Source organism: Camelus bactrianus, chromosome 1 (assembly GCF_048773025.1).
Source record: "Camelus bactrianus isolate YW-2024 breed Bactrian camel chromosome 1, ASM4877302v1, whole genome shotgun sequence".
Lineage (NCBI taxonomy): Eukaryota > Metazoa > Chordata > Mammalia > Artiodactyla > Camelidae > Camelus > Camelus bactrianus.
This window is the reverse complement of record NC_133539.1, coordinates 109,353,449-109,404,533: the sequence shown is the minus strand read 5'-3', so window position 1 is coordinate 109,404,533 and position 51,085 is coordinate 109,353,449. Positions and strand designations below refer to the sequence as shown.

The following is a 51,085-nucleotide window of genomic DNA, read 5'->3' as shown; positions in this document are numbered from 1 at the left end:
TGGAGCGCTGTGCACTGCCTGCATTTGCGCTCCACGCCGGTGGGTTGCATGGCCACCTCCTGGAGCCCAGCGGTGGTCGGGATGCCTCCAGAGTGTCCTCTGGCCTATGGTGGGAGTTGACTGGTTGTTCATCAGTGGGTGAGGTTGCTAGGAGGCCAGGGTTTACCCCCTGGTCTGAATAATCTCCTGCTTATTTGGTCTTCGTCCGCGCTTGGCTACCTTGAAGGCAGAATTGGCAAACACATGGCATACCTCACCCTTCAATCCCGAGTCTGTAGATCACTAGCCAATCACAGCACTCTTTCCTACTGATCCCCACGTGACCTCAGAATCCTTCTTAACACAGTCCTCCAGGCAGCAATGACCAAACATCTGGAGAGCTGGTTTAAGTCCAGATTCCCTTCTCATTCTCAAACCCTCGTGACCAAGCTTTGCCACTGGATATACCAAGGACCTTGAGGATCTCTGTCTCTTTTATGTCTCATCCTGCAGGTGCTTCTTTTTAGAGGAGGTACTTTAGGATAACGATGCTCAAAGAATCAGGAGCTCTGAGTATTCACTGGACCGTTGTTTTCCGAGACATCAACTCTCCCGAAGACAGTCCCGTGTACTCAGGCTGTGCCGGGAGAAAATTTTTCTGCTTTTTGGTCTTAAATAACCAAAGATTTGCCATTTTGCAGTGGAGTTGGAGGAGTAGGTCAGATATGGAACACAGCAGGATGGACCAGATTTCCTCACCCAGGGAGACGCAGGAGTCACTGGTGGGCACCACGAGTTTGTCGCAGGTTCCTGGGGGCTGGGGATGTGTTTACTGTGTTTGGGGCCCAGGAGCAGATGGAGGTAGTCTGGGGGAGAGAATTGACTTTGGTTCAGTATCTTTTGACTCAGGAATTCAGGGGGAACATCCGAGAGAGGGTATTCCAATTGCTGCCTGATTTTCAGTTTTCCTTAGTTCTGCTCGCAAAATCAGAGAGAAGCAACATCCTGTCGGGGCTGTTGCTTCCCCTTTGGTCCTTCTGCTGGGTCGTCTCCAGCCCCTTGCCCTCAGGCAAGAGAGAAGCCCGCAGCGCAGTCTGCCGGGGGCTGCAGGGCTGGCTCTTAACACAGCAGGGCCCTTCAGATGTTCCACCGCTGACAATCCCAGGTCTACCACCTGCCAGCATCTGTTCACGGAGACACAGCATCACAAACTCTCCAGACTGGAAGGGACTTTAGAGGTCATCCACTCCAGCCCCAGGCTGGCATTTTCAGACTGTTCTAGTAATTCAAGAGTTCCTCCTTCTATTCTGTGGAGATTGTTTGTTCTGACTTCCTCTTAACTATGCTGTTAAAGATGTGGTCCACCTGTGGGCTCCTTCGTAAGGAGAAGCGTGATGGGGCTCGTCGTGTTTGTGGGTCTAGCAGTCAGGGGTGCAGCGGGCCAGATATGGGAACGTGAGTTTTTTTGTCCTTCACATTACAGCTGTTAAGAATGGTCTCCATGGTTACAGCAGCTTCTCAGAGGTATCTTGATTTTCATTTTCTGTACTTCCCTAAATGTCTAATTTATGAATAATCTGCTTAAGCAACCTGCTGAAAAGTTTCTGCAAAGTATATGAATATCAACAAATATATATTTATGTATATTCAAAACAATCAAAAAAGTAGGCTGATAGGCATTTCTGGAATTTTTTTTTCTTTCACTAAAAACAGAAATTAGGATCGACTTAAAAAACTTCAAGTTAAACAAGATTCAATGAAAGAAACACTGCCTTCACGTTCTTCAAAGGCATGTGAGCCAGAGAGGGGCTGGAGCTAACCTAATTATGTTTCCTTTAATGTGAAATAGCATCTCACCATCACATTCAAATAGCTGGGAGATTGATTTTTTTTCCCTAGTGCTCCCTTTGAACATGAAAGTGTTTTTTCCTGTTTTTCCTCCCCTTGTGAGAACACTGATAAGAATGGATCGATAATTACATTGTTGGATAAAAATGAATATAAATTTTATTGAAAAACAACACCAGCAACAATGTGGGGAAAGCATACTCAACAGCCACTGGCCCACACAACTCAATGCACACATTATGAAAAGTCAACACCTCTTCAGAGTTCCAGCTACTCACTCAAATGAAAAGAATTGATCGACCTCAGGTAAACACTGACGTGGGACACAGATGCCCCCCACCTCTGAACACTGTGCCAGTGGCAAAGGACGCAACAGTACGGTTCTCTCGCTGGCTGAGGGTGAGCTAGTGTATTTCAAGGACTCACTGCTTTGGAGAGAATCTTGTCTTCTAAGACCCAAGACCACTGGGAAAACGTTTTTACTATTCAAGTCCTTTGGAGAAGAGGATTTCACAAAATTTCTTGGCAACTTGTCCCTCCTGCTTAACAACAGGAAATACTTCTTTATGTCTAGCCTCAATCCTTCATGCTTCAGTTATCTATTTACCTCCTTTTACTCTCAGCAGGCTGTAAGGAGTTTGTCCCGGAGGGACAATGTAACATAGGGGGAACACACAATGATCACAATCAGATTGTTGAAAACGGAGTCCAGCTGTGTTGGTGGCGCTTCCGAAACAAGTTGAAGGTAATTGCGGTTGTGGTTGTAGCCCATTCGTGCTATCCCACTCCTCAGTTCTCCCCAACCCTCCCCAACCCTTCACACCCTTATGTGGCCTGAGGGCTGCCATCCTAGGACTTGCAGCAAAAGCTCTCTGAGTTCGATCAGTTTCAATCCTTCACTGGCGTAGGAATGAGTGTGGTCAAAGCTGTCCCATACACTCCTACGGGATTTCTAGGCAAAGCACTCCCCAGTCCTATTACATTCGTGTCTTCCCACCACGAGAGGCAGCCCCCAGCCTCGCTTCACAGCTTGTGCGTGGCAACGACGTACTCCATGTACACACAGGAAGCGCTGAGAAGCCATGAAAAAGCACCCAGTGAATTTAACATAAACATCTCAGTCGCATTTTTCAATTTCTGCCTAAAACCCCAGTGATAGATTCAGCCTCACAGCGTTGGGGGTCGGGGGTCGGGATGCAGCGCCGGCAGATCCGCATATCGGCCACCAGGGGGCGCCCGTGCCATTCCACGGGCCGCTGGGACGCTTCGACCGGGAAACAAAGATGGGGATTTGAATAAAAGACTTCAAAACGCAACCCCGAATTCTACCCTGAGCAGCATGCGTGTAAAAATTCATGAAGATTGGATTTCATTTCGTGTGTTTTTAATTCAGTGGATAGAAATGCAGGTGTTGTCTGACTGTGTCTACAGCTGTCTTTACAAGGGGCGGGGGCGCCTGGTTAATTGAGCAGGGAGGGGAGGCTGATGCTCCACCTGCGCTTTGAGAGGCTGCGCCTCCTTCTCTGTTCTTGGGAAAGCTCCTATTTTGCTGGGTGGCATCCTTTGCACGCCCCAGAATGTATTGATTAATTACATTGCTTTGTAAAGGATGCATGTCGTTCTCAGCAGGACTAGATGAGCCAGCCAGCTCTGGGTCCAGTGAGTGACATGAGTCATAGAAGGCACTTATTATTTTGATGAAACACAGCATGTTGCTTTCAGCCTATAAAATCAAAAGAATGAGAAAAGGCTGTTTTCAGGGTGTAAACCCTCCCTTGTTTCCCTGTTGTGGTGCACAGCGATTCCGCCTCTGTGGCCTTTGTGCATTTTCCAGGCGTGAGTGACATGGTGCTGAATGCCTGGGTGGCAGAGCCTGCCAGAGGATGCTGGACACAGGCCAGGGCGGCTCAGCCCCCCAAGGTGTACTGCCCTTGTGTTCCAGGGCCCCCAGCCTGGTACAGAACAGGCACCCCATCACATTGCTCTGGACTGGGTCCATGCTGGGTGGCAGTGGGGATCTTTGGGGGTGGAACCCCAGGGAATGATGGACTGAAGTGTTGGAAGACTGGAACTTGAGACAGGTGTGGGCAGGGGTGGCTGCTGCCACCCACCTTGAGCTCTGGGATGGTGGGGCAGGGCCCTTCCATTCCCTCTGTAGCCCCAGTGTGGAGGGTCAGTGTGGTGCTTATTAAGTGCTCCACGAATAAATGAGGAGGTTCTGAGGATCCTGGCTGGCCCTGGCTGTAACTGAGCCCAGGGGCATTTGGAGGGTAGGCAGTGTGGGCAGAGTGCTGGGCAGTGCTGCCCCTCAGGGGCCAAGGTGCTGAAAGGCAGGGGCTGTAGAGCTGGAGAAGCAGGAGGGCCGTAGGGACCACCTCCAGTGTCTCCATGTGCTGGGATGGCGCTGCTGTGGCCACACATGGCCGCTCAAGGCCCCTCCATCCTTCCCTCTCATTGCCCTCACTGAGACAGCCTTTCCACTGTTGCCATAGCAACGCTGGCCCGAGGTGCTGCTAAGGGCTGGCTGGGCAGCCGAAGCTTCTCAGGTCAGAGCAAGTAAGGGGCTCGGAACTGTCCCTATAGGAGGGGGGTCCTGGGGGGGTTTCTCTTGTCTAGGAAGGGGAGGGAGGGGATGGGATAGGGACAAGCACAGAAATTGCTCCCAGGGCAGATCGGCATCTCCGCAGGCATGGCTTTGGTGGTAGGGATCTTGGGGGCTGACGGGGCCCTGTTATCCTGGGGGTCCCCCTGGCACTGCAGCATTTGCACTCCTCCTTGCCTGGGTCTTTAGTTAGGGTGATGGCCAGGGTTCCCCAAGGGCCCAGCCTCATGAGGCTCCCTGTAATGGGTGCCAGCTGCAGCCTGAGGCACAGGCTCTAGGGGGACCTGCAGGGGCCGAGTGAACCGAATCAGTCCCTCTGAGAGCAGAGTTGGAGGTCTCATGCCCTTAGGCTCAGGTGGCAGGACTGCCATGTGTCCCTGAACCCCCTGGCCCCCACCCAGGACACTCAAGAGTGGGCACTGGCTGCTCTTTGCCTTGGTATCTCCCATAACTTTTCTGTTGCCACATTCCCAGCACACACAGGCATTGTGGAGGCCCTCTGCCTCCAGCCACTTGAGGGGCAATTAGCTTCCTCTCCACACCTCCTCCCCAGCCCTCAAAGAGCAAGGAGTGGCAGCAGGAATGCGGAAGGTGGTCAGGTCTGGGGTAAAAATGGTAGTCCCACCTCCCCCTGGGGTTGGGGAGCTGGTGAGAAACACTGTGATGCTACTTGAGGAGGGTGCGAGGATTCAGGATGACCCAGCCTCGCAGGGCACGTACCTCTTCTCTCGCCCCACCGCGGCCCGGGCAGCATGCCTGCATTCCCACACCAGCCCTGTAGCAACCACAGCAGTATCAGCACGAGAAGGGGGCATCTGGGCAGTGGGGTACAGTTTACAATACCTTAGATTTACATAGCACCTTTTTCTTCTAAAGGGCCTTTGCCTCTGTCCCCTCGGCCATCAGAACACAAGCATCACTGCTCCGGCGGCGGAGCAGGGAGACTGAGGCAGAGGCCTAGACGGGATTCCATGCAGACGCAGTGGTGTCCGGGGCTCTCTGCACTGCCCCTGGGCCGTCCCCAGGAGGGCCTGGCGGAGGGCCCCGGCAGGCGGTGGTGGGGCCCAGGCCGTCACTGGGCATTCACTTTGTATTTCAAGATGTAGGAGTAGAAGTTGTGGTTGGCATTCTCCAGCACCATGACGTAGACTTCCTGGCAGCCGGCCGTGCTGCAGCTGCCCTCCCAGTAGCCCTCGTGGTTCAGGGTCAGGGGCCACGTGTCCTGCCCCTTCACCAGGGCCTTGGCGACGCCGTGCAGCTTCAGTTTGAACGGGACGTTGTGGTTGGCAGGAAGCACGCCCGACAGGGGCTCCAGCAGCTCGTTGTCCGGCCCCCAGTTGCCGAAGCTCTCGGGGAACACAGGCCAGTTCACCTTGGCGTTGGTGCAGCACAGGAGGTAATTGAAAACGAAGATGTAGTTGCCTGGTTCCTGCCTCTTCTTGACGAAGATCTTGAGGGCAAACTTGCCGGCGTGGGGCAGCTGGACTTTGAGCTCTGTCCGCTTCTCCCGGTGCAGCTGGAAGATGTAGCGCCGCTGCGTCTCCTCGGTGATGGGGCCGTCGTCCCCGTGCAGCGACGCCAGGACGCTGATGCCCTCCTCCACGCCGAAGCTGACGGAGCAGCGCCCGTCGCTGGTGTAGATGACCGGCTCAAGGTGGGACGGCTTCACGATGCCCATCTGCTCCGAGAACCAGCTGGGGCCCACAGGCTGGTGCAGCTCCGCAGGCAGCGGGACGTCCATGTCGGTGTAGTGGCACTTGAGCGTGTACTCCAGCACCGAGCTGTAGATCTCCGAGTTGCCTTTGGCGAAGATCTGCAGCTTGTGGGTGCCCACGGTCGGCGGGTAGACGTCCAGCTTCATCCCGTTCTTCCTGAGGTTCAGCAGCCCGTGCTCCTGCTTACCGTTGAGCATAAACATGAACAGCGTCGGGGCGCAGCTCTCGATGGTGACCGTGGCTTTCCCGTTCACTGTGGAGAGGAGCCAGGGTCAGGTGAGATGGGGTCAGCATGTGCCCACGTGCCAGTAAATGTTTAACAATAGGATCTCTGGGGGAAAGGCCCTGACTTACAGCCTCTGCCCATTTCCACGGCAGAGATACCTTCACTATGATAGCTTTCAGCCACAAGTGTGACGTCACTGAACAGGATCTCAGCCGCGGCTGCACACCCCTGGAAGGGCTCCCCTACTCCCTCGAGGTGGTTTTCTTCCAGAGAGCTGAAAGCTGGGGGTCGATCTCAAGAAAAAAAATCTGCCCCCTAGCTGTATCGCTTTGCCCATTTAATTCACATCAGATGAAGACTGCACAGAGGGTTAGCCTGATTCCAGGGCAGGGAGAGACGCTGGTTGGAGAGCCACCCTTTGACCGTCACCTCCAAATTTCATCTTACTTTCACTCTGCTCCCTCCAGCATCAGATCATTACAGTGTCATGGCTGTCATGTCCATGCATTACCTTTAAAAGCTGATTGGAGCGGCTTCCCTCCAGGAAACTGTGCTCAAGGGGTGGGGCTGCTTCCTTGTCTCCCCCTCTCCCCTACCCCAGGCTTCTTGATGGAAGTCAGTGGCTGCATGGGAGGGTCTTCTGCATCCACCCCTCCCACCGCTCCCATTGCCGTCCAGCGCTGTCTTCTCTGTCCTGGTCAGTTCTCTGGTCTTTGCAGCCCAGGGCACTCTCCTACCTGGTCCTCCCTGCCTTGTAGGACCACAGGGAGGGGCAGGGTTTCTCTGAGAGCCTCGCCTTGCCTTCCTCTCAGAAGATGATCCCCTGCTCCTCATCCCAGCCACCTCCCTGGCCCCATTCACGGATGAGCACAAAGGAAGGAGACAGACTAGTGTCTGATCCATGCTGGTAACTCTCCCCAGCCAGGGGTCCAGTGCTCTTGCTGGGGAGGGGGAAAGCCATGCCCAGGCTTTAGGACAAGTGTCCCAAGACTTCCGATCTAATCAGCCACGAGGTCCCCTGAAGCCAAGCTGCTCAGCTACTACATTCAGCGCTACCTCCCATCTTGGGAGTGAGAATCCCCACACAGGCCACAGGACAGGGGTGGAGGCTCAGCTGGCCTCTCCCCTCCGCCTTCCTCATGGTCCCTCCATCTGGAAGACTTTCCCTCCCTTCTCAGGCACAGCTGACTCCTTACCTACCTTATTCTCCCAAACCCCTCCCCGCCACAGTTCCCTTCCACCAGTTCAGCTCTCTGATATCTGGCCTCTGCTTCTACTCTCCAAAGTCTTCAGTGACTTCCTTGGAGAATCTGGGCTGCTGGCCATGCCCTCCTGGAAGTCCTCTCCTCACCTTTCGTCCACCGCCCTCTCCATCCTGGCCTCTCCCCACCCCTGTGATCCACCATCCGATCTCTGTTACCATCCCTTCTCTTCCCATTACACTAACTGTGAGATCTTTGTGCTTTTGTGCTATTTTCTTTGTCTACACTTTCTCCACTGCTGTCAGCCACTGTGGGACAACTGTTCCTGGAAACCTCCAAAGGAAAGTGACCAAGAGCAGTAGACTTGAATCCCTCTTCTCCCTTCTCTTTTTCTTCTAAGCCACTCAAGGGGCAGAAGCTATCTCAGCCCTCAACTCCTCGTGGCCCCCAGCCTGCTCCATCTTGTATCCCAGGTGGTAGTGAGGTCCCTGTGCAGTTCACCTTGGATGCACAGGGCCTGCCAGCACCTCCACACAGCAGCCCAAGGGCTCCTGCAAATATACACGCAGTCACTAGTGGGCTCAATTCTGTGGGTCACCATCAAACTGGAGACCAGTGAAGAGGCCTCCAGCAGCACACCCCTTCACATCCTGGGGCCCTCACACCTGCTGTTCCCTCTTCCACTGTCCCCAAACCTGGATAAGACCTTAACGTAATGTTCTGACTGCAGAGAAGGCTTTCCTGGGGGGGAGGTATAGCTCAGTGGTAGAGCGTGTGCTTAGTATGCACGAGGTCCTGGGTTCAGCACCTCCAATAAAAAATAAGTAAGTAAATAAATAAATAAATAAACCTAATTACCTCCCCCCACAAAAAGCAAAACAAAAAAACAAAAGCTTTCCTGATGCCCTGGGGTTAGGCTGAGCTGCCAGGAAGCCCCTCTCCTCGCCCGAGGCTCCTTCAGGGAACTTAGCACCACTGTGAAATGTCTGTGTTCTGTGTAATGTCTGTCCTCTCTGCTGGCGTGGGCACGTGGGGAAGGCCCATCCGCCTCCTTTCCTGCCGCATGCCAGGCCTGGCCAGGGCCCCTGGCCCAGGGGGTTCTTGGCAAAGGTGAGTTGAACAGCTGGGAAGACCTGAAGTAAAGGATTGGAGACCCCCAGGGACCCTGTAGGAGCCTGTGATCTCTTCCTTCCCTCGTCCCTCCTTCTCCCTCTCCTGCTCTCCCCTCCCGGCCTTTTGCCCCCCTCAGTTTCCCTCTCTGCTTTCTTCCCATCTCCACTCTTAACAAAATGAGCTCCAGCAAAGACATAGTCTTTAAATATGCTTCATGAATATGCAATCAAATTTTAGGTTACTATATATTGAGAAAGCCAGCGTTAACATGTCTATGTCTCTTGAAAAGGCAAACTCCTTGGTGGCATTGTGTTGACAGTGGTGTGGCCTGGCCCACTCCTCCCTGTGGCCCCGTGGCCCACGACGGACAGAGCCGGCCCCCGACCTGACATCCGTGCAGCTGCCCTATTCTCAGGACGGCAGCCTCATGCTGTTATTTTCGCAGCAGGAGCTGCCAGGTGTTTGTGGTTTTCAAAAGTATTCCAGAGCTCAGCAGCCTGGTTAAGGAGGCCATTGTGAGGTGGAAGGGACTAGGCAGCTGGGACCAATGTGGGGGGTGCCTGTGCTCCTCGTGTCCCCATTTCCCTGCAGCATAGCCTGGGGATCACCCGCAGTCTGCCCCAAGGACCCCACTGTGCTAACACTGGGTGAGCTCACGGCTTCCCTCTTGGGAGCACACAGGCCCCCAGGTGCAGAGACGGGGCCCATGGGCAGTGCTTGCAGAAAGTATGGGGGCGCACTGACCCGGCTGTGCTAAGCCCTGAGCTGCGGTCCTGGCCCCCCAAGCCCGGCCTGCCATGTACCCTGGGGTTCACAAACACACCCAGCTGGCTGCCTGATGGGGGAGGTGGGGAGCAAATGTCAGTCCAAGCCAGCCCTGGGGACAGCCCAGTCCCGGTCCTGCACTGCCCAGCCCCAGGGCAATCGGCTGGAAGAGGCTGGTCCTGCCTCAAGAGGGAAGGAGGCAGAGTAGCGGGCAGAACCAGTAGCACCAGGCCGGGGAGACAAGGCTGTGAGAGGCCAGGCTATGCCCCTGGAGCCCGGCCCTCGTCTGGGCTGCCTGAGCTCAGATGTCGAAGGGTGGCTGCATCCTTCCTGTCCTGTGATGCTCATTCTCCTTCAGCTCCCAACACCTAGCTCAGCGGCCACCTCCCTAATGTAGCACCCCCCTAGCACTCTGTCCTGGGAGACCCCCGCTGCTCCCCCACCAGCGGGTTAGGCCACTGACACACAGATCCCAGCTCTGCGGGGCCAACACATACTCTCTGCCAGGCGTTCGGGAGCATCTGTCAGGCACCTGAGCTGGGAGGAGTGTGTAGCCAGTCCTCTCCCTGCTGAGTCAGCTGAGGGAGACGCACCCCGCTCGGGACCACCAGCCCTGGCTCCCTGACCTGCTGGGCGGGGAGCGCGGACCTCAGAGGCTGCAGGAAGAGCTCCTGGCCCGGCTGGGCCAGCTCTGGTTACCTGTTTTGATGGTGGAGGTCTCCGGGTGGGCGCTGAGCATCCCCTTGTTGTAGAATTCGCTCTTGTGATACATGTTGTTCTCAAACTGCCTCAGGGACTGTGGAGGCTTTAGCAGCTGCCAGTTCTTGTTGTCTGGGAAATGGTCCTCGATGAACAGCGCAGGGTGCGTGAGGAAGTAGAATTCGTTGTAGCTGGAGGGGGAAGAGCTGGTCAGTACCCGTGTGGGTGGGTGGGGGGCTCAGCCGTGCAGAGGAGCAGGTGGGGTTCACAGGGGGTCTTTGGGGCCTACTTTTTCAGCTAACACATCCACAGTAGGGTCCCACCCACAACCTGATGGGAAGAGGCACCATCTGCAGCCCTAACACCGGCACTGCAGATGCCCCCTCAGTGGCTGCTTCCAGAAACAGGAGGCAAGGCCGGATCTGAGGCCCATTTTACGAGAAGGTCACAGCCCAGGTGGCGCAGTCCAGGTGGAGAGTGGGCTCCCCTTGCTCTCAAAACCAAAGAGATTCGAGCAAATCCATGCCCCACGGACTAGGTGCTAGTGACATGGAGGGACAGCAGGGAGGGAAGGCCGGGCGCACCAGCTCTGCACGCAGCCCGGGGTGCACCACTGTGCAGGGAGGAGGCCCTGACGCAGTCCCTGGAAGCGGCTCTCTGGAGGTCAGTGATGGGGATCAGCGGAAGAACAGGGAACTCAGCTGGAATGGGGGAGCCTCCTCGAGGCCCAAGGCGAGCAGTGCTCAGAGCTGACAGAGCGGAGGAGGGCTGTGACTGGACGCGCCCTGTGTGGATGGGCCGAGTGCATGTGCTTGTATCTGCCCTGTGGGAAGGACCGTCAGGTTAAACTGCACAACTGAGGCAGCGCCCTCATCTTCCGGATGAAAAGCCACCTGAGCTGCTGATGTACATCAAGACCCAGTGGGAACGTCATGGCCTCAAGATAAGGCCGGCACCTCGGAGGCCAGACCTGCACACTCCAGCCCCGGCACCCCAGCCTCCCTGCCCCATGGTGGCCACGGTGACCCGGCACAGCATAGTGCCCCTTCCCACAAACCAGAGCCCCTTCCTCAGAGATGGGGTGTGGCTGATTCAGCCCAGAGAGGAGGGAAAGGAATCCAGTGTCCGGGAGAAACAGTGGAAGAGAATTCTGGCATCTGTGGATGGAACACAGTCAATGGCCAAAGGCCTGAGGGAACCTACGGACACTTAAAGAAGCTTCTCAGGCCTGCCTTTCTGTGCATGTGGCCCGTGTGTAGGCAGACACTGTCTTTTAGTACTTGGGTGGGGAGAGTGCCCAGGAGCCAGGGGGGATTTAGTCATTGGACAGCGAGGTGACAGAAAGATCAAGGCTCTTACAGTCGGCCTGGAGCTAGCTCACTCCCAAGCCCGAGGAAGGGTGGGAGTGGCCAGCAGCAGACGGAGGCCCCCCTGCTCTCCTCCTCTGCTGGCCGCCTTCTCCCGCTGCTGCCTCCTTCCACCGACCAGACACCCCGCAGAACCAAGGCTGGCACTTACAGGAAGGTGAATTTGGAGGTGGTGGAATCCACCAGGCCGCTGCCCCAGGTGCTGTCCACCAGGTGCCATCGCCCCTCCAGGTACACGGCGTTCCAGGCATGGTCAAACTCTCCAGAGAAGCTCTGCCCCGGCTGGTAGCCAAAGCCCTTGGAGTAGCCAGGCACGGTCATGCACTGCACACCGGCGATCCTGGGGGCGGGACGGGGGTCTGAGAGGTCGCTCCTTCTGTGGGTGGGGAGGCTGGATCCCCTCCTCCCCCAAGCCTGTCTGCGGCCCCAGGCCTCAGGCACTCTGCTGTCCATCAGTCCCTCCCTGTCTCTCCTTTTTCCTGCCTCTTGCACAGTCATACAGCCTGAGGGCTTTTATATGCAGGACCTGGGGACAAGGGGGGTGGGCACAGGGTTGGCTGCTCCCACTGGAACAGACCAGCTGCAGTTTCCACTGTCTGCTCCTCCCTCCAGACTGTACAAACCACTTGGGAATGTCTCTCCCCAGAGCCTGCCTGACTGCTCCGCCAGCAGCCTGCAGGAGGACACGGTGCGACAGCGAGGACCACCGGGGGACCGTGGAAACCTGGGGGATGATGATGTTCTTGAAGAACCAGAGAGGATCTGGAGGCGCGACTGAGGAGCTGGGTCTAGATGACACGGGTGGGGCATCAGCGAGGGGTGCTGGACCGGAGGGTGAGCCCACTCCCCTGCCACGCCTTGACCATGGACAGCTGTGTGGGGACCTTTGGGCCAGGCCAGTGGGAGTCCCCTGTGACCCGGGGATGACTGGCCCACTGCCAGGATGGCTCAGGTCTGACTGCCAGGGCCACAACAGAGCAGTAAGGCCATTTGCTGACCGATTGCTGTGGCCACGGTTTAAGAGTCCCTTGTAGTTGTCACTCTGGGAGTGGAAATGCTGACCAGTCGGCCTGAGCTTTAGCATTCCCCAACCACTCACAACCAGTCTGGGATGACTTTCTAAGGCCTGGACAGCAGGGGATGGGTGCTGGTCACTTCTGGGGACCCCATGGGCAAGCTACAATCTGGGCATTTGTAGCTGAAACCCTGAAGCCCAGACCTAGGCTGTGGGCACCGCCCTGCAGCCACAGCCAGTGTCCTGAGAGCCCTGCCACAGCCAGGCGGCCCCCACATGGCATCTGAGGGGTGGGCTGCTCTTCTAACCCAGGAGATGCCCTGTGCGGACACTTCTGGGGCCAGTGTGTGAGTCAGAACAAGGTGCTCCTTCTTTGAGACCCTTTCCTTTCACCGGGAATGCTGGTATAATCAACACCCAAACCCGTGGTAGCCAGGATGTCTGCAGTGGCCCCTGCGGACGGGGCTCAGCACAGCTGTCTGCTGACTCTACCGTCCCCTCACACGAACCGGGTGTGCGCTCCGGGGTGTAGGCAGGGCTCATCTCAGGGAAGTGGCCCCCGGGCAGCCAGGGTCTTTCCAGCGACCAGATCTGAGCCTCAGTTTTTCTAAACGAGAGGCCACGGAGCCTCAGGGTAATGGGGTGAAATGGGCATGCATTCAGGATAAGAATGGGGAAATTTTCCCTATAAAAATGAACTTGAATTAACAATTAGCAGAATATTGGATTAAATAGTATGTATCTCTATGTACATATCATTTGTAGAGAGAGTTGGTGAGGCCAAAGGTGTAGTTACCAGACTCCACCCTGCCCTGGGGGCTGCGCACATCCCCAGGGAACCGCTCTCTCCTGCAGGGGGCAGGCCTGCTCTGCGGGGGGCTCCTGGGCTGGGAAGTTTTGCAGCCCCCACCTGTTTCTGCCTGCATCTTCACAAAAGGAGATCCAGGTCTCCCAGGCTGTCTAAGAAATCCCACAAGAACAGACCAGCTGGGCCCTATGGGAAGATTTCGGGAGCACCTGGGAGACCAGGGCAGAGAGCAAGACAAACTAGATCTGGATGTCAGAATGTTCTGCTGGTAAAGACTACCAGCTCCCCAAGCAGAATGGGGACCCAGAGGCAGTGGGTCCAGGAGCCCAGGAGCCCAGGAGAGGAAAGAGAGTGCAGCAAGAACTCCTGGAAAGCCCCCTCGTCATTTAGCTGCAACCAGATGTGAGGCCCAAGGGTTTGTTCTCAGGATGGGCAATCCGAATGAATGTAGAGTCTTAGAGGAAACAGCCAGCAGAGAGGGGAGGGTCACATGCGTCCCAGAGGCATTGGACAGAGGTACAGGAGGTACCTCCATTGGAGGTAGGGCTCTACATACTCAAGAGAGTGGGTGAGGAGAAGGAATGTTGTGAAAAATATTTAGTGAGGTCAGAGATGCTCCTGACACGCTGTGAACTGACAAGAGCCTGTAAAACTCCACCATCAGCACAATGCCTCTGTGCGTGTGTGTGTGCGCAACATGGAAGACGGGAGACAGATTGGTCTCTTCGTAATGGGATTAGGGGCGATTTTAATATTCTTCTTTACGCTTCTCTTTATTTTTACAGTTTTCAATAACGATTATGGGTTACTTCTCTAATTGGAAAGAATCCGTAAAAACTACCTGAAAATGACATTCTCTGCTGAGTTATTTTCCTTTCTTGCCCAGAACGACAGGGCATGTGAATTTCTAGGATGATGGGGAGGGTACAGGGAGGACTGGGAACAGCAGTATTTGGAGAAGGGGCTGCTCTGCAGGAAAGGGAGGGGAGCTATGGGCCTCGGGACACGCTGCCCACAGTGGCTCGTCCTCCGCTCTGAGCCACCTGGAGTGAAGGAAGGAAGGAAGAAGCGCTGAGTGCCCACGCAGCCTCCAGGTGCTGTGATAAAAATGGAGTGGGTGCCGATGTGGGCAGACAGCCGGCTCAAGCTCTGCCTGGGTGTCCTCCTGGGAGAAGCCATGTCCTCAGGCTGGGGTATCCTCCCACCCAGGAGGTGAAGTGAAGGTATGGTCTGAGCACCAAATGGCAGGGGGGCAGGAGTAAGAACCCTGCCCCAAGCCTAGAAAGGGCTGGAGGAGGGAGAAGTGAGTGGCTGGATGTCCTCCCCAAGGGCTCCCAGCTGGAGGGGGCGGGGACCGGGCTGAGCTGGCAGAGGAGGGCTTGCTCCAGGGTGACTTTGCCAGGCTCTCCACAGACAAAACGAAAGGTTGGCATTAAGTGGTCTCTAGAGGGTGATTCTCCTCTGACAGGCTGGGGAGAAGCTGAGAGGGCCGTGGGGAAGGCCTGGGGCAGAACAAAGATGAAAAAAAACCCTCAGCTGTAAGCATCTGCCACGCTTGACTATGAGATGAGGCTATTTTGTTACCTGGCAGCCATGTGCAAGATGAATTGGACAAAGAAGTCATAATGCAATGCATGATTGTTAATAATCCACAGCGCTCATGCAGAAGTGTAGAACTAGTCATTCCAGCTGCTGGTCGCTAGTCAGGATGAACCTCCACCATTTCATGTCATCGAAAGATCACCGACTCTACACACTCCAGGCAAAGCGCTATACCAGGTGCCAGGGAATAAGACCCCATTTATCCTTTCAGAATATACTACGGACTATAACATAATAAAATACAGTATACTAAAAGTAAAGCTCACTGGCCACCGTAGACATGCTCGTAGTTGGAAGGGGGGCAGATACAAGAAAAGCCACTAAAATGCTAGTGATAAGCATAGCCCTTTTAGAGAGCCCCAAGGAGGAGGAATTTGCTGGAAAGATCTGGGGGAGCACTGAAGAAAGGGCAGAGGACGAGAAATACATCCTCCTCTGAGAGAGCTTTGACCAGCCATCCTAGAGCCGAGACATCACCCATGTAGATGCACCTAGTAACCTCAGGCTACAGAATCTTGGTTTTCACTTCTGACAGTTTGGAAATCCCAGCGCCAGTGGGGTTTCCAATGTGGAAATAATGGAGGAGGTGATGGATTCAGACTGTGACTGTCATTTTATACAGAGATGGTCCGGCCCCAGCAGCAGCAGGGCTGAGCTGCCTGCAGTGGGCGGTGCACCCTGCACACAACAGCCCCTGAACACAGTGGACTTCCTCCACTCTGAACACTTCTCGCAGGATGGCTGAGCCACGTGGAAAAAGACGGAGGGAGGCAGGGATCATAGCCGTAGGAGAGGCAGTGAAGCTTGCCCTTCTTCCGTATCTTGATGAGAATATTGTAATTTCTAATAGTAAAATTAGGAGACATGGTTTTATTAACTTTAAGCCCAATGGTCAGTTTAACTGGGCAAACATATGTGAATTAGAATTTTTAGGGCCTTGCTGTTCCGAAATCATTCATCCTCAAGAAGGTTAATGTTATTACAATAAAAGTAAATTCTGAACAGAAAAAAAAAATTGTGTTTTCTACACTGCAGCAGGACAGACATAACCATGACTTACATTTCACAATTTATGTAGTTGATTTCTTGTAAATTTGACGGTGTCTTTGTATTTCTGCTCTATGGCCCCCTTTCCCTTTTTTTATACCACCCTATGTCCAGGTCAGTAACTATAATCAAGGTAATAATTCTCACTCCAAAGCCCTGAGGTTGAGTTCAGGGGCCTCCTCTCTGACAAATGAGAAATCCACAGTTCAGAGAGGGAGACTGACTTGCCTGGGGACACACAGCCAGCCAGGGGCCAAAGCAGCACCAGGGCTCATTTGTCCTGATGCTCAGGAGGCCTCATATTGCACCAGCTCTTTTGTACACTGAGGGTTTTTTTTTTCATCTATAAACTTTTGGGTGGTATACGGAGTGAAGTTTAAGGCTGGTTTGCTAGAGTGATGTAATTCACCTTTGTGAGCACCATCCTTTGGGGTATCTATAAAGGTGGGGGAGTTCAGATGCCCCTTTCAGTGGCCCTCTATGACAGAGCTAAGGGTTTTTCATCTGCCTCTTCCCAGCCTTTGGGGGCCTCAGGAACCAAGTGATGCTCTGGGATTGTCTGGGACATGATGCTGAGCTGCGCACGCTATTGTGACAGCTGGAGGATGCATGGAAAACAGACTGACATCTGATGGGTGACAACCAGTCTCTGCAGCATCAAAGCTTCAGACTGGTAATAAGCTCCCAGCTTTATCAAAAGTCCCTGGGAAGTCTGCTAGCTGGTGGTGCTAGAGCCGTGATAACAGAGAAAGGAATTATCACAGAGGCTGACTCAGTGGCAGGATTCGGGGGAATTAAGTTTTGCCCCTGCAAGGAAAGTAAGCAGAATTCATCAAGGCCATGGGGAACGGAAGCAAAAGGAGAGACATTAATACTGGACCACGGAAGGTCGGGAAGAAACTGGACCAGCATTTACAAGCAGTAGCGCTACCAAAAAATAAATGCACGTTGGTTACTCGGGAAAGACGATGAATGAATGATATTGCAAAAATATCTGAATTCCCCACCAAATTACTTTATTAAATCAGTCTTTAATGAGGCCCTTGCAGGCAGGTGGCAGGGACAGGCAGAAGTAATGGTGGCCGCATCGGTACAACTCTTGCTAAGAGGCCACCCTGACAACTAAGCAGGGATAAATCAGCAAGTGTGGATTACACGTCCTCGGTTACTAAGGAATCCGCTAATGAATTTACCAAACCTTCAGCCGTAATTTTAAAGAGAAGGGAAATTAGGAAAGATGCGTGGACAAGGTTACTGATCTTTAAAGCCAAAGTTAAAGGAATTCAGAGAACTGTGAGCTATTGTGTGGTTAAATGTCCCAGGCAATGCGGAGAGCATTTCACATGGTAACTGCCAGGCTGGAACCTAACTTTAAATGATGCAAAACGTTGGGATGTGTTTTAATGATCAGCTGTGGGCCAGAATCTGGCTGTAGTTCAGCCTCTGGACTAGGCCAGAGAGCTGACAGTTCCACTCAAGGCAAATGTCAGTTTTCTGAGCCTACGTGAGTCTATGTGGGTCTGCAGGAAAGTTCTACACAGCAAAAACGTTCCCATACTCTGACAAGGCAGGAGAGTTTAAAAAAACCCCAACAACCTCCAGGTTAGCAAACTCCAAGCTGCATGTTCTCGTTTAGGGCTGTAGTCCTGCTGGTGGGAAACAGAGTTCCCAGGGTGCAGATGAGAAAACTGAGGCTCTGAGAGGCTAGGTGCCTTCCAAAAGGAATAAAACTAATATGTGGTGAATTAGGGACTGGAAATCAAGGACTGGTAAATGAACTGAGTCTTCCTGGCTTAAATCTGATACTCTCAGACCATGCTAAGAAGGCTTCTATTGGATAAAGAAGGATCTATTCTATGACTTAAAACCCCGAGGGTTTTCCAATTTGCAAATTAAGATGAAAATAATTACATTCTGAAAAATGCTAGGCACAAATGGAACTGAAAGCAGATTGAGGGTTATTTCTTCATCTAAAAAGAGAGTAAGGTCGATTTCATACAAGTCTGCGAGGAATATCTTGTCATTTCCTGGCACTGAGGGCCTACTGTGTGTAGGATTCTGAGATGGATATTCACAGGGGAAGCAGGAAGGCAGGGACGAAGACGTAAAAGACCTAACAGACCTGTAAGACCTACAAGGGGAAATGAGCACAGGTAACACCTACATGATAGAACAAAGTCCAGAAAAGAATATGACAAAGTGGTAAGTGTCATCTCTAAGTAGTAGGATTCAGGGTACAATTTTCTTCTTTTTGTTTCTGTGCACTTTAGAAATCATCTACAGTTAAGTGTTTGTTTGTTTTTTTTTAATTTAGAAAAGTGATTAAATAAAAGCACAAGACCTGAGCGGGTGTATAGGTGTGCTGATGGCATCAAGAGAGGGCGAGCAGGTGGGCGGTCCTGCAGTGGGGCCTGGGAGAGTATTAGAGAGAGGGGAGCACACTGAGCTTGTCCAGCTGGAGTGTGGGAACTGCTGGAAGGCACAGGGCTGGAAGGCGGGGTGAGGCCGGGTTTGGGATGACTTTATGGAACAGTGTGAGTCTTTACTCTTGTTCAAGGACGTAGGGCCTGTGGAGCCTGGGCAGGGGGTCGGTGAGCATCCTGGTTCCTGGAGAGTTGGGGTGCCAGGGCCTGGGGTGGGGTGAGGATGTGGGGGGCAGGGAGATGGGTTGCAGAGGAGTTGGCATCCTCTGCAGCCTGACCTGCCCTGGTCCCCTCTGGGCCTATGGTCTCAGGGGTGGGCCTTGGAGGTGGGGGAAGGGAAGAGCATAGAGCAAGCAGGAGAGTTGGAGCAACATGTGCCTGCACTCAGCGGTGGTGATCGGGGCAGGGGGAGGCCGGACAACTGGGAGTCAGGCCAGGAATGGGTTGCGTGTGCCCCAGGAGCAAGACGGCACATGACCACTGCACCACACTGACACAACACAACGGCCCGACTGTGGACCCTTAAGTGTTTGCTGCTACTCTTGGTTTGATAATTACCCTCTGCGGTCCTGGCCAGCTGATACCTGGGGGCCTGAGAAGACCCACTCCCAGAAGCCTGCAGGACAGAGTACACAGTCTGTCCACACCCCTGGGAAGGGGCTTTTCGGTGGCCCCCAGGGCTGACTGTTTCCCGGGGATCACAGTAGACCCCAGTGGGCACAGGAGGCTGTGAGGGTCAGCAGGGCCCCCCAGCCTTGAGTCACAGCGTCGAACCAGCCGTGAGTCTCCAAACACAAACCACTTACCAGCCACTCGCCTGCTCTCACCCCACCTCCCGGGCCACCCGGCCAGGTGCTCGCTCCCAGGGCAGTGGAAACGGAGCCCACAGGCGCCAAGAGAGGAGCTGCTTCCTCGTTATTCAGCTTTTCCAGCTGACAAATCTTTTCAGGGAGGAGATCTTTTGTTTCCCCAGAGAGGGCCCCTGTGCCAGCCCCGAGGACAGCCTTTCACAGTCCTCTTGGCGTCAGCAGCCACTGTCCTCACATTCCCAGATCTGCCATTCTTCTAACCTTCAGCTGCACAGAGATGGGAGAAGGTGGAAAAAGGGCCTTTTATAACCAAATTATCTCTGTGCATTCATCTGCCATTATGTTAATGCATCACGAAGCCCAGCAGATGGTACAAAGTCAATTATGCTGGTGTTAAAAAGGGAGAAATTGACCTTTTCAGGACTCACTTGGATTCGGAGCAGAGTTTGCAAACTCAGGTTCTGGGCCCTGTCTGTGCGTGAAGGCGCATGGTGCTTGGCCTGGGGAGAGGCTGGGTCAGGGTGGTCAGCCCGGGACCCCTCCGTACCTGCACATTTTCTCGAAGAGCCCAGCATAGCCATCACAGTTGGTCTTCTGGGTCTGCAGGATGGTGGTGGGTTTGAAGGCTTGGCGGTCCTTCTCCTGGGCAGCCTCGATGTCATACTCTGGAGGGCAGAGGAGGGGACCGTGAGGAACCAGGTCCTGGGAGACGACCGGGCTGGTGCAGAGGAGAGGGGGTCCCCTGCCTGTGGTACCACCCCCGCCCTCCGCTGTGGCTCCAGCATTGCACCATTTGGGTCGGCCTCCCTCAGGCGGGGGAGAAACCACTGTGGGCTGAATGGAACCAGGGCCTCAGGCTGGGCAAGATCTGGAAATGCCACCTCTTTGTGTGGGTGGTGAGAGGAAGAGCGAGGCTTTGGCTCCCGAGGCTTCCAAGGAGGGGCTGGGAGGGGAAGGGACTAAGATGGCACTGGGGGTGGCGGCTCCGGCCGCTTGTCCCCTCCTCCAGTTCCAGCTGCAGTGAGGCTGCTCACCCGTCCTTGCTGGGGCCCCCAAGGCCAAGGCCTCACCCTGACCCGCAGGGGGTGTACTGAGCTGTCGTGAGAGCTTGTCTCCCCCATAGCCCATCACTCTGCTAATAAGAGAGCCTAAGGTTGGCGGGGAGGCCCTGAGGCAGGAATCACTGTGGCCTTTGAGGGCATGGGGGCAGGAGGTGTATGTGAGTGAGTGTATGAGTGAGCGTGTGAGGGTGAGGGTGGGGGCAGCAAAGTCCAACAAATGTTTTGTTTCCCACCCCGCTGCTCCCTGGAAGCCCAGGCTGAGCTGCTGGGGTTCAGGTGGAGGAGGCGGCCCCTCAGGGCCTATGGCCAGACGCCCTACCTGTGTCAGGGGAGTCCATCCGCTAAGCTGCATCCCTAACTGCTGCTCTGGGAGGTCAAGGGGAAAGCCCAGGGGCAGCAGGTCAGGGGAGCCCCACTGGTTGTTATGTCAAAGAGAAAATGCTAGAAGTCCACCTCTCCACCCGGCTCCTCCACTGAATGCAAGGGGCAGCAGCCAGAATCCCCTTAGCAACCACCCGCCAGCTTGGCTTGAGCTGGTCAGATTACCAGGCTGTCCCGTGCAGAGCTGCGGGCAGCTGCACAGGCCCAGGTCCCCTGGGGTGGCTCTGGAGAACCTGGAGACTGAGCTGAGAGCAGTGTCCGAGGTCGCCCAGGTGGGAGCAGAGAGCAGGGAGAGCGGTGCCCACCCTTCTTGGCTCAGGTGCTTTAAGAAACCTCTTAAAGTGTGGTGATAACTTCTCAAATAGCTGTGACTCATCCCCAACCTCCTTTTGGAGACGACCTTCTGCCCTGGGTTCCCATCTCTGTGGAGCAGGATGGAGGGAAGGCTGCTGCTGGGTGAAGGGCTTCCACTCTGGCTGTGGGCAGAGGGCCACGTGGGATGCCTGCCCACCCACCCTTCATGGGGACCGCTGGCACATGGTGAGTTACCCATCTTGGGTTAGTCTTTGGCTATTCTACCCAACCATCCGGGAGCCCCTCTCCTTCACCTTAGTCTTACTCCACACACTCTGGTGATAGTCAAGACCAGAGATGCTCTTCTGGGACCAGGGTCCTAGAGCCAGTGGCCCCACCAGTGGGCCTACCTATGTGGTGGCAGATCCAGATCCAGATGGCGCGGACCCTCTCCAGGTCACTGTGGGCCTCCTGGAGCAGGTCACTCACCAGCTCGTCCAGGCCACTCTTGACCGTCACCTGGGGAGTGGGAGGGATGTGCTATGGCAGGGCCTGCACGAGGGCTGTGGGGAGCCCAGTGCATTGCCACCTGCAACCAGGGCCTCTCTTCCTCCAGGTGGAGAAAGAGGAGAGGCCCAGAGAGGCCAAGGCTGGGCTGAGAGCAGCCCTTGGTGGGGACTGGCCATGGTGGGCAGTGCTGACCAGCTGACCCACTGGGCCTGGAGCCACCACATCTTTTCTGTGTAGGTCCTGGGGCCACCCAGGTGGGCATCTGGGCACTACGGCAGCTCCTAGTCATGGTCAATGCTCCCCAGAGCAATCTACAGATTTAGCACAATCCCTATAAAATTTCAACAGCCTTTTTTTTCTTTTACAAAAACAGAAAAGCCAATCCTCAAATTGATATGGAATTTCAAGGGGCCCAGAATAGCCAAAACACCTTTGAAAAAAGATGAACCATGTTGGAGGACACACATATCCGGATTTCATACTTACTCAAAGCTACAATAATCAAAATAGTGTGGTAGTGACATCAGGTCCTGGCCTTCTGTCCCCCATCCACGTGCTGTGGAAAGGCACTCTGGGTCACCCACCCAGGGGATTCTTGATACATTCAGGAGGGGCTCAGGGAAGGGCGTGGCCACCCTGGCTCAGGGAACTGCAAGCCACCTTGGACGGAGGGGCTGGGGGGCGGCCCACAGGCCGAGGGCCCAGCTCTCCTACCTGTGAGGCATAGGTGTCCAGTTTCTCAAACTGCCGCAGATCCAGGGGTATGGATTTCAGGCTGGACCTATCCCAGGGGTAGGCTGGAAACACAGGGAGGCTCAGTCAGCGGCCGAGACCGGCTGACAGGGCTGCCCAGCCCAGGCCTCCCTGTCTCTCTGAGGAGCTGGGACTGTCTGGCCTTCAAAATGATTCCCAGACTGAAACCCTGCTCTCAGGAGCTAGATCTCCTAGAAGGGTTCCTTGGTCAGACCGGTTTGGGAACCGAGGCAACTCCTCACTGGGAACAGAAGTCAGCAGTGAAGAAACTGGCTTCACCTCAGTGAGCTCAGCAGCCCCAGACGGACTGATGACGGAGCCCCTTCTCCCCACCACGTAGTTTCCTGCAGCTTCCCCGCCAGCTGTTCCGGGAATGAGTTCTCTTCCTCCCTCGCCCACGGTCAGCTGGAGACTGACCACATGCACCTCAAGGGCAGTCGCCCAAGATACTGTGCGGAGGCCCCTGAGGGAGGCTGGGCCTCAGAATCACTTACGGATGTCCAGCCTTTCTCAGAAGGAGCCTGGACCCGGGACAGCCCCAGGGAGCTGCTGCACGGCTAACCGACCAGCGGTCAGACCCATCGATCGATGGACGAATGGGCAGCAAACCCCTGTCCCAGCCCAGAAAAGAGCCCAGGCTCTGGCTGAGTCTTCCTTACTCAAGGCCCTCTGACCTAAATCAGCCAAGCTGGGTGGGAGGACAGGGAGAGGGTGAGGAGAGGATGGGGCCAAAGGGACCCTGAGCCCCTAACTCAAGTGGACCAACTCTCAGCCTGCATGTCAGAAGCCTCCAGGTGCTGGGTGCGTGAGGGGTGCAGGTGGGGCCCCAGGATATGACAGCAAGCCTGGGAAGAGCACAGAAACGTGGGGGTGTGCCTGGTGGGGCTGTGCAAGGCCTGGGTTTCAGTCGGGCCAACTTCCACCAACCTCTTGGCCTCAGGAACGTATCTGTGGGGAGACTGGGGGAGTGAATGAGATGGTGGGTCACGTGGGAAAGTCAGTGTCACTGATTCCCGGGGGGATGCAGGGTGGGGGGTCCTCTGCTGGCAAGTGCAGGATCAGAGGTATGAAGCCACTGTGCCCAGTGTGGGGCTGCGCCCACATGCATCCATATACCCCCGAGGACTGTGAGAGTCCCGTTACTCGGTGCTATAGACCCCAGAGATGTGGTGAGAGAGTGAGGATGGGGTGTCACCACCAGCTCTGGCCGGAGCTGCTCCACGACCCCCTCTGGGCAGCACTGGATGTGACACAGTGCCAGCTGGTTAGGGACCTGGTCACCGTCAGGCCACAGAGGGGCTCCCAGGCACTAGCCAAGTTCAGCCCTCAGAGGCAGGCCACATGCATTTTCCCTCTGCTGAAAAGCCCCTTCCTTTAGGACCCAGGCCTCCTTCCTTCTCGACCTCAGACTGGGTTTGGCCACCTCTCTCTGTCCCCTGGGTCCCTCTTAGGAGGAGGGGTGAGGGAGGGGCCTTGGTCCCTTTGACCTGAAGCCTCGGACACGTCCAGGATCCGAGGCTGTTCCTCTCCTAGGAGGGAGCAGAGCGTGTGGTGGGCAGGCAGGTGGTGCACACCCCACTGTGAGGCTGTGGCCTCACCCAGCAACCTAGCCTTTTCTTTCTTCACTTTCTGCTCTTCCACAAAGACCAAAACAGTCCCTGGACCCCTGCCCCCACCCTTCCGTCCCGCACGGTCTTACACCGGAGCGCCCTTAAAGCCCTGCACCATCGGGGCTCACTCGGCTGCTCCCGGAGCTGGGATTTTTTTTGCCTCCATCACTCAGATCACCATCAGGGCCTCTCCTGGGCCCAGCCAGCCCCTCAGAAGGGAGTGGGGACACCTGAGCAGCCCTGCTGAGCTTCCCCCTCTCAGTGTCCTCTCCCCTTTCGGGACTCTGGCTCCTGTCACCCTCTGACAAGGGCCGTCACGGGGACTTAAATGGGTATGAAGTGGACTTACACATTTAACAAGCTTCAGCTCTGCAAACGAGGCCTCCCCTGCCCCCATTTCCAAGAAGGATGGCATTTCTAAAATGGGACTGAAAACTCTATTATTAGTTCTACCCTTTTTGGGTTCCATCTTACAATATCTGAACATTAAAAATACCCGTAATGATTTATGCCTCATTAAATTTACCTTTGGAACAGATTCTATAAGATTCAAATATGATTTGGCATAAATACATTTAAAACACCAGTGGCATTAACTAGATTATTCTAATTTTAAACCAAAACAATGGGAAGATGTACCAAACTGCACTAAACCTTAGACGCCATCTGGTCTACTGAGGGGGAAACTGGGATCCAGGGAAGGTGAGTGAGGACCAGAAGCAGGACTGGAGCCCGGGTCATCTATCACCCATTCCGGGCGTCTTTCTCTGCCCTGCTCTGCTTATTCACACGTCTCCTGCCTTTCAGAGGCTTGGCATTCCATTTGAAGTTAACACAATTCTGCGTCCTGCTTTTAGTGTTTCCCATAATGGGCTGCCTTGTTATTGCTGGGGTTTATGCTCCAGCTCTGGGATCCCGTCTGGTGTGTAAGCTGTTTTACTTCTCCACCTGTGCGCATGCAGACACTCTGGTCCCCTGAGCCCAGAGGTGGCCCCAGGCTCCCAGCACAGTGCTCCAGGGAGCCATTTCCAATTGACTGGAGATTGGCCCCAGGGGTTAAACCAATCTATTGTCTCAAAGAATGGCCCCAAGAAGGCCCTGCAGCTTACCGTGGGCGTCTTTCCCTCCAGGCTGCCGGGGTCTTGTGTTTCCATTTTTATCACCTTGTAAACCTACAATATCCCAAAGGCCAGAAGTAGAGACACTTCAGAAGCAATAGAAAAGCAAGCACAGATGGCTCCCTGTGTGGTGGTCCTTGCTTCTGAACCCTCCTCTTCACCCTCCTTCTCACCCCTTCTTGTTCCCATCTCCCACCCCCGAATTGCTGCTGGGATTGCCCTGGACTTCCTGGTGAGGCAGAGGGAGGACCAGGAGCCAGGGAAGGGGTGGCGAGAAAGAGAAGTGTAGTCTGTGAGCAGAGGGAGAATCTGCTGGGACATTGAGGCTTGTGATTATTCAGTGGCCCTGCCCGGACCCCTGTGCTCTCAACCTCCTCCGGAGGCTCCCAGCATCTTGAACACAGTTGGGGATCCTGGGAGCACCAGTGAGTTCCCTGACGGGGGACCCCCAGGCAAGAACCGTCCACGGGCAGACATGAACGTGGGGAGATGGGAATTATTCCTCAGGAAGGTTCAAAGACAACCAAATCCCATAAACCCAGGACTGTTGAGGCAGAATGGTCACCAACGGTTATCAGACTCCATGAGAAACAGAAGAATCTCCTGCTGATCTGAAACCAGATCAGGAAGATGTGGGTCCCTGATGGAAGCAGGAGGATCTGGTGGAGGAGGGGGAGTGGGTGCCAAGGCTGGTTGTCTTTGCCCTTGAAGGCCATTGTAGGCTGTAAATATAACAACGGAAGGTTGCAAATGTATATAGGCCACTCTGAGAACAGTGGGCCTGTTCCTTCTTGCACCCACATTTTGTTTCCACCTACATACCTTGGTAGAGTGATGGGGGTTCAGAAGAGTAGCCCCCAAGTCTTGTGTACCTACCACACCTGGCTCATGCTTTATATTGCCTAGCTCCTGTAACCTACACGAGCCTCTGAGGGACGCTGAATTATCATCCTCCTCCTAAAGATGAGGAAACTGAGTCCAAAAGAGAGGTTAAGCCACTTGCCTGAGCTCACACAGCTGAGCTGTGAATCCAGCCATTCAACTCCCAGGGGCTGCCCTCTCCGCACCTGCCTGCCCTCGTGAGACCTGGGTAGCCAAGGGCTGCAGGCCCAGGCAGCCTCGGAGGAACTGCCTTGGCCCACCGAGTGGACGTGGAGTGAACCTGAGCCTTGGCTGTTCTGCAGCCTCCATTCCTTGGCCAGCATTTCCCCAGACCCCTGTTTAGCCACAGATTGGACAGATGCAGGGAGAGGACCGAGAAGAGGGCAGAGGAGACGTGGTGGGCCTGGGTCCAGGCCTGTGCACATGGCTCGGAAGGCTGCCAAGTACGGTAGTTAAGAGCACAGGCTGCATTTGGACCTGGGTTCTGACCCGCCTCCTAGTTGGGTGACTTAGGCAGCTAACACCTCTCTGAGTCTTTGCTGATTTAAAAGGTGGGGATAATTCTGGTATATATCAAAGAAGTAAGTTACTGAGTGTACAGTGCTTAGCAGTGTCACAGTCAATAAATGGTATCTAAAAACAACGACATTCTTGTGATGAAATTCATCTTTAGCTAAATGCTTGGTGTTACCCATGCCTAATGGCACAGACTTTAAGGACAGGGGTTGCTGACTATGGAGAAGAGAGCTCCCAGGATGAAGCTGTTGTGTCTCTGCCTCATTCCAGTGTGTAGACCCAGGTCACCACTCTCCGTCCCCTAGAAGGTGCCCAGGCTGGGCTCTGGCTTTTCCAGCTGCCCTCCATCCTCCCTGCCAGCCCTCCACATACAAGCAGCCCTGTACGTACGTACGTTTAGCCAAGGAGAACTTCTTGAGCAGCTGGGGCATGGCGTCTCGAGGGTGGACCTCCACAGTCAGCTGTGTCCCTGCAAAGGAATAGGAGGTGATATTCTCTGCCAGATGCTGCCAGGAAAGGGTGCAGTGTCTCATAACAGATGTCTGAACAACAAAACACAAGTGGTTTTAGAGCTTTCTTTTGAATACCCAAGTAATTTTTGTTTAAAAAAAACCCCAAAACCAAGAAATAAGCAGTTTCCAGATCTGGGCAAGATGGAGTAAACGTATTCCGCCTTGTCTCTCCCACTGACTGTAGCTGTAAGCATTGGAAAGAATGCATGGACCAACTATTTGAGGACTCTGCAAAGTAAATGATAGAAGGCAAATTGGGGAAGAAGACTAGAATTTAAAGCATCATTAAATTGGCAAAACTGACCATTCCCCTACCCTTATAGTATTACCTAGACTGGACTCAAAGGCAGCTCCAAACCTAGAAATGCACGTTGGATGCAGGGAAAGAGTGCTCTAAGGGAAGCCCTTTCTTCCAGCCTATGCAATGAGAAAGGGAAACTCTAAGAGTCAGAGAGTGGGGGAAATTTCCACCCACCTCCGTTTTCTGTTATCTCCAGACTCAGCCCCTAGGGAAATTCTGTTGGTAGCAGTGCAGCAGTGATTCTGCTGGCCCTGTAGGCACCTAAGTCTTTGAGGGAAGGAACCAGCAAAGCTACCATTCCCAAGAGTGTGGGGGAAAATACTCATTGGTTTTTTTCTCTTTCTATTCTCCACTGTTTGGCTCCAGATGCAGACACAGTGGTGAGAAATACCTGGACAAATGGGGAAACTAAAATCCCAGCTTTTGGGCTGAAGGACAGGGAAGTGGGTAGTAACGAGGTAGGGAGCTCAAGAAAGTAATTCCGTAAAGTTATGGATGAACTCCTGTGGTCACCTCTGCATGGATGGGTCTCAACCATGTTGTGTATGCTTGGATCTCATCCTAAACATCATATCACAGCCTTTGAGAATTAAACTATGGGGAAGACCAATGCCCAGACTGACTGCTGGGTGGTGCATGTGCAGGGCAGATCTGTACAGCATTACAAAGGCTACAATTCCAAATTACTCAGTATGGAATGACCTTGGAAAATGTATCAACTTAAAAAGGAAAAGAAAATCAACAGACGCTAATGCCGTGATGACACAGATTTTGGAATTACCAAAGACTTAAAACACCATGATGACCATGCTCTAAGAAGTGAGGGCAAACAGTCTTGAAATAAAGGAAAAGAGATAAAGTATCAGTCAAAGTGAGAGGATATGAAGAAGAAACAAACAAACAAAAAATTTAGAACTGAAAATATAGTAGTTTAAAAATTATCTGGATAAGTTCAATAGCAAAATATTGATGACAAAGGAAAGAGTCAGTGAACTTGAAGACAGATCAATAAGAATTATTCAGTACGAACAATAGAGAGAAACAGTGAACAGAACCTCAGGAACCTGTGGGACAATACCTAAAGATTTAACATTCATGTCACTGAGATCTCAGAAAGAAAGGAGAAATAGTGTGGTACAGAAGAAATATTTAAAGAAATAATGACAGAATCATCAATGAAACCGAGAGCTGGTTTTTTGAAAAGATCAGTAAAATTGATAAACCTCTAATCAGAGTTACCAAATAAGAAAGAGGTAAGATGCAAGTCAGGAATCAAGACACCAATATCAGGGATGAAATGAAGGCTTTCACTGCAGACCCCATATATATTAAAAGAATAATAAAGGAATACTATAAACAACTCTATGCACAAACATTTTGCAACTTAAATGAAATAGACCAATTCCTTGAAAGCTACAAACTACTAAAACTCACCCAATGAGTAGTCAACCTGAATATTCCTATATCTATTTTTAAAACTAAATTTGTAGCTCAAAATCTTCTGAAAACAAACAAACAAACAAGTATGCAAACAAAAGCCAGGTCCAGATGGTTTCACTGGCAAATTCTAACAAAATTTAAAAAGAAATAACACCAATATCAATTTTACACAAGATCCTTCAGAAAACAGAAGAGCAGTGAATACTTTATAAACATTTTATGAGGCCAGCATTAATCTGATATGAAAATAAGGCAAAGACAGTGTAAGGAAAGAATAGTACAGAAAGTATTTCTTATGAACATAAACATAAAAATCTTCAATAAAATATTAGAAAATAAAATTCAGCAATATAGTAAAAGAATCAAGTCACAACCAAGTGTAGTTTATTTTGGCAATGCAAGGCCAGTTCAATATCTGAAAATCAGTGAATGTGATTCACCATATCATCAGGTTAAAGAGGAAAAACCACATGATCATATCAATTGATGGAGAAAAAATATTTGACAAAATTTAACATCCCTTCATAACAAAACCTCTCAAGAAACTAGGAATAGAGGGAAATTTCCTAAATCCAAAAAAGAACATCTACCTAAAACCTAGCAAAAGTAGCATATTTAATGGTGAAAAGAGGAATATTTTCCCCCTAGGATTAGAAACAAGGGATGGATGTCCACTCTCTCTGTTCCTAATAAACATTATATTGAAAGTCCTATCCAGTGCATTAAGATAAGAGAAAGAAATAAAAGTCATATAGAGCAGAAAGGAAAAAATAAAATTCTCCTATTCACAGACAATATGTCTATCTACACAGAAAAATTCCAAGTAATCTACAAAAGAAGTTCCTAGTACCAAAAGGTAAGTTTAGTATGGCCATGGGATACAAGGTCAGCACCCCAAAATTAATCATATTTATACAGGCAATAAATGATTAGAAACTGAATTTAAAAATTACTATTTCCCATAGCTCCAAAAATGAAATACTTAAGTATAAATCTAAAAAAAAAAGTGCAAGAACTTTAGGCTGAAAACTAAAAATAATATGATCAAACAAATTAAAGAAGACTTAAATAAGTGAGATATACCATGTTCATGAAATGAAAGACTCAATATCATCGTTGGCAATTCTCTCTAAATTCATCTATAGATTTAATGCGATTTCAATCACACTCCTTGGAGGAATTTTGTAGATTGTTGATATAGGCAAGATGATTCTAAAATTTAGATGGAAAGATACAGCAACTAGAATAACCAAACCAATTTTGAAAAAAAAAAAGTTGGCCTCCTCCAACTGATGCAATGATAAAGCTACAGTAATTACAACAGTGTGATGTTGGCAAAGGGATACACAGCTTAATGGAGCGTAACAGAGTTAAGAAATAAACCCACACACAGATGGAATTTTTACAGAAAAATTTTGTCTTTGTAAAAACAATCCAATTGAAAAATGGGTAAAAGAACAGATATATCACCAAACAAGTGATTACAGGCGCCAAATAAGAGATTACAGATGTTCAGCATGATTAGCCATCAGGAAGATGCAAACTGAAAGCAGAATGAGATATCACACCTATTAGAAGAGCAATAATAAAAAAAAATCATGATAATTTTGGCTGATAGGGTTGTGGAGAAACTAGATCTCCCATATATGCTGGTGGGATTATAAAATGGTCCAGTCACTCTGGAAAATAGCTTGGCAGTTTCTTATTAAAAAAAACAAAACAGGCACTTAACATATAACTCAATGACTACACTCCTGGGCTTTTATACCAGAGAAATAAAAACTTATGTTTACACAAAAACATACACACAAATGTTTATAGAAGCTCCATTCATAATCACCACAAACTGTAAATAGCTAAATGACCTTCAGTGGGTGAATGAATAAATACCTTGCAGTACATCCATATCAGGGGTACTTCTCAACAGTACTCTTAGAAGCAATGGGAGGAGATGACTATAAAGTACCTGCACAGGAGAATATTGAGTCGGGGGGACAGAACTGCTCTGTATTCTGATTGTGGTGGTGGTGACATGAATCTGTGCCTGTGTTAAAACTCACTGAACCACACACGAGCAAATTTCATTTTACTGTATGCTAATTTAAATTAAAACAAAAATTTAAAAATACCAACCAAACAGAAAAGTCAAGGCAGGATTAAGACAACACAAAAACGTGGATGATACAGAAAGGTGTAAAACAGAAGGTGGCAATGCAAAGCAGGGTTGTAACAATCATGCCTTTTGCAACCTGCTTTCTTTGCTTAAGTCTTTATATGTCAGTGAGTGGTTGTGTGCCATCATTTTGAATGGCTGCATAGTACTCTAAGCTATAGATGGTTTCATAATCATTATAAGCAATCTCCTGTTGTTGGATATTTAACTTTTCCCAAATGTTTTGCTGTTATAAACAATGGTGTGATGAACATTCTGATACACATCGCTTTACACACTTTTCAGATCCGTTCCTTCAAATAAATTCTTAAACATGGATCACTGAGCATGAAGATTTTTAAGATTTTTTGCTAGACATTGGCCAACTTTTCTCATGAATTATCTTAACAGTTTATGATCCTCTCAACAGTGCAAGAGAATGCCGATTTTGCTTGTTCTTGCTGTGCTAGATTAAAAAGTTGGCCACAGTTCTTTGTAGTTCCTCCCCCAAAGAGGTCTTTTATTCCTTCCCTTGAATTTGGGTGGGACTTAGGATGTGGTTTGGCCAGTTAGCAGATGGCAAAAGTGACTCTTTGCAAGCTCGGAGCCTTGGCCTAGAGACTTTGCAGTTTCCACTTTCATTCTTGGGATTCCAGCCACAACCACCATGTGACTGCGTCCAGGCTAGCCCCCTGGAGGGTGAGAGGCCACATGGAGTGGAGCAAAACCGTCTCAGGTGAGGCCACCCTAGACCAGCTGGTCTCCAGCCAACCCTCCAACTGATCACCACACATGAGCGAGCCCAGCCAAGACCCGTGATCAGCCAGGTGGGGCTCAGGCAAGAACGCCCAGCCAACCTGCAGGCTTCGTGAGCTGGTAAATGCCGATTGTCTTAAGCCACTGAGCTTTGGGGTGGTTTGTAATGTAAAAATAGATCCCTAATACAATCACTGACATTTGATTTTTGTTAATCCTTTAAGTTTTTTTTTTTTAATTATTTTTTGGTGGGGAGGTAATTAGGGTTTTATTTATTTATTTTAATGGAGGTACTGGGGATTGAACCCAGGACTTCGTGCATGCTCTAGACTATACCCTCCCCACTAATCCTTCAAGTTTTTATCAAGGAATAATGACGTCGCATTGTTCTTGTGTATGTCTTTAATTTTCAGTGCACTATTTTTCACACATCTATGTGCCATTTTTAACGCTTAGTTTGTGAATCGCCTATTTCCCTATTGATGCATTATTGCTTTCCTTATTGATTTTCCTTATTAACCCTTTGCCTGCTCACAGTGCTTTCACAGAATAACAGTACTTTCTCATAAACTTGCTCTGCATGCCAAAGAGAATGGCATTCTCAAACAAGTTCAGAAAATACAATGTGGCCTCCAAAGGGATTACTCTGAAGGGGTTAACATTCACTTTAGTGCAGTTTCTAGCATATTCACTATCAAAGAAAATCAGCCCGTGACTTGATAATGAAGATCTTAAGCATTTCAGCGTTAAAAGCATCATTTAGCTCTGGTCGTAGGATCAGGCGCCCTGGCCATCGGCACAAATGCTGCCTGCGCCTTCCTGTGATGCCCTAGGCGTGGGTCTGCGGGCCCCTGCCTTTCCACCTTCCCCACCTGAAACACTCTGGGGCATTTTTCGAAGTGGGTGCCAAGCTGTATTTGGGTGCTAGATGCCTTGTGAAAAAAGGGTTTGAGAAACACGCCCACTTCCTTCTCTTTTGTAGGTCGCAATGCACAGTGCTCTCAGAAGTCCTGCAGCAAAGAAGTCGGCTTAACCCAGGGCCATTTTGTCAAACAGAATCTGGGAGACACTGGGCTGGAACAACGTCCAGAAGTGGAGAGAAGCTGTGAAACTAAACCAACCGCCTGTTGGTTTAGGGCTCAACCACAAACCTCTTCTGCGAACGTCTCCTAATGGCCAAGGACTTCCTACCGCTCCCAATTCAGGTCTGTCTCTTTGTTAAAGAAAGAGTGAGCCAAAAACCAAAATACTCTTTCAGCCCCTCCGAGGCAGGCACTGAGGTAGCCTCACACGTGGAACGCAGATCGGCTGGAAGCTCCACTCACCATCAGTTCTCACCCTTCTCTCTCCTCCCTCACAGGGACAGGGGCTGACATCCAACGTCCCCCTGAGGCCCACCCCCGGCTCCGTCCCAAACTGCTGCTACTGCTCATCACCCCCACCCGAGGACCACGAAGCTCCCCGCCTCTCTGATGGGTGTGCGGCTGTGACTTGTACTCGCACTCACAAGTGTGTAAGAGCACTTCCGGGAGGCTTCTCTGCTCCCGGATGGGCCTGGGCCTGGTTCACGGTACAGCCCTGTGCTTCCTAAAGGTGTGGAGTGGTAAGACTTTGCTGACTGTGACATTCCTGTATCAAATAAAACTCTTAATTTAAGGGAAAAAATCAATTTGCCCCGTCTCCAGTGATAGAGTGAAGCGTCATTTGGAGCAAAATTTAAAGTAAGATCTAAACTTTAAATACAATCAGATACCATTACACTCATCCAAGTCAGGACCAAACCCAAAGGAGGTCCCTCTTGGGATTTCGGGTCACCCGGCTGGCTCCCTCAACTTGTTCTACAAGTTGTCACCCAAACATTTTCTGAAGCTGTAGCTTTGGCTGTCTCAGTACAAGTGTGTTAGCAATTATTTTCCGCTGCACCTAAGAAGTGGTTCCAGGCCCCTTTCCCAGATGCTGCGGGCTCTGCTTCCTACTCCCTACCCTCGAGGATGTGAAGATGCTGTGGACATGCCCAGGCACGTCTGGTGCGCTGCCCTGGGCCTGCCTGCTACCCAGTCAGGAGAGTTCTCCCACCCAACAGCTTCTCCAGGTCTCTGTGGGTTCGAAGCAGGCTCTGTTTAAAGGCCTTATTTACTCAGAATTCCTAATGCAAAGATGGCAAACAGATTTCATGTTGTTCATTAACTCTGACTGATTGGAAGTGGCTGCCTGGAGCGCTTATCAATTAGCAAAGACAGTCAGGTTGTGTGTGTGCGTGTGTGTGTATGAATGTGAGTGAGTGTGCATACACGCGTGGGTGTATACATGGTGGGGTGCTGCAGGATTCACATCAGATATTTGTCATCATTGACTTAAGGGGTTCCTTAACTCTCTCCGTAACCAGCTGCCACACTTACAATTTGGATTCTCTGGCTCTGGAACATTTTCCTGCAGGAGCTGAGAGTCAGAAAACCTCAGCTAAAGCATTTGTAACTTCTGAAAAAACAACCCTGAAACAGCCCCTGGCTACGTATTCAACAGAGGTTTCTCCGTGTTGTGGTTTCTGCCCGGAGTGCGGTGGGCAGTTCTAGTGCAGGGAGTGTGAGCTCTGATGTCCCAGGAACAGCAAGCTGGATGATGACAGGGGACAGTCCAGCTTTGCAGGCCCCCCAACGGGTACTGCCAGACGCCATGTGGAAGCTCCATTCAGCACCTCTACTGATGGGATGACAGCAAGTGTGGCCGAGCCCAGGACCGGGACCGCTGGGGCGTGCCTCCTGAAGCCCTGACTGACCCCGGCTTTCACTGGGCTCTTGAAAACCCAGGGCCACTCACGATTCCTTCTGCAGAATGGAGCTCGACCGGGATGTCCCAGGTCTGGAAACATGATAGCTTGCCCTGAGCACACACATGATCAAAGGAGGCACAGAGTGTCCGCTCGGGGATAAGGGAGGATGACCTGAAGGCATGCAGGCCCCAGCAGAAATCTGACTCCTCCAGAATAACGTTTGGGGCCTGAAGTCACCGGGGCTCCTCTCGTTCTGTGCATACACCCATTACAGGTTAAACTTCTGAAGCTCTCCTCCGGCATGAAGATCCAAGATGCCAGTGATCTTTTTATCACCTGTTGCATAAAGTTTACCCCACCTGGTGTCCCTCTGCTGGACGCTTTTCCCCAGATGCCGCATGACCTGCTCCTTCACCACCTCCGTTACTCAAATGTCACCTCCTCAAGGAGGCCTTTCTCAACCACTCTATTTTAAATTGTCCCTGTGGTAGGCTGCATAATGGCCCTTAAAGATATCCATGTCCTAATTCTAGGAACCTGTGAATGTTACCTTATACAGCAAAGGGGACTCTGCAGGCGTGATTACATTAAGGGTCTCGAGATGGGAAGGTTATCCTGGGTTATCCGGGTGGGCCCAGCGTAAGCACCAGGATGCCTATAAAATGCGGAGACTTAACCACTTGTACGGGGAGAAGGCAAAGTGATGATGGAGGCAGAGATTGGAGTGACACAGTGACAAGTGAGAAGTGCCAGAATCTTCTAGAAGCCGGCAGAGTCGAGAAAAGAGTCTCACCTAGCACCTCCAAAAGGAACCTGCCTGCCACCCGAGAGACTGATTAGCCCAGCGTGATGGATTTGGGACTAGTAGTCTCCAAATTGTTAAAGAGAATAAATTTCTTAAGCCGCCAAGTTTGGGATAATATGTTACAGCAGCCCGGGGAAACTGATACTCACGCGTGGGCACCTTTCACCTGCTTCTTGCTTTACCTTCTCCCCTGGCCTTATCTGACTCCTTGCATTTTTATTGTTAGGGTCATCAGTCGCCCTCACGAGGGGGTCAGCTCCACTGGGACAGGCACCTTTATCTGTTGTGTTCTCTGATGCTCCCCAGCGCCGGCGTTTGGAGATGCTTTTTGTGGAAGGAATGGGTCAGTGTTAGTGTGGACTCCAGCTCAGCCCCAGAGCAGGGCAGCCTCTCCCTCACTTCGGTCTAGGCTCCCAGCAGGTCTTACTGCTGGGCCCATCCCATCCTGACCTACAGAGGATGCTGTCTTACTTGCAGGGTGCCAAGGCCACTCTCTTCTGACCCTCTGGAAGCCTTGGACGCTGGGAGGTGGCATGTGAGTGGCCCACAAAAGCCAGGCGGGGCTCTTATGACTGGCAGGCCCCATCCCAGCCTTGTCCCACCCCGCAGGTCTGACAGTGGCCCCTTGCTCGGGGACCACAGCAGCCACATCTTAGCTTTCTCCTCTGTCAACAGGGGTAACACATGACCCCATCCAGGGGTGTGGCCAGAACTAAGGGAAATCATTGGTTGCCAATCCATCCTCCCTTTAGTTAGGTATTGCTTACTTTTGTTTTGGGGAGAGCTGAGTGCTGCTAGTCCATTTCAGAGAAGAAGGGGCCCTGGCCTGTTCTTGTGATGCTCAGGGCAGTAGCAGGTCACAGTGGCCCACTGAGTAGGCCCCAGGGCTTGTCCTGGAGCCGTACTCCCAGGAATTCTGCCCTAAAAGGATACTGACTCAGATTGCAAGGAGAGCTGGTCACCTCCTGCTGGGACCTTGAACCCACAGGCCAGTCCTCATGACCTGCCGGTACCTCTCCTTGGGGATGTGGGGCTAGCCGGTGTTTCACAGAGCAATGCCCCCAGAGGCTCGGGATGCTCCAGGCCTCCTCCTTCACACTGCACCCTGGACATACCCCTTACAGGTTAGGGCATCAGTGCTGAGAGCAATATGGTAAAACCTTAAGGCCGAGTCTAGGCGAGCTCTCAGGCACCCGGCCCTGAGTCTTTCGTGCAGAGCAGAAGACCAAGGTGAGGGGTGGGGTCTGGTTGGGGGTGGTGTCGAGGGCAGTAGGGGGGTGGGGGGGTCTCCAACGTGGTCTCTCCTCCAGCTGTAGCTGCAGAGTCATCCTGTTTTTAGCCCATCATGCTCTCAGATACAGTCAACTGCAGAGTCAGCACACGGATGGCCTTGACTGTCCTCCCAGAGCCCCCAGGACCCATCCCGGCAAAGCGAGGATTCCCAAGGAAGGGCCGCTCACTCGCTCTCACTGAGATACTTGTCCCCGGAGGGAAGGCCCTGAAGACTAGTCTTCGGAGGAGAGGCCAGGGAACAGCTGGGACTCAGGAGGGACGGCTTGGACCTGGTGTGCCGGCAGGGGGAGGCCAGATTGCAGGGCGGCTGCGGAAGCAGGAGCCGTGTGAAGGGTAACAGCTGAGGCCGTGGTGGTGATTGGGGGTGGGAGGGGGGTCAGATTATTCCAGCTCTCACTCTTGCTGGCCTTGTGATCCTGGACAAAAGACCACCTTTCTCAGCCTCAGTTTACTCAAATGAAGATAGCACGAGTACCAATCAAATGTGCCTGTTGTGAAACTTAATTCACAGGAGAATGATCAAGTACAAGGCCTGGCAGGGTGCCCAGTGTGAGGTCAGCCCTCAGCAAATGTTAGGTACAGTGATGACAACTGGGCGATGATGAGGACAGCAGGGGGTTCTGTGGCCCGAAGGCTTCATTTCTCTCTCCCATGACACATGCAGCCTCTTACTGCTCCCCGTGGGATGCGGGAAGAGGGGAAGGGGGCACCCACATCCATCCACAGGGCAGAGAGGACCCTGCTCCCCACAGTCTGCACTCTGCAGCTGCTGTCTGTGGTGGGGGCGTCAGATCCAGGCGCGCAGGAGCGGAATGAGAGGTCACAGGTGGTGGCCTTACCTTGGCTGTCGTAGGACGTGATAACCTGGGTCTGCTGGGGGTGCTGTTTCTCCACCAGGTTTCCTATTTAAAGAAGACAGAGGGACCAGCGGTGACCACTGAGCCCACGTGAGGTAGAATCTTCTCCGAGCAGAACAGAAAGCTGGCGGGGGCCCGGCTCATTCCAGGTCTGGTCTAAACATGTGTGAATCAGCAGTGTTGCACATCTGAATGCAGAGCCAGGTGACCGTGCGCTGGTGCACACACACCCTCCTGCTCTCAGCAGGGGCCACAAGAGGTCGCGTTTCTTCTCAAGAAGTTGGGGATGACTCCCATGGGCTAAGTGACCACAAGTCCCAACTTCGGCATCACCAGGCAGTTCCCCTAGGGCAAAGGGAAGCCTCACCGGTTTCCACAGCTTTCTGTGGAGCACCCTGGGATTGGTTAACTTTTTAAGGGTGGGTGGGTCAGATCCGAGACTTGAATGCAAGTCTCCTGCCTCCAGCTCAGCCTCCTACCTCCCTGTGAGAAGAACAAGGGGGGGGGGGCCACTCGCCTCCTACTCCAGCCTAGGAGTTGGGGTGCTTGCAGGTTGCTTCAGTTTCACAAGCACCTGCAGGACACCCACCACGCGAACGCTCTCTCCACACACTGGGAATATTCATGTCCCCGACACACAGAGCCGTCCTCAGAGCTGAGTGAAGTCAGGCTGCTGTAGAAAGATGCCCAGTTCCTGCCGTGGGCCATGGAGGGGGAACCCTTAGGCATATCTGCCCCTCCCATGGGAAGCACTGCCTTTCCTGTATCTCTCCCTTCACGGCCGCTGTGGTGGCCTGGTCTTACTGAGGCTGCCCTTGACCCTCTGCTTCAGAGGAGTAGGGGGTGGCCCCGGGAAAGGCCCGAGTTACGGCAGTAGGAGGTCTCCCCGCCACCACCACCCTGGCCCCTGCCAGGCTGCAGAAAGGCCATTGGCCTGCTACTGGAAGTGACCACTGGGACTGGTGCCTGAGCCTGGTGCAAGCAGGCCGCTGGGGCGCTGGCCTGACCTGGTTCCATTCACATGACGTCCCTAGTGTACCCAACCAGATCTGCCACTCAGCATTTCCCACGCCTGGGCCAGGCAGAGGCCAGTCAAGGTGGGTTCATTCAGCTGGACTGAACCTGCGATCCACCTGGCAGGGTCTTTGCCCTGGAGAAGCCCGCCTGCTCCAGCAGGCCCCTCCCCTCCGCCCCTCCGGGGCTGAAGTAGGTCGTTCGGCTGAGGGCCAGGACCACTGTGGGTGCTGACCCAGGGTGATGCAGTGTGCTGGGCTGCAACCCCAGGCCAGACCCAGGCGAGGACAGGGAGACCGCCTCCTGCGGGCACAGCTGGCCGATGGAGGAAATAAGATCTGGGAAGGGAATCCTCAAGGAGGCTGATTGGCTGGCATGGCTGCTGTGGGATATTTATAGTCAGGGCTGCACAACTGATTTCCCTGTAGCTGTGGGGCATTAGTCCCTGTGCTGCTAGGCAGACTTCAGCCAGGACCAAGGAAAGCAGCCAATCACAGCAGGGGAAGCCCGTTGCCGGGGAAGTTGGTGGCTCGGCCCAAACACCTGCTGCTTGGAAAAGTTTGGAGCAGTCAGGCTCCCCCTCACCCCACGCCGCCAATGCCCCAGCCCAAGGAGCGTGTGGGGCAGCAAGAGGGGGAACATGTGCCCTTTTGGACCAACCCCACGTTCAGCCACATTTGTGCACACTCCACCAAGCATAAGCCATCAGCTGCTTCCTTTTCAGATGAAAGCCATCCAGTTTCCAGGGCTGGGCAGCCTGCTGGTTACCAGGGCTAGGTGCCTTGCACATCAGCAAGGCAAGTGCGTATTCTGGACCTCACCATCGGAAAACACAGAAAGAAGCTATAACTTTCATTTCTGCCTGCATTCAAGCATGCCACTTGAAAAAATATACACATTTTACTTGAAGTAATTTTAAAATTACATATGCTGGTGGAGTGGTGGAACCATCATCTTTTCCAGGATGAAGTCTTCTGGGGGATCTCTTTCCAGCCCTGCATTTATCCGAAACTCTCAGTTCTAGGGTGGTTTTTGCAAGAACTACTTTAATCATTGTCTTCATCGGCGGGCACACTGTACTAAGACCCACTTCATGTCTTTAAGAAGAGTCTTGTAAGTCTGGTAACAGTTACTGTGTCCCTTTGTGTTTTGTTATATTTTTCTACTAACCTTCCCCCAAACCAGGAACCCTGAAGATGGTAAAAAAAAAAAAAAAAAAAAAAAAAAAAGAGGATGAATTCAGTATCTTTTCGATCCTCTCCTGATGTGACAACATGCCCGAGAAGCCACAAGATGAATTTCAGACAGCTCAGGCAAGGTAAGAGCTGCAACAGATGAAGATGCTGTGTTTCTTCCCCCCGCCAGGCCCATTTGCCCTCACCCCACCCGCACATTGGCTGAGCATGGCTGCGTGCATAGGCAGCTATGCGTTTCTGCGGCTGACAGGTCTCTGGAGGTCTGACTCTTATTGTAAATCTCATGAGCCCGCAGCATAGATTCGCTAACACTGATGTCTGCTTCCATAGAGCTAGAGCTGGTGCATCTCCCATCAGATGGCCCCGGTAGCAGGGTTAAGGAGGCCATCCCACCCACATGTGCACATCAGCCAGGACATTGAGGGGTGGTCCCTGGGGGCAGGGGTGTCTTGGAGATATCACCTCCACGCACAGCAAGGGGGACACAGGCAAGCTCTTCACCTCCAGGGTGCTGAGACTCCACTGCGGTGAATGGCCTTATGAGCAATCATTCTAACAGGGCCCCAGGAGGGCAGGCATTCTTGACTGTCCTGTTCACTGTTTCACTTACAACAGTTAGAACTCCTCTTGCCACGAGTGAGCACTGTAAGGAAGGAATGAATGAACGAATTTACTCTTAGAAGTTCATCCTTCCCCTTTATTACTGTCAGAAGGATGGCAGAGCATAGCAACTGAGGTCTTGTCTCCCACTTGAGCAGGGTCACACTGGCACTGATGAGTCAGTCATCTGATCCAGGGGCTCACACAGCCAGGGTCCCATCGGGGCTCTGGGAGTGGAGGTCTGATTCCTGCTAGAATTCTCACATGCCCTCAGTGCAGTTCCACAATGTTTGTTCCTGGAGGTTGGGCTTATAACTCTCAGAAGGGCACAGAATAAGGCCCAGTATATCGGTCCAGGCACAGCATTGCCAGAGAAATCCTGGCCCTGCAGGACGACTGCCGCCTGGCACCAAAAAGAAGAGGCTTTGGAAGCTGATTTCCCTCAGATCTTATTGTATTCTGGGTCCCAGGCCAGGAGTCACAGAACCCTTGACCGGCATTTCCCTAGGCCTTGAGTAACACTATCCAAGGCAGGCCGCCATCTTCACAAAATTTTCAAAAGACGGATGACCTGAGAAGCCCCATCTCTCTTGGGAACACATCCAAACCCCACCATCCCAAATGACTCCAGGTTCTCCCTGATAGCCAGCAAACATGTGGATGCTCAGGTTTACAGCATTCACCCCCGCAATAGCCAAGGAAAACTTGCCATGGTCACAGTGACCCCAGAGACCTGGTTGAGTCCTGAGCAGCCACTGCCTCAGTGGTTAGATGTCTAGACCAGTCTCCAAACAAACAAAAGAAACCCAGTGCATACAGGCATTTTTCAATATGTTGAATTCCAGAGATCGAAAAGAAAATAAAATGAAAACGAGAGAATTTACCATGCAGGTCACTGCCTTCCAATTTCTGCCATCTCCGGATTCCGTTTCCGACGACTTGGAGTCCTGTGAAGTAACAAGGACCAGCGTGAGGCTCTGCAGTAGAGAGACCCAGGCCAGGTGCACCATTTGCAAACAGCTCTGGGTCAAAGTGTGGCTGGTGGATCTTGGCTCTTCAGGGATCTGAGGGAGGTGGCCAGTGAGATGCACTTGGAGGAATGAATGCCATCTTCCACATTTAAAACATTTACAACATCACCACGGGAGTTTTCGAGGGTGGCGGGCTGGTGACCAGGATCATCCAGGGAGAATTTTCACAATAGAGATGGCCTTTTGCCACTCCCACATCTCCACTGCACGGATGTGGAAGTATTATTATGAAGACATTTGCCATTCATTTTGCCTGCCTATTTCTGTACGTGGTGAATCTTCCACTTACAGAGTCTTGATGGGGAGTGGTGGGTGGGCACAGACAGCCCATCCCTATGGGAACAGAAAGTTATTGTTGCCTGCTATCCCAGCCTCCCTTGCAGCTAGAGCAGGGACCTGTGTGGCCGAGGAAAGGCAGTCAGATGCACCTGTGTCCCATTCCATCCTGGGACCTTGTGAGGGAACAGGGAAGGAGATGGAAGCACGTCCTCTCTCTCTCTCTCCCTCTCTCTCTGGCAGCAGCTATAAGTGGTAGCTGCAAGGTCGAGTTCCTGGCACAGAACTGGCATACGTCCTGGCAGGGCAAGCAGCGGCAATAAAATCAAGTTCCTGGCGCAGAAGGAGCATCCAGTGCTCCTTGGTGGCAGCGGAGGCTTCCTCACCAGACCAGCGCTGCTGTGCAGCTTATGGCCCCGTTCCTGGAAGCTCGGCCTACAAGCTGCTTCTCCAGCCTTTTCCACCATTCTGAACCCTCCAGTCTTTTCTTGACACCCTGCTTTTCTGCAGAGCCCTCCACCATCAGTGTCTGGACTTACTGCTCGGAACCCTCCCTGATACACCCGGGGAGTGGAGTGCACACATCCCATCAACTTTGAGGAAAAAGCTAAGACATCAAAGCTCTTTCAGACCTGGCATGGGCAGTTTGAGGCTACCTCCTCCACGGCCAGGGGAATACACGATAGGCGTTGAGGGCTCCCAGGCACGTTTTGGAGAAGCACCGCTCTAAGGAAGTGGCTGGGGACATGCTAGGGCCCTACTGGAAAGGGGAGGAGGGTAGAATCTGCTGCCTGGCAGCCTAAATTCCTGGTGCCCACGCTCCTTGCCTCCTTGTCCCTCTGACTCTTTTCTGCCACACAGACACAGCAGAAAGTCACCTGGTCACAACTTCACATAGTCCTTTGCATGTGACAGTAACCAAGCTTCACTTCTTTTCTTATGCGGAGCTCAGGCCCTCCTTTGCAGAGCTGGGGAAGATTCCCTGCCCTGCCGGGGACCTGGAGCGGGGAAGTGACAGGATGAAACACCTAGAAGTCTGTGTGAGGGTGTGTTTTGGATCTTTGCGCACCAAGAGGAGGCCTTGGAACAAGCTAGTCTTGTTCAGTGTTGCCCCTCCTTAGGGAGTGGGCCTGCAGGCTGGCATAGCCAGGGGTCTCCCGGACATGACTGCTGCAGCAGGCCTCGGAGGCCGTGCGCTCGCCCTCTGATGGGCTCCCGTGCAAACCTGTCTGATGGTGAATAAGTGACACAGGTCTCTCCACTGCCGTAGAGTGGGAGATATGTCCGTCGGGAAAATATTTGGAGAACAGTATCGGCAGAGAGGGGTCAGCAAACAGGGGTCTTCTTTCCCTGAGTCACGTTTAGGAGAGTGAAGTGCGTTGGTCTGGAGTCATGCAGGGTTTGTGCCGGGTGTCAAACACCTCTCGGAGCAGCCCTGATCTCTGGCATTTATGGCCCTTCTCTGTGATCTCCACCCTCGCTAGTGTCAGAGCCTTTCGGAGAGATGTGATCAGAGGAGGAGAGGGAGACGGGGCCTCGTGGGGGCCCCTGGCCCCCTGGACTGCGGTACGTGTAGCAGAGGCAGCCACAATTCTCTCAAGGAAGGCCAATGGCTTCTGCCAGTTCCCTCCTTACAAACACCCTGGGCGGGCCATTTCCTCTTCTCCCACTAGTAGATCTGAGAACTAAAGTACCAACTGACCCAAACAACTCCAGGGCCCCAAATCCCCAGGGAGACTGGAGTGCCTGTCAATATCCTCAGCTCTCCATAATTGACTTCTTTCCCCTGCCTGCCTCCCCAAGAAGTTCCCAGGAGCTATGGGGCAGCCCCAGCCTGTGTGGCTGGTGGCGGCAAAGCCATCCACGGTGCCAGTGCTTCAGTGGAGCGAGTGGAAGGTGAATGTTCAATATGCACAGGGGCCATGGGGACAGAGGGCCAAGGACAGACTTCAGGGAGCACTGGAGCTGTAAGGGAGGCAGAAGGCGGACGTCATTTTACCTTGAGAGCGGTCAAGCTTCGCTCCCAAAGAACCAGGGCAAAGTCCACCTAGTGCACCTTCACACCAGCCTCCTCAAGGGCTCCTGAGGGCTTCCTGATAGACCCGGACCCAAGGGAGTCTCCGACTTATGGGGGGCTGATTTAACCTCCATTATTATCCATCTATACTCCCTTCACGCTGTGTCCTGTTCTCTGGAGAGTACAGAAGACAGAGTCTTGCTTTCCACAATCACTCTATGAACAGTCGCTGTATCTTACCAGTCTACCCTTGTCCAGAAAGTCTGTAGGATATTAGAATTAATAGATTAGCCAGAGTAGGGAGAGCAGCCTTTAAGTCCAACCCTACCCAAGCTTGTGTGCCTTTTACACCTTGTGTGCCTTCTACTGTAGGAGGCTAGGAGAGGGCTCAAGAGAGGGGACACTGAAGCCATGGGTTGTGCTGGGACACCAAAGGAGCACCCCATCTCAAAATCTAACTCCCCACACAGATCCCCCCGGATCCCCCGTGCCCTGCAATGTGGCCTGTGGGGAGCAGGCCTTGGGCACGCAAGAGTCAGGCCTGAGGCTCTGGTCCCTTTCCCCCAGGGCATCTTCCAACCTGATCTGCACCCTTCAAAGAGTGACTAGCAGGAAAGCGGCTCCCGAGGGTGACAGAAGCACAGCAGGCCTGCATGGGGAGTCAACCCAGGGCAATCACGGGGCTGCGCGTTGCCACGGGACGCCAGAGCCAGAGCTGTGGCGCGGAGGCGCAGGCAGCCTTGGGGAGCCGGACGGCCTCGCTGACTTCGTTCGGGGGCGCGTGGGGCGCCCCCCGGCGGGCGGGCCCCGGGGCGAGGAGGCCAAGGAGCTGGGGGCCGGGGCCGGGGCCGGGGCCGGGCGCGCGTTACCTCCTCTGCGCTGCGGCGGCGCGCCCGGGTCCGCCTGCCGGTCCGGGTGCGCGCCCTGCGCGGCGCGCCGCTTCTCCGAGTGCACGATCAGCAGCATGTCGATGGACACAGCGTTGTCGTCCTTCTTCAGCTCCATGGTGCCGCCCGCTCCGGCCGGTGCGCCGCGGCCGCTCGCGAGGCTGCCTGCGCTGCAAATGGCCCGTGCGCGCCGCTGCCCGGCGCGGGAGACGGCCAGGGCGCGGGAGAGGGCGCTCCCCGCCGCCCAGCCGCGGCGCCGCGTTTCGCTGACTCTGCCAAACGCGCCATTAGGGCCCGCCCGGGAGGGCGCTACCCCCAATGAAGCGGCTCTAAGTCACCTTTGAAAGGAAATCCCCCGCCGAGGCCGCCGCTCCCGAGTCTCCCTCCCCGCGCCCCCGGCCTCCCGCCATGGCGCTGGAGCGCGTCCTGGGCCCCGGGGGTTACTCTCGGGCCGGCGGGGTTCTGCCCCATCCCGCGATTCCAGGCGGCTTTCCGAGAGGGCCTGTAGATCTCCAAAAGGCGCGGCAAATACAGAAATCGCATAGTGAGAGTCAGTGCAGGAAATGTGAATCGGCAGGGGGCTCCAGATTCGACTGCAAGGTGTGGAGAAATTGGCCAAATTTTGGCCTTGGCGCCACTCTTTCGGTGGGTGTACTTAGAGCTTGACAGCTCCCTCCGTAAGAGGGAGATAGGTGGATGATGGGGTCATGACCCCCTCCCCCATTACGGCCCCACCAGAACTTGGACCTTGCCTACTGGACGTCAACCTAACAATCTTCTCTGGCCTGAAGTGCAAGTCTTCACATCACTGTACCTTCTAGAAGCCTGGCTCTTGCCCGGTAGGGAAGGGGGAGGGGAAGAGGAGGCGGCTGAGGTGCAGGGAGCAGCCTGCCATGGCTGGCGGTCAGGGAGCTGGACCTGAGGGCCCGTCTATTTTTAGTGGGGCCTGGCCTGCCCAGCCAGCAGTAGCGCGGCCTTTGGCTCTGGGACTCAGGAGTGTTTACAGCGCATCTGCCTGGTAGCCCTTGGCACGGTGGGCCCACCAGGCTGGGGCCAGTCCTCTAACTTGAGTTTCCACCATTAAGAAATACCATGCACGTGGAAGCCTTTGCTCTGGGACCCTCCTTGCTGTGGAGTTCAGTGACCCCACCTTGCAGCATGATCTGGGAGAGCTCCCCTAGCCCCTTGGAGGCAGACCCTATGACCCAGGCCTGGGTTCCACGTTCGCTGCCCATGTGACCTTGGACAAGACACTTCCCCTGCATTTTCTCACCCGTATCATGGGCGGAATGCAGTTCCTCCCCCGGCTGCTGTGAGAGTGAGGTGCCTGTGTGGTGCCTGGTACATCCTAAGTGGTCTGCAATTGGTAGCTGTCATTCTCCCATCATTTTAAGGGTGAGGAAAGGGACAGGTGAAATGACAAGTCAGTGATGGAGCTGAGGGTCACACAGCTGACCCCTCAGACTCGGAAGCTCTTTCTCTGCTGACTATGGCTCACTGTTTGGTCACTTGTAAAGGCTGCCACCTCATTGCATTACAGCTGCCCCTTGCCCACCGGGCATCTGATGAAAGGAGAGGTCATCGGCTTCTAGCAGTGTTGCCCAGAGCCCCGAGAGACCTGAGCTCAGGACCAGCGGAGGTGGTGAATCTCAAAACAGTTTCTGCATGCAGGGAGCCCTGTCCTTCCCTGTCCTGACTGCCTGCATATGTGCGTGTACACCACTCCCCCTCACACAGATCTCTAGATGACTGGGGAAGTACAACCTATTAATTAATCACTATTCATTAATTTGAAGCTGCTACAGTCTTGGAGATTGCCCAGGCAGCCCTCTGGCCCCAGCATTCCCCGACTTGACCTGGGACAGAGGGGCTTAAGTCCTTTGAGGGTGCAGATCCCAACAGAAGCTCCTGTGCAGCACCTGAATGGGGCTGAGTGGGGAGGAGGGGGCTGAAGCCCCCTTGCTCGCCAGGCGTTTGTGTTTCTGTGCCCCACACTTACTCCCCTGCTGGGAGTGTTACTCTCAGGAACTCGTTCACCATGGTACCCCTCCCAGAGCTGCCTCTGGAGGGGCAATGACCTGCGGGTATGCCAGCCCAAACTCCAGGAGGATGGTCTGGGGTCCCTACCTACTGGATGCCAGGAGCACCAAAAACCCAGAATGTCTCCAGACATTGACACATGTTTCTTGGGGGACAAAAATGCAGTGAGAACACAGCTTTGGAACAAACCCATGAAAATACAGGCTGGGTGGACTTGACTGCTCTGGGAGAGGCTACTGCTTCGGGATCTGGATGCTGCCCAGGACCCAGACTCAGAGGCTCCCACCCACAGCCCTTAGTCCAGCAGCTTCTTGGGGCCCGCAGAGTTGCTTCTTGCCAGGAGCATGGGCAGAAAAAGAGATGTCCACTTCACTCCCCAACCTTCCCGCATCCCTGGCCTCTGGTGACCCATCCCCTAAGCCACACTACCTTTTTGGGTCTGAGAGGGAGATACCGCAGGAGGTGATGTGGATGAGGGCATTTGGATGTATCTGGGAAGGGAGGAGGAGCAGGAGCGAAGACTGAAGCTGTGAATTATCAGTCAGAAAGTCTGTCCCTCTGCTCAAACCCCCCTTCAATTGTTCCCACAACCAATGGGACAAAGAATAAATGCTCAGCCTGTAATTCACAGCCTGGTCCAGCCTCCTTCTACAGACCCATTTCTTCCTCTTTCCCTGCCACCCCACACGTGCGGCAGCCACAGCTTCCCCAGCACATCTGGCCTCTGCTTCCAAGCTTTGCTCCACATCCTAGCCCCTCCATCCTGCCACCATCCTGAACAGCATGAGATTCAAGGATCTCTGTATTCTGACCCAACCATTGAATCTACCTCCTTGTCTTAAGATCTGACAAGCCAGGGGACATCTCCATGCTGGGACAGAACTTTAGTTATTTTCATGACAATGAGCTGGAAATTTCAGGACACCAAAAAGACGAAGAACAGTCCCATGGCTATAATGTCGCATTTATCCTCTGTCCCATTTAGTACCCAGACACATCTGGCTGTCACTCACACTGCTTTCACCCCTTTGCATGAAGGAGGGATTCGTCAGTTAAAGAGTTCTGAGCCCTGAGCTGACTTTGCTGTCCTGGAAGTGGGGAGAGGTCGAAAAGGGGAGGCTTACTCACGGCAGATGAGGTCCTCGCCAGGACGGGGTGTGTTCTGATTCACGCTGTTGTTTTTCTTCAGAATTAGTAGTTCCTCAGGGACCACCAATCTTAACTCTTACTTCTCTTGAGATTCCAAGGGTCCAGTTTCCCTCTTCTTTGTAGAGACTTAACAGGCAAGTCAACCTAATAGGCAAGTCAACACGTGAAAGGCTCTTAGGAGGCAATCTGTAGACTTGCTTTTCTCCATTGGTGCAGTGGGGAAGGGGTACACAGAGAGAGGGGTGACTCCATGAGGAGCAGGGGACCAAGTCCTAGTCTCTTAACACCCTCGCTTTTCCTGAGATGGGCAAACCTTTACACAGGGTACCAGACACCTTTCCCAGAAGCCTTTTCTGCAGCTGGTGTCGGCTTCTTGTGGAGTCTTGACTCAGCCTGGCTTGGCTTGCCTCCAGCTCTGAGTCTCTGTTACTGCTCTCACTTCTTCCTGGAAGACTTCTTTCGACCTCCCTGGCAGGTACATACAGTCCAGCCGTACTTCAAGGCCTGGCCCTCACCTCCACCCTGAAGCCTTCCTGGTCACCTAGTTCCTGGAGCTCCTAGGGGATGCCAGCTCTGTGTGAGGCCTCTCTTTGTAACTATCCCAATAGTTAACAGGACTTGGAAGATTATCCCCTCCCTGATCCCATGCTCATCAAATATAAAAAATCTGTCCATTCCCACGGGAGCAGCTATCCCAGGAAATTGTATGTTTCCAGACTCTACCTCTTAGCAGGGTGACCTTGGTATAAAGTCCTTAGCGATGGTTTAGTTAAAGCTATAGCAGCTTCCTGGGTTCTAGTCAGACCCCCGTCTGGGTCCTGCTCAGAGGAGGGTCTCATGGATGTGGTGCTACAGTTGGGGAGGGGGGACAGAAGAAACTGGAGGCATCCTTGACCTCCTGGTGGAGCAGGAAGTTGCCACCTGTCCTGTGTCTCCCCTGTCGCTGTTCAGCCATTGCAGAGAAACTCAGCGAGCCACAGAATCCATTTCATACTGACATCAGATCTGTGCAGCAGAATGTGGCTTGACAGGGCTCTCCTTCCTCCCCAAGCTTCCCCTGTGCTCTGTGAACGCGGGGTACATCCAGTGAGATGTGCCTCTGTGTTATCTCCATTTCATATGGGAAACTGAGGCTCAGGGACTTAAGGAGACCTGTGAAAGGTCCCACGGTGTCTTACACAGAGCAGGTGATGACACCCTACCCTGTCTGACTCCAAAGCTCACGTGCTGAATCATCTCCCACCCCCGGTGACCATCACATGCCTGTGAGCTGAGGCTGCCTAACATCCCAGCCGAGGGAAAGAGCAGCCATCTGCCTGCAGGGGAGATGCTTTCGACAGTCATAATGAACACACCTTGAGCTGGGGTCCGAGACCTTTGTTGAGGCTCTTGGGAAAATTCTTTGAGCTCAAGCCCTGAGCTGGGCCTTTGGGGACAGATTTCTCAGTTCTGTGGCGTCAGTAGGGGAGAGCTGGTGGCAGTGGCAGTAGATGAAAGTTGGTGGTCTGAAGCAGTGAGGTGGCCGTGCCAGGGACTGAGAGGGAGATGGAGCTCTGCCGTTTGCAGAACCATTAAGAGGTACGCTGTGGTGAGGTTGATTCAACTGTAAAGAAGTCTTTCCAATTCTGCTGGGTTTGGATGAGGATGCTGCCTGGCACAGACAGCAGCATCTTCTTAAGACCCTACTACGTGCAATGCCATTATGATGAAATGAGAGTCAGCTTGCCAGGAGGGCGTATCTGTCCTCCTAGAGAGGAAGGTCCAGGAACGCTGCAAGGTGGAGCGGACATCCAAACTGTGTCCTTGAGAATGAATGAGTAGGAAGAGTCCCAGGAGAAGGGCGAGGACTTTTCAGGCAGAGGAGCAGTCTGGAAGGAGGGGGCTGAGGGGCCGGAGGGAGGGCTGGAGGTGAGAGAGAAGATGACAGGTTTCAGGACATGAAAGCAGGGTGATCTGGTTGATGCCTCAGTACAGGGAGGAGAGGTCTGCAGGAGGCAGAACCTGCCATGGGTGGGGCCCCTGCTGCCAACCTGAGCAGTGATGGATGTTGTCTGCCGGGAGGCGGGAGCAGGGAGTGTTCAGGAGGGGGAGGGGCAGGCCTGACAGTTACCCCGGACTGGCCTTCTGGAGGGGGTGCTAGGCAAGGGGATGATGGCATGGAAAGATCATCAGACACCACACTTGGGCTGTGTGAGGAAAGGGGCATCTGGGGGTGCAGTGAGGAGTATCTAGGCTAGGAGGAGCCGGCTCAGAGCAAGGGCTTGGGAGAGGGCAGGCGCTGGTGGGCAGGCAGGTGATACATGAGGCCTCTGCTCCAGCTGGAGGGCAGACCCGGCTCGATCCTCAGACACAGGAGACCACTCCAGGTGAGCAGGGCCACAGGCTTCCACCAGTGAGACAAGCAGCCTGCCAAACTCATGCTCATTATTGAAAATTTAGGAAATGCAAATGCTGTAAAAGGAAGAAAGTAAAATCATCCAATCCTATCACCTAGGAAATCATCACTTTTGTTTAATTTTATTTTTTATTGCAGTGTAATTGATTTACAATGTTAGTTCCAGGTGTACAGCAAAACTATTCAGTTATTCATATACATACGTATATTTTTTTCAGATTCTTTTCAATTGTATGTTATTATAAGAAATTGAATATGGTTCCTTGTGCTATACAGTAGGTCCGGATCATCACCTTAAAACATTTCGTTATTTAGCAATTTTTTCAACTACAACATATAATTATTACAACATATATAATAAATGAGTATATGTGTATACACATATATACACATGCATATATATGTGTATATTTATTTTAAAAGTAAAGTTGAGATCATACCATATAGAGTTTGGTCTCACAATGTTTTTGGTCTCAACACATGTAATGAATAGTTTACTAAAAACTATTCTAAACCCAATTTAAAAGGCCGTTTCATCCCCCATGGTACCGATGTGCCATAATCCGTTTTTCTATTTTCTTGTTGCTGTAGTTTGTTTGGCATTTTCCACTTTTATAAATAACATGTTGATAAATATCTATGTGGTTATACCTTTGACCACATATCTGATTATTTCTTTAGAGTAGGTTCCAGGTAGTGGAATTACCGAGTCAAAGGTGATGACTATTTTAAGGCTTGAGATATATATATAACGTCAAGTCACTTTCCAGAGCAGTTGTGCCTGTCTGCAGTCTCACTGGCTGCATGTGTGTCCCCCTCCCCGCTGACCCCCACAAGCACTGGTTGCTATCATTGCATGAATCTTTGTTGTATTATAATCGGTACAAGATAACTCTAGTTTTTATTTTTTAATTGTCACTGAGATTGAGCGATATTTTTCACATAAATGTAGATGTGTGTATGTGTGAGTGAGGGATTTTAGGGGTGTGTAGCTTCAGTTTCTTTTTCCTACTGGAATGGCACAAACATTTAAATATTGGTTTGAAAAATAACTCAGACCTTCAGAGAACAGAGGAGAAGGAGGTTAAGTGAGGACGAGCCGCTCTGAAGGCACCTCCCCCGCTGCTGACGGAACCATCTGGAGCATGGATTTGGGGAGAGTTTGGTTCCAAGGGTGCTGCTCAGTCTCACGCAGCCGCCCCCACCCCGTCCCAAGAAGCCAGAATCCATGACGTTGCTGTTAAACACA

General features: G+C 52.6%; 1 protein-coding gene across 1 annotated transcript; it reads right to left on the bottom strand.

Moving 5' to 3' along the window:
* Positions 1 to 1,960: 1,960 nt before the first annotated feature.
* On the bottom strand, positions 1,961 to 44,553 carry KY (kyphoscoliosis peptidase). The gene is made up of 11 exons (XM_074370927.1): positions 44,235 to 44,553; positions 40,926 to 40,988; positions 37,214 to 37,276; positions 26,740 to 26,814; positions 24,939 to 25,001; positions 22,181 to 22,263; positions 21,367 to 21,475; positions 19,768 to 19,885; positions 11,668 to 11,856; positions 10,150 to 10,340; positions 1,961 to 6,397 (listed from the first exon to the last, which is right to left on the bottom strand). The coding sequence occupies exons 1-11, from the start codon at positions 44,368 to 44,370 to the stop codon at positions 5,502 to 5,504; spliced, it is 1,986 nt and encodes a 661-aa protein (XP_074227028.1). The 5' UTR covers positions 44,371 to 44,553; the 3' UTR covers positions 1,961 to 5,501.
* Positions 44,554 to 51,085: the final 6,532 nt, after the last annotated feature.

Coding starts and splice junctions, on each gene's coding strand:
- KY (XM_074370927.1), bottom strand. CDS start 44,370: ATGGAGCTGAAGAAGGACGACAACGCTGTGTCCATCGACATGCTGCTG. Junction 22,264..24,938: donor TGGAGGGAAAGACGCCCACG/GTAAGCTGCAGG, acceptor CTGTGTTTCCAG/CCTACCCCTGGGATAGGTCC. Junction 6,398..10,149: donor GACCTCCACCATCAAAACAG/GTAACCAGAGCT, acceptor TCCTCTCCACAG/TGAACGGGAAAGCCACGGTC.